At 45.9% G+C, this 70,256-nt stretch overlaps 3 protein-coding genes and 5 non-coding genes across 8 annotated transcripts; 5 read left to right on the forward strand and 3 right to left on the reverse strand.

Moving 5' to 3' along the window:
* Window positions 1-1,005: 1,005 nt before the first annotated feature.
* Window positions 1,006-1,954, reverse strand: LOC143693673 (gallinacin-12-like). Its single transcript, XM_077176333.1, has 2 exons — window positions 1,684-1,954; window positions 1,006-1,154 (listed from the first exon to the last, which is right to left on the reverse strand). Exons 1-2 carry the CDS (start codon window positions 1,814-1,816, stop codon window positions 1,006-1,008), a joined length of 282 nt encoding a protein of 93 aa, XP_077032448.1. The 5' UTR covers window positions 1,817-1,954.
* A 1,437-nt stretch (window positions 1,955-3,391) lies between these two features.
* Window positions 3,392-6,425, reverse strand: LOC129119015 (gallinacin-11-like). The gene is made up of 3 exons (XM_054630719.2): window positions 6,368-6,425; window positions 4,686-4,814; window positions 3,392-3,519 (listed from the first exon to the last, which is right to left on the reverse strand). The coding sequence occupies exons 1-3, from the start codon at window positions 6,423-6,425 to the stop codon at window positions 3,392-3,394; spliced, it is 315 nt and encodes a 104-aa protein (XP_054486694.1).
* Window positions 6,426-10,110: 3,685 nt separating this feature from the next.
* TRNAW-CCA (transfer RNA tryptophan (anticodon CCA)) lies at window positions 10,111-10,182 on the forward strand. The gene has a single exon. It is a non-coding gene; the product is annotated as a tRNA-Trp (tRNA).
* Window positions 10,183-11,819: 1,637 nt separating this feature from the next.
* Window positions 11,820-11,892, forward strand: TRNAR-ACG (transfer RNA arginine (anticodon ACG)). Its single transcript has one exon. It is a non-coding gene; the product is annotated as a tRNA-Arg (tRNA).
* A 553-nt stretch (window positions 11,893-12,445) lies between these two features.
* Window positions 12,446-12,518, forward strand: TRNAR-ACG (transfer RNA arginine (anticodon ACG)). The gene has a single exon. It is a non-coding gene; the product is annotated as a tRNA-Arg (tRNA).
* Window positions 12,519-13,898: 1,380 nt separating this feature from the next.
* TRNAR-ACG (transfer RNA arginine (anticodon ACG)) lies at window positions 13,899-13,971 on the reverse strand. The gene has a single exon. It is a non-coding gene; the product is annotated as a tRNA-Arg (tRNA).
* A 1,696-nt stretch (window positions 13,972-15,667) lies between these two features.
* Window positions 15,668-15,739, forward strand: TRNAW-CCA (transfer RNA tryptophan (anticodon CCA)). Its single transcript has one exon. It is a non-coding gene; the product is annotated as a tRNA-Trp (tRNA).
* Window positions 15,740-38,289: 22,550 nt separating this feature from the next.
* LOC143693674 (gallinacin-9) lies at window positions 38,290-41,140 on the forward strand. Its single transcript, XM_077176334.1, has 2 exons — window positions 38,290-38,436; window positions 41,007-41,140. Exons 1-2 carry the CDS (start codon window positions 38,379-38,381, stop codon window positions 41,138-41,140), a joined length of 192 nt encoding a protein of 63 aa, XP_077032449.1. The 5' UTR covers window positions 38,290-38,378.
* Window positions 41,141-70,256: the final 29,116 nt, after the last annotated feature.

The following is a 70,256-nucleotide window of genomic DNA, read 5'->3' on the forward strand; positions in this document are numbered from 1 at the left end:
AGGGCTGAGAGGGGATTTAGACAGAAAATTAATTTAGGCTGAGGGAGCTCATAGGAAGAAAGCTGTGAGGGACAAAGAGACTGATTTCCTTGGGGCTGGGTGACAAAAAGGGAAAGGAGTTGCACCAGAAATGCAGTCCATGGGTGGAGAGGGCAGCCTGTCAGGGCAATGGGACACAGCTTTCAGATCCCCTCCCCACCATGTTTAAAACAAGTAAACCTGGGATTTAGGGAAAAAAATTGTTCCCTGTGAGCGTGGGGAGGCCCTGGCACAGGATGCCCAGAGAAGCTGTGGCTGCCCCTGGATCCCTGGAAGTGTCCAAGGCCAGGCTGGATGGGTTTTGAGCACCTGGGATAGTGGAAGGTGTCCCTGCCCATGGCAATGAGATGATCTTTAAAGTCCCTTCCAACCCAACCCATTCTGGGATTCCATGACTGCCTTGAGAGCCTGGCACAATCTGGAAAGGAGAAGTGGATGGGGGTGGATCCTGCCTGAGAAGCACAGACCACACTCACCTTCATGTCAAACCAGGTGCCTTTTGCACCAAAAGTGATGCCAAAACGACTTTCCCCATTGCAGATGTTTTCTCTGGGAAGGGAAATAAAGGCACAGAGTCCCCCTGGTGTTCTGGGGAGGTGAGGAATGCTGTGGCCACTCCTGCTCAGTGCCATCCCACCACTGGCAGCGTTGCTGACTCACAGGTGGGCATTTGCTGCTTTGTTAAACCTCAGGTTTATTGGTTTCAGGTAAAGCAGAAAGGCAAGTTTTCACCTGGGCATGTCAGATAACAATCAGAGTCCCAAAAGGGCCACAGCTATGGGTGGCCCCAGTTTCTTCTTGTCACACAGTGTTTCCTAAAAAATTACAGCAAAACCAAAGTGTTCAGGAGTCCATGAGTGAATCCACAGCCACAGAAACCACAAAATCTCCTTCCCAGCAGCTGCTCGTGCTGTGCCAGTGGAGCCTGCAGCTCTCCATGTGCTGCAGTGGCTCCTCTGGAAACCTTCAGCTCTCTGTGGTGGCAGGTGACAGATTTTTGCAGCAGAGAATGACGGGTTCAAAGCAGAACTGAGCCAGGTATTCACCAGAAACACAGCTCCCCACTCGGCACAAGCCCCCTCCCTGGTTACAGCTGTCTGGTCCATGGGCATCTCCTGGACAAGGGAGCAGCAAATTCATGGATAAAATTAGTGGGATTCCTTCTTGCCATGTTCCCAGCCAGCCAAGCCAGCACTGGGGGCACACAGAGAGCCTGGGCACCTCGAGCACACCCAGGGAGAGGTTCAGATATCCAGGTTGGAAATCCCAGGCTGCTGAGCCAACCTCACTCAAGGAATGTTTTATCATGGAGTTGTTTTTTCAGGATGTTGGCAAAGACCATGCATGGGAGGTCAGAGGGGCTGTCCTCCTCCTGCCGAGGAGGCAACTGCAGCCTGAGAAAAGGCAGGAACAATTTCCCAGAGCACAGGGCTTCTCCTAACTCAGTGGTGTGCCCCATTTTCACAGCCTCCTCCCTGCTCATTTTTTTGTATTCCCCCAAGGGATTCAATAATGAATTTTCCCAAAGCACCTCACCCACTCTCCCACCCAGAAAACCTTTCCTCAGTAGCTATCACACAGTGAAGAAAGATTATCCCTGTTCCCAGATATCCTGTTCACCACCCCAGGCCTTCCTGGTCTTACCGTGCTGGGTCAGGGAGAGGAATATGAAAACAAGCACGAGGATCCCCATTGCTTTGGCTCTGCTGGAAAATCCCAGGGCTGGGAGTGACATTTCACAGAAGCCTCTGTGTGCTGCTGGCATGCTGGATGGCATCCTGGAAGAGGGGAGGAGTAGCCAGGAGTTAATTATATTCCAGTCCCAGGAATAACATTTGCTGCTGGGAAACCCTTTTGTGTCGTTCTGACCCAGCACTGCTGCTCCAAACAATGATGACTTTTTCACATTCACTGGTTACTGGCTTTCCTGATTCCTCTCCTTGGCAGCTGGTAGAATTCCAGCAGGAAAAAAAAAAAGAAGCTCAGGGAGATCCTCTGCTCTTCACCTGCAGCCAGCAAAATCCCCTGGAAGTGACAGGGAGGAGGGAAGCAACCTGCAAGGGAAGAGTCCTGAGGATCTGCAAGGAGGAGAAGGATGCAGGCTGGGAGTGATTAATTTTTAATCTGAGCTCGTGTGAATATTTTCTCCAGCTGAAACCTGGGTGTATTTTTTTTTTTTTTCCCTGCTTTGGCTTCCAAGGAATTTGGGAGGCTTCATTCCTGAGTGTGGTGAGCACACAGTGCTGGTGGAAGAGCTGTTTGTTAGTTCAGCAATGCACCTCATGGTGGTAAATCTGTGGTGAGTGTGCAGCTCTGGCTGTAAAATGTGATGCTCCAGCTGCCCTGCCTGGCCCTGCTGTTTGCTGTCCCTTCAGCTGTGGCGATAAAACTCTGAACACATCTTAAACTGGCAGGCTAAAGAGTAAAATTAAAAGCACCTTTCTCCCTAAAAAAATACCCAAACAGAGCAACATAACTAGAGTAATACAGTCATTTAGGTTGGAAAAGGCCTCCAAGATCATCAAGTCCAACCATTCCCCAGCCCTCCCAAGCCACCACTAAATCATGTCCCCAAATGCCACATCTGTCTCTCTTTTAAATCCCTCAGAGATGGGTACTCCATCACTGCCCTGGGCACCCTGTTTTAATGCCTGACCACCCTTCCCATGCAGAAATTCCTCCTGGTGTCCAACCTGACCCTCCCCTGGCACAGTTTGGGGCTGTTCCCTCTCCTCCTGTCCCTGTTCCCTGGGAGCAGAGCCCGACCCCCCTGGCTGTCCCCTCCTGTCAGGGAGTTGTGCAGAGCCACAAGGGCCCTCCTGAGCCTCCTTTTCTCCAGGCTGAGCCCCTTTCCCAGCTCCCTCAGCCCCTCCCTGAAGTGTCCAAGGAATGACTGGATGTGGCACACAATGCTCTGGGCTGGGTGACAAGATGGGGATCAGTCACAGGTTGGACTCACTGACCTTGGAGATCTTTTCCAACCTTAATGATTGTGTGATTAAGTGTCCTCAGGCTTCTAAAGCATCCAAGTGTAAAATCAAACATGGTAAATAAGATTAGGCTGGTAAGAAGGATTAAGGCATGGGGTTTCCAAGGATACAACAGCAATTTTGTGTAATTCTGCACATGGGTATAATAGAGAGACATTTGCCTCTTCCCATAAATAAATGACTGCTACACCTGTTTATTTAGCATTTATTGCTTTCTTTATATAAAGATACATGTCACCTCTAGATAATGACACACTTTGCATGTTGAGAACAGCAGATACGTCTACAACACTTGGAATAAAACTTGTTTGCTTTCTTGGCTGTTCCTTCCCATGGTTTTCTGCAGTCCCACGAGGTCCTTGTCACACTTCTGTGCAGCACTTCCATCCCCTGCGAGGGCAGAGCCCCTCCTGCTCTTGCAGACATCTGATTTCTGGGGGCACACAATGGCCCCCCTCACCCTGGCAGATGTGGAAGTTGGACGTGGTGTCTGCAAATCAGAGGGGTTGAGTCAAACCAGGAAACCCGACACGGCCATCCAAACCACCTCATACACAACAATTGTTGGGAAGTTGTGTTTGCTGAGTCTCCAAAAGCAAAGACACAGAGATGAACTTTGGGGTTTATCACAGCACTTCTGTAAAAGAAGGAATTTGTGACCCACCAGCTTGGAAAAAAATTAACTGAGGGAGGGACATTGTAGAGCTGTGAAAAAGATGGATGCAGAATGACTACATTTCAAGTAGGTGGCACTGAATAAAATTGTGAGGGATCAGGTTTTAAAATAAATGGAATTCCTAACCTGGGGGAAAAATCCAGTAAGGACTTTTAAACACAAGGATGCCTAAATCTAAAAATCCTGAGCTGCAATTTCACAAAATCCAGGATAATATAATATAATATAATATAATATAATATAATATAATATAATATAATATAATATAATATAATATAATATAATATAATATAATATAATATAATATAATATGAAATGTAATGATGTGGTTGTGGTCACTTTACACACACAGAGTAACTGCAAGGAAATATCCACTTCTGGCCAGGACGCTGGATCAGAGGAACTTTAGGATTAGCACAGTTGTTTCTAAAGTATATATTCATGAATGATTTATGCTGAGGATTATCTATTGAGGAGCAGCAAAAACAAGCAATTCTGGGAAGATTCAGATAAACTAACAGGATCAGCTGGCACCTATTAAGCACAGCAGGGTGGGTGCAGCCAGCAGTCCCCCACCAGATAATCACAGGAAGATTTACCAAGGAAGGAGAACTCTCTGTGGGCCAAAACTTTTATTTTATTTTCCCAGTTGGAGGTGGAGCTTTGGGTTATTTTGGCCAGCCCCAAAGGCTCCACACTGAGGTGTGGAGGAACACACAGGTCCATCTTTGTACATGGAAAGAGATGGCTAAGACCCCATCCCTGGAAGTGTCCAGGGCCATGTTGGACAGGGTTTGGAGCACCCTGGGACAGTGGAAGGTGTCCCTGACCATGGTGGGGGGTGGAACTGGATGAGCTTTAAGTTCCCTTCCAACCCAAACCATTCTGTGGTTCTATGATTTGGAGGCAAAGTTTGTTTTGCTGAGTTCAGCCATTTCCCCCCCAGATTTTGCCCTGCTGGTCAGGGTTCCCACACGTACCAACACAGCAGGTCCTCCGGCGCCGATAGCAGGTGCCAAAGGCAGCGAAGGGCTCCGGGCAGGATTTCAGGTGGAAGCAGTAGCCGTGGTATTCCAAACAACGCGAGGTGTCCCTGGGCAAGCCGAGACCTACAGGGGTGTAAGAGCCAAAATGAGAGATGTGGGACTCCAGGCCGCTCTTCAAAATGCAGTTTATTACATCCAAGAGGTTACAGCAGTCCAGGGTGGTGGGTGACAGCCTGTGCCTACAGCTGTCAGCTCCAGCTGCAGGCAGGCCTGGAGACCCTTTGGTTTTGTTAGCACTGCATGATATACTTTGCTGAAAATACAGTAGAGCCAATCTATACCTTAACTTTCACCTATAGCCTATCATAACTACTATAATTACCATACTCATGTTACTATTCTCCAATCACTCAAAGTTAGTACATTACAGTTTAAGCTAGAAGTTGTTTTTTCAGTTTTCTTGCAGTGGAAAATTCTGAGACCTTTTTTCTACTTGCAACATTTGCTGACTTGTTTGCCTGTGCTATCTTTCTGCTTGGTAAAAATATCTTCTTGTTTGAGGTGGGTTTATGTTTTGCTCTAAGTCATAAAAACCCCTTCTAACTAACATAACTTTTGCCTCCTTGGTTATCCAGTAAGACTCAGAAATTCTTTTCTTCTATATCAAAACTTGCTTCCATCTCTATTCCTTCATCAGATTCTACATTTAAAATTCTTTCTGCCAAGATTACATATCTGTGAGACTTTCTTGTCAAACTTTCATCCTTCCAAACACAGGGGGAATGGGATTCCCAGCTGTGCTGCAGGATCAGTCCATTCTCATCTCCATTCCTCCTGCTGAAACCCCACAGACCCCAGTTAGGGATCTGACACAAATAACCCCAAAATCCAGAAGGTGGAGGAACTCATGGGACCTCAGAGCATTTCAAGGAAGGTTTTTGTACAACTGAAGTGAAACATAGAGGTTGATGGCAATTTTCTGAACATATCCTGGCCATTCATGCTGTAATGGGAAGGGACAGCCCAGTCTTGGATGCTTCTGAGTTCTGGGACTGCAGTGCTGCAGGGGCATGCAAGGGACAGCATGGTCACCACATGCCCTGAAGATAAAATTTAAAAAAAACCCAAAAGCAAGATCTGGCTTAATTAACAGGAACTAGCAGTTTGGCCAGTCCCTTCTTTCTCTGGAAGCCTTTCTTCAAGGTGAGGAGTTTCATTAAGCATGAAGAACAGGTAGGATAAAGGCACAATGAGAAGATGAGTCAGTGCAGCAGAAGGGCTGAGGAAAGGGAACCAGAATATTCAAACAGCTGAAGTCAGTGGTGAGTTCAACCTGAATAATACCAGGGAACACCTCTGCTCTCTTCTACCACACAGAGGAGACAATTTTTAACCCTGGGGTTAGAAGAGGAGGTGATTTCCAAGGTGCCACCATCAATAGTGCCACAAAAAGGCATAAAAACATTTCAAAGAGTCATAAGACCCAACATCTGGCAGAAGCTTGTGTGGGGAGGTTCTGGTGTGACACCTGCTCACCACAGGTTAACTTTTCACTTCTGCTTTTAGAAAAAGGGAGCTGCTCTAAGGAAAGGAGCTGAGGAGAACGTTCTGCACCAGCACACGAGCGAGCTGTGCCTCCTGCACAGGCAAACCCCAGCATGGGGCTTGGCCCTTACCTGGAACAGCCTGGAGGAGGAAAAGCAGGAGAGCCATCAGGCAGGAGAAGAGCTTCATGGTGGAAGGTGTCAGCTACAGCCTGGAGACAGGGCCACAATGCCAGAACCTTTGACAGGGGAGGAGGGAGCACCCTGGCATTTATAGGGCAGTGGGAACAGCTGGGTCTGTCTGGGGAACCTTGGCAGGGGTGGCAGAGGAAGGCAGCAGGTACAGCCTGACCTCTGCACATGGCTAAACCTGAACAATGGCCCAGGGGCACAAAAACAGGGGGACAAACAGCTGTGCCTGCCTGCCTGACCACTGGGAAGGCTGCTGGGAGGGCCCCTTATCAGTATGGATCCACCCAGGGAGCATCATTAACTTGAAATGTCAGTGTGGTTGGTCATGGATTGTCTGGAGGAAATTAGCCATTGTTTGATGGGGAGAAGGCAGATGGAATATCATAGAATCACCATGGAATCATAGAATGGTTTGGGTTGGAAAGGACATTAGAGATCATCCAGTCCACCCCCCTGCCACGGGCAGGGACACTTTTCACTGTCCCAGGTTACTCCAAGCCCTGTCCAACCTGGCCTTGGACACTTCCAGGGATCCAGGGGCAGCCACAGCTTCTCTGGACAACAGAGAATATCTGATCCTGCTGCTTGTCCTGTGATGCAACAACTGTTCCCAAGATAATAAATAAATAAATTATAATAATCATTCCATACACAAACATATAAAATAGTTGTATTTTTTTTTTTTCTGTGAAAGGTGCTGTGAAGAAAAAAAATAAATCTGGTCTAGTGGAAGGTCATCCTGTCCATGGAATGAAATGATTTTTCAGATTCCTTTCATCCCAAACCTTCCTCCATTCCATGTATCTGTGATACATGAAGTGCAGATTATCAATTTCCAGGTGTCACCAGCAGCACCTTAAACTTTGCAGGTGCACAAAGAGCACATGACAAGTGAGATTAATGAGTTTTCCTCAGCATTTGTCTGTACAGAGTTTGAATGATATCAAGCAGACACATGGAGGTGGCAGCTGACAGCTCAGGTTCTCCCTCCATCATTTACTTCAGCCTCTTTCTGTGCAAGGTATTTTTTGATGTTGTTCTGACCCAGCAGCCTCGATATCAACAATAAAACCTCCCCCTCAGCCGTGTGCATTGTTCTCTGTCTGCCTCCCTGCTTTCTTTGTTTGCTTTCCATTGCAAATTTGCAGGTGCCATCCAGTCCTGAAGGAGAGGTGTTTGTGTCCATTTCCAGGTACTCCAGGGACAGGGATGAAACAAAGGCTGCAACAAGAACCCTTCAGCTGGCTCAGGTTCCTTCTGAATCCAAGGATATCCTAGCTGAGATATTCATCTCAGCTCTCAGACAGGATCTGTCCTTGTACTTTGTCAGACTGGAGCAGACACTCAGCTTTCTCAGCAATTATTTTTTAAATCAGGAAAAAAATGGTCTTGTTCTGTAGTGATGGCCTGAAAATGTTTGCCTTTTAAAATTTTATTTCCATGGGAGGTGAAGTACAAATTTAAAACCTCAGGTGTGTTAACAATAGTGGAAGAGGAGTGATTGCCCAGTAATCTCACATTCAAAATCCCTCCCCATCATTTCCAGAATGTCCTCACTATCAGACCACAAGTGCTCATATAGTCACAGTCCCCTTCAAATTAGGATCAGAAATTATCCCAGAAAAAACCCAACTCTTTGAAATTCAAGGACCATCTCAGTCTGCCTTGATGCCTCTGCACTTTGTTTGCTCTTTTTTGTTCTCCTCCTTTCCCAGGTTTCTTTCCCAGGTTATTCCAGGTCAGAGACATGTTTTATATGGATCACAAAAGAAATGCTCACACAGAGTGGAAGTTCTGCCCCTTGCCTGAGGATCTCTTGTGAGGAGCAGCTGAGGGAGCTGGGGAAGGGGCTCAGCCTGGAGCAAAGGAGGCTCAGGGGGGACCTTGTGGCTCTGCACAACTCCCTGACAGGAGGGGACAGCCAGGGGTGGGTCGGGATCTTCTCCCAAGAAACAAGGGACAGAGCAATAGGAATCACCTCAAATTGCACCAGGGGAGTTTTAGATTGGGAATTAGGAAAAAATTCCTTCACAGAAAGCTCTGTCCAGCCCTGGCCCAGCTGCCCAGGGCAGTGGTGATGTCCCCATCCCTGGAGGGTTTTGCTGATCTGGCCTGGGACTCACATCCCTTTGAGTAAGGAAGTTTTTATGAGAAGGGAAGACTTCTCATTAATTTTGAAGTTTTCAGTCATGGCATAGCTCTGAAAATAATACCTGGGATGCTAAATTTATGGGAAACAGCTGCTGCCCCAAAGCACTTAACCAGATTTGTGTTATGGCAATGTAAATCAGCCGGATTTGACTGCACTTGGGCTGAAGTGGTCCTGGGACTGGCTGAAAACCTGACTTTATCTACAACATTGTGAGGAGCAAGTGACAGAGTGGGATGGATGAGGTGCCACTGGGGGTGGTCAGCAGGGAAAATATGGGGGGAAAATCTAATAGCAACCATTGGGATTGAATAGACAAAAACTTTGTGCTGTGGAGGAAAAAAACTTCATTTCCAGGAAGGAAACAAGCTGAATTTCCAGTTTGGCCTTGGGATGGAGGATTCTCAGTGAACAAAATTAATCTCCAGCCTGATTTACAGCTCATGGAGCCCATGAGCTGGTTCCTGGCTCCCTCTTGTGGGAAAAGGTGCTGGAGGAGGAAGGGACCTCGTGGTGCAGAATTTGCTCTGGTGAAAAGGTAAAAGCAAGAGGAAATGCCTCTTTGCTCCATCCTCAGCACTGGTAATCCACAGGGAAAATGCATGGTGATTATTAATATGTTTGGACAGCAGGGAGGGGATTTGGTTTCAGGCATCAAATTTTAGAGAGGAATCGAATTTTTGGAGGGAGTCACATTCAGGGTAAGTGTTTAACTATGAAGTTAATGTTTTCTAACCTCATATCATTTTATAACATTTCTATCACTTTAAAAATCTCTGTAACTATAGCAATACTGAGAGCTCTGCTCTTACCAGGATTAGGCTGAGCCAGAGAGGAGTTTCCTGGTGCTTTGCCCATTGCACTGCTGCCCACAGCCCCTGCCTGTATTGCCCCTCTCCAGACACCCTGGTACCCAGCAGGCTGTCTCCAGCATGTCTCCATGGGGTGGGAATGAAGCTGGGAATGGAGTTGGAGAGGGCTAAGGAAGGCTTCTCCTCCTTACTGATACAGCTGTCCATGGCAGCCTTGCCCTCAGCACCCATGAGGAAAGGACTGGGCAGCTGCAGTGGTGGGGCTGGGGACAAGGGAGCATCCTGTCCTCCTTGCAGGAGCTCCTGGTGCCACTCTCAGCCAGCACAGGGCTGGGGCTGGGGCAGGACATCTGGAGCTGTGACTGGCCTGAGCCCATGGGTGCTCCACTCTGCCAAAAACATTTCTGAGCCCACAGCCAAAATAATTTCTGAGTCCACAGCCAAAACCCTCCTTGGGCTGTTGCATGTTCCCCCCTGAGCCACCATCCTCCCCTGGAGCATCCCTGAGCCTGGTTCCTGCCCTCACTGACCTCGTAGCTCCCCTCATCCCACCCCACACCTCCATCCTGCAGCCTGGGCTGGTCTCTGCAGCCACCCTCCCCTCAGGCTGCCCCTCCATAGCCACAGCCCTGCTCCCGGGGTGCAGGGACACCCCAGGGTGGTCCCCATGGAAAGGACATTCCCAGGGGGCAATCCCAGGCCCAAGGACCCCCCTGCATCCTGACCTCGTGGCGCAAGGGCAGCGCGTCTGACTCCAGATCAGAAGGTTGTGTGTTCAAATCACACCGGGGTCAGTCTGGGGTGCCACTGGCACCCCTCTGCTTTTCTGGGGAGGTGTTCTGTGGGAGGGTGTCTTAGCCTGGGGGTGTGTATTCTATTTCCATCTGTTGGAGGTGGGGCAGTTATCTTCTATTAATTGGGCAGTTTTCTTTATCTCTTCCACAACCAATCTGCCCTCCCAGAGATCTCTTCTGTTCATGGCCAGTGAGTGTCCCTGCATGACTGATAAAATTACGTATCCCCATTGGGAGATGCTACACCCAGGGGGAGGAGCCAAGCATTCCTACCTGGATATAATCTGAGGCTGGGACACCACAGGAAGCCTTTTGCACTGGATTCCCAGAGGAGCAGCTTTCTTTTCCACTGGATTCCCAGAGGAAGACCAGGCCCATCTACAGCACCCCTGGAGCTTCAGAGGAAAACTCCACCCTTGTACAGGATCCCTGCTCCAGCAGAACCACAGCTGGCACTGCAGGAGGGCTGCAGCCACCATTTAATGGCACTGCTGCCACCACCCTGACCCAGGGTTGTATTCTGCCTCTGTCAGTGGTTTGTTTTCTTTTTTTGTACTATTGCATTTGTATATTTAATTTTCCTAGTAAAGAACTGTTACTGCTATTCCCATATCTTTGCCTGAGAGCCCCTTAATTTCAAAATTATAATAATTCACAGGGAAGGGGTTTGCATTTTCCACTTCAAGGAAGGCTCCTGCAGACACCTGTCTGTTCAAACCAAGACAGAGGGCCAGGGCTTAGGGTGCAGGGGCATGGACTAGACTATATGGGGAACATGGTGCCCAGAGCTCTCCTTTGAGCAGAGAGCTGTGCTGGATGGAAATTATGGGTCAGGATGCAAGCAGGAAGGTTGTGTTGTGGTGGGTGTCTGCCATAATTTACCTCAAGAAGGAGTTAATGCCTTCCTCAGAAAAATGCAGGAAACTTTCTAACTCCAGGCTCAGCCACTTCTGGAGGACCTGGACATGCTTGCCTGGCAGGGTAGCATGGGGTGGTAGCGTCAGTCCAGGGGATTGAATATCTCCAAGGATCTGGAGATATCTGGAGGGGAATCAAGAGCAATTACTCTGTGTAAGATTATGGAAAAAGGGACAAGTTTCTGATGAACAACATGGAAAGATTTTTTTCAAGAATTATTAAGGAAGACCATTTGGAAAGCTCCAGTCTGGGCAATCACAGTTCGGGATCTGCCTGAAGACTATGGAAACAATCCCTCAGAAAGCCATGCCCAAAAGGAGGAAAGATGTGAAAATGACTGGAAGGCCAAGGATTTACCAAAGGCACACCACCCTAGACCAAAATAATAGATTTCTTTGAAGAGATGATTTCTTTGAAGTCAAGTGGACACTGAGGAACATAATTTATCTTGACTTTGGTTTCACCTCTGACAAGGTCTCCCAGACGTGTCCCTGCAGCAGGACACGCACACAGAGCAGCTGAGCTCAATCCAAAGGCAAGGCAAAGGGCCACGACCAGGCACTGAGCACCTTGGGGTCAGGCTTGGAGGTCCAGGGGACCCTTCACTGCTGGATGCTGAACTGGCCGTGCTTTGGGGTCTCTGTGGTGGGAGCAGAGGCTGTTCCACACAAGGAAGGACACGGCCAGCCTGGCAGGGACACAAGGGTGACCAGGGGACAGGGCCAGTGGCGCAATGGACAACGCGCCTGACTACGGATCAGGAGATTGCAGGTTCGACTCCTGCCTGGCTCAACACTTTTAGCCAGACCATGGAAATTCCTCCTGCTCCCTTTCTGAGCACCTTCCTTCTCCTGACCATCATCCATCCTCCCTCAAGCTCCTCATCTCCTCTCCCACACTCCAAAAGGGGCAGGGATGCAGCCCACAACAGAGACAGGGACACCACAGCAAATCCCACAGCACAATGCAGGTGCCTCCAGAACTGCTGTCCCACAGCCAGGACAGAGCCAGCACTCCCAGGATGTCCCAGCACCTCCTGTGCCCTGCTCCCAGCCCCCTCCAAGGCTCACCCTGCTCCTGCTGCCCTTTGCCAGTGCCTTGACAAGTTCTCCATGTGACAGCAATGGTCTCAGAGTAGGAGAAGGTCCCAGCGAAGCTTTGGAGTTTCCATCCTTGGAGTTATTTAAAGTTTTACTACAACCCGATGTCGAAAACCATTGTGCTCTGAGTGGGGATTAGATCACCTGCTTCCCAGGGAGCACCTAAAATCTATTTTTTCTGTTCTTAATTAATTCTGTCCCAAAGCCCATGCAGCGACAGGAACCCCCAGGGCTCCACGAGGGCCGGGCCAGTGGCGCAATGGACAATGCGCCTGACTACGGATCAGGAGACTGCAGGTTCAACTCCTGCCTGGCTCACAATTTTCCTGCCCACAGCCTGGCTGTCACATTGATGGTGACAGGGGACATCTTCCCCCATGGTGCCCTGACTCTCTCCAGTGTTGTCCTTTCCTGCACAGCAAAACTTCCCTCGCATCAGGGGAGGCTCTGACTGGGGAAAAAAACTCTCTGTGAGATGGTAAATCAACAAGAGAGGAGCCCAGATAGGCTGTGGCCTCTACATCCTTGGAAATATTCAGAGTCTGAGCATGCAGTCCTGATCTGCTCATCATAAATTAAGCAGAAGTCTGGACTGGAGGACACCACGTGTAATTTCCAACACAAATCACTGTTATTTGATGTAAAATTCCCATTTCCATGTTCTTTTGTTGCTTCATCCCATATTTGCACACTCGTGGTCCTGTCATCACTGTTTTGTACCTTCACTGTGTCTGTGGTTTGGGCCAGGAAGGTTGAAGGTGTCCATGTATAGGGAAGCCCAGACCAATTGGCCATCAAGCAAGATCTTGCTACAGCTCACCTGCCCCTCTCTGTCACCAGGCTGGAGCAAGTGGAGGTGGCCTTGGGCTAAGCTTTCCCTTCCACTGGGCACCACAGCTCCAGGGAGTTCTATGAGGCCTGGGAAGTTTAACTACACATCCCATAGGAAGGCAGGATGTGCCCTCCAACCCTCCAGAGCAGCTGAGCTGAGCCTGGAGCTCAGTATAGGCATCGCCTCTCCTGGGTGGTGGAACCTGTGGGGGCACAGGTGAGGAGGGCAAGGCTGACATGGAATGGCCAGGTGGGAGCAAGCTGAGATCCTTCCATTTCCCTTTAGCCACCAATAAATCCAGGTGATCCTGAAGTGAGGACAGCAGGTGGGATCAGAGGCTGGGGTCAGTTTCTCAATGGACCATGAGCACACCTAACTATGGATCAGGAGGTTTAAGCCCTGCCTGGATCGCCCTGAAACTGGTGGTGGAGGTGACAAGGGACAGCTGTCTTCCCGAGGTCCTTAGCCTTGCAGGCTTTTTTCCATCTCTCCAACGTCACCGTCGCAGGAATGTCATTTTGTGACATCAAAGCTGTGAGCAGGGCACTGCTTCCAGAGCAGAACTTGTCAAGGCACTGACAAAGGGCAGCAGGAGCAGGGTGAGCCTTGGAGGGGGCTGGGAGCAGGGCAGAGGAGGTGCCAGGACATCCTGGGAGTGCTGGCTCTGTCCTGGCTGTGGGACAGCAGTTCTGGAGGCACCTGCATTGTGCTGTGGGATTTGCTGTCTCTGTTGTGGGCTGCATCCCTGCCCCTTTTGGAGTGTGGGAGAGGAGATGAGGAGCTTGAGGGAGGATGGATGATGGTCAGGAGAAGGAAGGTGCTCAGAAAGGGAGCAGGAGGAATTTCCATGGTCTGGCTAAAAGTGTTGAGCCAGGCAGGAGTCGAACCTGCAATCTCCTGATCCGTAGTCAGGCGCGTTGTCCATTGCACCACTGGCCCCGTCCCCTGGTCACCCTTGTGTCCCTGCCAGGTTGGCCGTGTCCTTCCTTGTGTGGAACAGCCTCTGCTCCCACCACAGAGACCCCAAAGCACGGCCAGTTCAGCATCCAGCAGTGAAGGGTCCCCTGGACCTCCAAGCCTGACCCCAAGGTGCTCAGTGCCTGGTCCTGGCCCTTTGCTTTGCCTTTGGATTGAGCTCAGCTGCTCTGTGTGCGTGTCCTGCTGCAGGGACACATCTGGGAGACCTTGTCAGAGGTGAAACCAAAGTCAAGATAAATTATGTTCCTCAGTGTCCATTTGGTCATCAAGGAAGGAATTGTATCGTCCCAGAGTGTTCTGCACTTGGGAAGTACCTGGTCCCTGTCTCCAGCCATCATCACATTCTTCCTTCATTTCAGGAACATTCTCACCTGGCCTCTGAGGTGGGATGGAGCAGACTCTTCTTTTTTACTCTCTTCTTGAGAAAAACTCCTCATGATATTCATCAGGAACCTTTCTCTATTTCCATCGTCTTACACTGAATCATTGTCCTTAAACACTCCAGTAGTCCCCTGGACTGACTGTACCAGTCCACAGTGATGTTCCAGGGAAATATCACATGGAGATAAGTCCAGATCCCCCTGGAGCAACTGAGCCTGCAGTTGTGAAGCTTTTTTCTCTTTTCAGAGAAAGCCTTCACTCCCTTCAGCTTCCTCATGAGGCAAAGTGCAGCAGACACCCACCACACCTCCCTGCTGTGTCCTGCACTTTGCTTATGACCTGTGACCTGTGAATCATGGATTTGGTATTCATGCATCTTCCAGGTGAATGGGACTTCAATCTCCAGGGAAGTACTGGGCTGTGGAGTTTTTGCCTTTTTTTTGGTTAAGGTTGGGATTAAATGCGTGAGATGGAATTTCATATTTGGACTCAGATGTTTATTAGTTCTTATGTATATTATAGTTTTACAAACTGTGAGTTCTACAGTATCTTATTTTAACAAACTAAAAATGGAGTCGGATCTCTCTCTCTATAAGGTTTTTGAGGATAAATTATTTAACTAAAAAATGACACTTAAATTATTTTTATTTTTGACTTAATAACTAACTACTTGTGGATCACAATACAGATTTTTTTTCTAATTACACAATACTACTCAAACCTATGAAGAAGAAGAAAGTGAAGAAGAAGGACTAAATTCTGTTCTAAAACCTCTATCTTGTTTTATATATATTACTATATTCTAAAACCTTAAACTCCAAGTTTTCTATTATGTGATATTACACACTTCTACTCAAACTCCACACCCAGAATCCCAGTTCTATTATTCAGTTTTGGAAGTTTTTTCCACAGCTTCAGGTCAAATGCAATGTTCTCTTGGGAGTCAGTGTCTGTCAGCACAGAAAGTCTAAAATTCTTAGTAACCAGGGTTCCAACACTGGGCCAACATTTTTCTTGTCTCTCTGGAGGCACCACATCCAGGAGTCTCTTTCTCCTGGGACAGGCTCTGCAGGGCTGCTCTGGGCAGCGGCCATTTTTGGCCTTCTTCCTCTGAAGCGTCTCATTTAGATATTCTAAATACCTAGAATATTTTGTTTAGCAAGGCAAGGCAGGCAAAGATGGTGCCACTTCTCTGCCAGGTAAAGCAAAATTCCCATTCCCTCAAAGAATGCCCCAAATTCCAGCACAATATTTGAGCAAAAACTGCCTCACTGCTGACCTCGTGGTGCAATGGCAGCGCGTCTGACTCCAGATCAGAAGGCTGTGTGTTCAAATCACACCGGGGTCACATCCCCTGTCATCTCCTGGATGCTTCCTTTTGCCCCCCCACTCCATAACTCTGTACCCCAAATCCCTTCAGAAGGGCAGGGGATGAGCCATGGCAGAGTGGTCTTTACTTGCCGGATGAGTGTTCAAAGTTTCTTCAAAGTTATGCTTCTTCAAAGTGTAACTTCAGCTTTCCCTGTCCTATCCCATGAAGCCAGATGTGGCTTCATGTCTGCAGATGAATTCTTCTGGTCCTAAAATCCCTTTGGAAAGGCAAGGAACTGTTAGGGGGGATAAGATCCCTTTATACGTTCTTCCTCAGATTGAAAAATCCAAATTTCTCCCCATCTCTCTTCACATCCTCCATATCCAACTCCCCCATCACCTTGATGGCTCTCACTGAACTTGCTTCACTGTGTCAGTGAGGTTTATTTGTTGATTCTGTTGAAACACCTGGCTGTGGGGAGCCTAAGCTGAGCCATCAGGACTGGTCATCAAGATCTTTAACTCTCTGCTTAGTCTTCTCTTGATTCCCCATGGTGAGATGGACAGAGGGCATGGAGGGCTGGAAAAAAGGCTTGAATCTGTAGGAATGGCCTTATACAAGTTATAATTCATAAAAAGTAGCTGAACTCCTTTAAGGGCTCTTTCAAGGTGAATTTTGAAATATATAAACAGGAGACATACTGAGATAAGACAGTGGATCAATAAAAAAGACAAGAAGCTAAGATCCCTCATCCCACAACTCCTGGAGTGCCACCAAAGGGTTGAGTGAGCAGGGATTTCCTCAAGATGTCGCTGCCTCACTGCTTTCGATGTCACAGAATCATTGCGCTTGGAAAAGACCACTAAGATCACTAAGTCAAATGTCCTTGTTCTTGGCTCTGTCTCCGTAATGTGATTTTCTGTCCCTTTGACTTCTCAGAATGGAAAGAAACTCAGGTATTTCCTTTTGTAAATCTTCCACAGATGAAAAAGCCCCAAATAGTACCCCAATAGTACCCCAAATTTTTCAAGATGCTGTTTTAGGGAGAACTGTCATTATCTTGAAAGGATATCTGGTAGGATATTCTTGTAGAATATCTATTATTCTTGTAGACTTCCCATCAGAAGTATTTTCACTGCCAGCAATGGGAACAGTTCTACATTTCATAAAAAAATGCTGAGTTTACAACTATTTTCACTTTTCAAAGGGCCAATCTCTGAAGACTTCTGAAAGCCTTTTTTTTTTTTTTTTTAAGCAGGAGCATTTTGAGTCACAATCTAGGGAAGGTGTCCTTGCCCATGACAGGGGGTGTGGAACAAGAGAATCTTCAAGGTCCCCTTTCAACCCAAACCATTTGATGATTCTATGAAGAGCCTGGTGATGAGGTTTAATCAAAGGGAAACTTCAACAGAGAGTAGAACTTGATGTCTCCCATTCAAGGAAAGTTGTCATAAACTACTTATAACCAAGATTATTTCATAATCTTGAGACTCTCAAAATGTTTCCAGTTAAAATACTCTGTCTTGCATAAACAAGAAAATCTTTGAGGCTGTATCAAATGGGGAAATGTGAGGAAGAAAAGCTTAAAATGTTCCATATTGCTGTAAATTGCTGTAGCAAATTCTCTTTCCTATATAACTTTATTTCCCAGAGAAAATCCAGTTCTCAGGGAATTAGATCAGCCCTATAGAGGTCTGTTACACAAAGTAGTTTACTCTGAATATTGACTAAGAAGTAGCTTGACCAGAGGAGGATGTGAAACCTGAAGCTGGGACTCTTTCACACAGGGACAAATTGGGTTCAACTCTGAACTTTTTGTGTCAGGTGGAGATGTTTTTCTGTAGAAACTTGAAGTATGTTTTGTCAGGCAGCAAGGTTGGTTTGTTTTGGTTTTGTTTTTCTGTCTGTATAAGCAACAGTGTCACTCTTGTGTCACCAGACCTCCTTCTAGAATGATCCCATGACTGTTTTGGAAGCTGAAGTTTTGTTTTTATTTCTCTCCACCCTATTGGTTCAAGTCTCAGTGTCCAAGTTGAGAACAAGGTCACATCTCCTTGTGAGTGACCAAGGAAAGGTTGGTTTTGGTCTGCTGGACCTTCCTAAGGATAAAGAAACACGGAATGGAAAAGGTTGGGAGGCACCACTGGAGGTCACTGGAGGCCCAACCTCCCTGCTCCAGCAGGCTCATCCTAGAAGACATTGCACAGGATTGTGTCCAGACAGTTCTGGAATATCTCCAGTGAGGGAGATTCCACATTCTCTCTGGGAAACTTGTAGGTCCTCCTGTTTGTGGAGGGAGGATCATTCCATGCCAAAAAAAAAGAAAAAAAAGATCTTTAGCCTTTTTTCCCTCAGCATTTGAACCAATCAATGAAGGGACTGCTGGAGAAGTGATGGAGGAACCTATTAACATTTAGACACCAGGAAGAATTTCTTCATGGAAAGGGTGCGCAGGAGTTGGGAGGGGCTGCACAGGGAGGTGGTGGAGTTTCCATCCCTGGAAGTGGCCATGGAATTACTGGATGACCCTAACCCTAACCCTAACCCTAACTCAGTGCTCCAACAAGGTGGGGATTGGTCACAGGTTGGACTCACTGATCTGGGAGCTCTTTTCCAACCTAAATAATTCAGTAATTCTGTGATTCTAACAGACTTTGTGTCTCTCATTTCCTCTGGCCAAGCCTGTCCTTGGTGCTCTCATACCTTCCCTGTTTACATCTACATCTGACTCCTGCTTTAGTGTGGAGCAGGATGGGGGTGTCAGGGCTGTGATTGCTCAGTCTCCCATGTGGGGATGAATTTTTATAAATATCTTCAGCAATGGCATGGAAAAAAAACCCCAAAGAGTGGGGTTTTTGCAATTTTATCCCAGCTATTTAAAAGCCACACCAGCAGCAGAGAACTTCCTAAAATGGAGCAAGCTGGAAAATATATAACAGAAGTACTCTGGGGTAATAGATTTAGGGGAAAATAACACAGGTTGTGACACTGGGTAGTTTCTTTCCCAATGTATATTTTGTTGACAGCATGTGGTTGATATTTATCTTTCTCTGCAATCAGGAGGCAGAAGGGTTTTCAGCTTGTACACTGATATCTTTAAAATCAGGCCATAAACCAGTATGGGATGGGTTATCAGCTAAGAATCTTCAAGAGAGAAATATTTCCTTGGATTTATTTCATGGGAAAACAACAATAAAAAAGGCTCAAAGCAATTTCTTATCTCTATCTCTATCTCTGTTGCAATACCCAAGCCTAGAAATCATCAAACTTCTTCGTCATCAGATTCCAGAACTTAATTCATAATTAATTTCTTGTAAACCCTTTTTTTCTATTTTTTTCAGCTGTTTTGCCAGGTGCAGACCCAGGATGTACTCATGAGTGATTTTCAGGTTCCTGTCTTAGGAACTGGGTGAATATTAGAACAAATTCCAAGAAAACCTGAATAAAGCACAGGGATCACCCTCGTGAGCAGACGCCAATGCTGGCAGTGAGATGTAATCAAGAGTAGATTTTTAAAATGAATAAATGTCTAAATGAATACAAGCCAGAGCTCATCAGTTTGTAGGTACCATCATCCTAATTGCATTCCCTGCTCTATCACAGTTCATTAGCTTTTCATAGCCCCAGAAGTGTGTTAGACACTTTTTATGCCTTATATTTGCAGTAAAAAAGTCATGATGGGAATTTTTCCCAAGGGAAAAAAATGGCAAGATGAGGCTGGAGCAGATGGCCCTGCTCAGCATATCATTCCCCATCTCCCAAAGCTGATAGAGAAATAATATAGCTCCTAGACTTTTGAGCATGGAAAATCAACCAAATTTCTTTCCTTTGCCTGAACTTTTCCCTGGGATTTTGTCCTTTGTGTAAGAACAGGAGCTGTCTGCAAATGGGATCTGATCCAACAGCTTGGCTCCTTCCTTCCTTCCTTCCTTCCTTCCTTCCTTCCTTCCTTCCTTCCTTCCTTCCTTCCTTCCTTCCTTCCTTCCTTCCTTCCTTCCTTCCTTCCTTCCTTCCTTCCTTCCTTCCTTCCTTCCTTCCTTCCTTCCTTCCTTCCTTCCTTCCTTCCTTCCTTCCTTCCTTCCTTCCTTCCTTCCTTCCTTCCTTCCTTCCTTCCTTCCTTCCTTCCTTCCTTCCTTCCGCCACTTCCTTCCTTCCGCCACTTCCTTCCTTCCGCCACTTCCTTCCTTCCTTCCTTCCTTCCTTCCGCCACTTCCTTCCGCCACTTCCTTCCGCCACTTCCTTCCTTCCGCCACTTCCTTCCTTCCGCCACTTCCTTCCTTCCGCCACTTCCTTCCTTCCTTCCGCCACTTCCTTCCGCCACTTCCTTCCGCCACTTCCTTCCGCCACTTCCTTCCGCCACTTCCTTCCTTCCTTCCGCCACTTCCTTCCTTCCTTCCGCCACTTCCTTCCTTCCTTCCTTCCTTCCTTCCTTCCTTCCTTCCTTCCTTCCTTCCTTCCTTCCTTCCTTCCTTCCTTCCTTCCTTCCTTCCTTCCTTCCTTCCTTCCTTCCTTCCTTCCTTCCTTCCTTCCTTCCTTCCTTCCTTCCTTCCTTCCGCCACTTCCTTCCGCCACTTCCTTCCGCCACTTCCTTCCGCCACTTCCTTCCGCCACTTCCTTCCTTCCTTTATACTTCTGAGATTTTATATCATATTCCCGTAACCAAAACTGTTCTTGCAACTAAACCACTGCATAAGACCTATGTCCTTTACTTGGTGAAAATGGCTGATTAAATACAGAACTGCTGTAATCTGAAAGGCCAATTTGATTTTAGAGCAAAAGCCACTTTTCACTTACTTGTGGTGTGATTGCAACAGCTTTGATCCAAATAATGTACCAGCAGAACTGCTGAGTGTCCTGGGGCAGGAGGAGTGAGTGGAGGGGAAGGAGGGAAGGAAAGGCTCTGTCTACCCTCTCCTGTGAGAACATCCATCACAAAATGTCCTGGAGCAGCACCATGTCCATGTTGGCATTAAAACAGTGTAGGGACAGAGGTACAGGGTCTGGCTCTGTAATATCAGCTAAACTGGCTCAGTTTGGGCCCAGAATTGTCACAAACCTATAGGGGCTGTTATGGGCTAGGAGCCCCTCTCTATGGATAGTTTTAATCCAGGTGGCCAGCCACCCTTGCTGCCTCAAAATCACAGAATGCTGTGGGCTGGAAAGGACCTTTGCACCCACACCCACAAACTCAACCTCACTGCCCCTCTGGAGGGCTGGAGATGGGGTAAAAGATGGGTTAAACTCTGTTTTATCCCCCCAGCAAAGGCGTGGGAGTGAAAATGTGCAGATGACTTGAGAAATGCAGCCCTAAATGCTGCTGGGAAGTCTTGGCCTATCCAAAGTTTCCTAGAAGTGTGTGGCTCATTACCCAGGAGGAATCCCATCCTTGAAGGAGGGGGTGAGGTGCTGCTGTTCAAGACGTGGTTTCCCAGGAAATTCATGCACAGGGGAGCAGGAAATATTGGCCCTGCGTGGCTCTGTGGAGACCTCTGTGCAGAGGGGGCTTGGGGTCATTGAAATAATCTCAAACATTTTGTAAACTTCAGCAGATGAGAGTCAGGATGGTTTATGCCATGTCAACATGTCTGTGAGGAAGGGGGATAAAAAATTAACAACTCTGTGACTTCCCTGTTTGTTGAGGGATTCTTCCATGCTGGAATTGTACAGCTGCTGCAATGTCAGCCCTGCTCCCAGCTGAGGTTGGAGCAAACCTCATCCCCCAGCATAGAGACCAGCGTGGTGGGGAAAATATATCTGTGAATGGAGAGATGAAATGAAAGAGATGAAATGAAAAGAGAGGCAGAATGTATATTTACATGGTGCTCCCAGAGGTTCATCTGATAGACCACAGAATGGAATGTTTTGGGTTGGAAGGGACCTTAAAGATCATCCAGTTCCACCCCCTGCCATGGGCAGGGACACCTTCCACCATCCCAGGTTGCTCCAAGCCCCATCCAACCTGGCCTTGGACACTTCCAGGGATCCAGGGGCAGCCACAGCTTCTCTGGGCACCCTGTGCCAGGGCCTCCCCACCCTCATGTGTATCTCAAGGAGATATTTAAAGGGCATCAGATATCAAGGAAATGCTCAGAGTCCTGTCTCTATGACTCCTAAGAAATATTATAGTCATCAAATTTCAATCCACAAAGGGTATAATTATAGGAAAAACTAATTTCAGGAAAAAAAAAGTTTCGAGAAAAAACATTAACTCAAATTTAAACTAGAACCTGGGAAGCAAACAATTGGGTGATGTAGGAACAAGTGAAGAGCCAGGCACTGCCACTTCTCATCCCCAGCAGATGTGGCCCATTTTGGGTGGGAGAAAGCAAACTCCACTCCCACCTCTGGCCCCTGCATTATACAATGCCCTGATTGGCCCATTGGAAATTGGTGACATGCTTGATGATGTCATGGCTTGCACAACTGGGTTTTGTCTCTGATATTGACCTTCGAAGCTGTGGGCTGCTTTACAGAGGGCTAGAAATGAGGTAACTGAGTAAATCAAAGTATCCAATTATTCCGGGTGACTCCTCCAGCTGGTTTTTTCTGTTCTTTAGAAGTGTCCAAGGCCAGGTTGGATGGAGCTTGAAGCAACCTGGGATAGTGGAAGGTGTCCCTGCTTATGGCACGGGGTAGGACTGGATGTTCTTTAAGGTCCTTCCAACCCAAACCATCCTGTGATATGATATTTCAACTGATATTTCAATTTTATAACTGAATGGACACACTTTTTTTGTAAGATTAGTGATACCTTTTCTTTTCTGTGCCATCTGTACAAGTGGAGATCTGCAGTGGTTGATTAAGAGGGGATTTAGACATCCATAATCACTGTGATTTCTCTTGGGGACAGTGGCATCCAAGCAGAGAAGGGAATGAAACTCTGGGCAATTCCAAGCTTTGATCAGGATACTCACCTGTGTAGAAGACAGATATTTAGATCTCAAAAATATTGTTGTTATTAGTTATGATTTATAGCAGAAGAAAGATTGCTAGCAGCAGGACAGAGGAATTCAAGACAACTGAACCATGAGGAGGGGGAGAAGGACTATTGATGAAGCATCTTATAAAAGGCTCATTTGCAGCTGCTGCCAAATAAGACTAATATGAATAATTGACAGAATTACAGAATCACAAGGTTGGGAGAGACCTTCAAGATCATGAAGTCCAACCCATGCCCCAACACCTCAACTAAGCCATGGCATCAAGTGCCACATCCAATCTTTTTTAAACACATCCAGGGATGGTGACTCCACCACATCCCTGGGCAGGCCATTCCACAACTTGATCATTCTTTCTGTAAAAAACTTTTTCCTAACATCCAATAAATATTTCCCTTGGCGCAGATTAAGACTGTGTCCTCTGGTTCTGTCAGCTGCAATATGTAATAATTATAATATGATTAGCTGCAAATACAGTCTGGAAAGCTTCTGGACTCATAGCAGGGCCTTTCTCTGGGTTCTGAGATGACATCATTTGACCATACCCATATTGTGCAATTCTTGGCTTCCAGTCCAAGGTGACCACACCAGGTGCCTGCTGGAATAGTTCCTAGCCAGGACTAATCACTGAAACAGCCCAAGAATTTTTGGCACAGGGCTAGCAGAGGACAAAACTCCCAGGGCTGTTCTAATAATTGAATATTGCAGAGGATGAGTTTTCAGTGGTCACATCCTGAATCACTGCTCGCATTCTGCTCCCTGAATTAGCTACACCTCAATAAATTGTAATGTGGTCATGGATGTAGCAGGCACAAGGGAGTTGTCTACTACAGATGAGAACAAGGAGAAGGTCAATGCCATGCTGACCTGACTGATTATAGATATAAATATATGTGAATCCAATTCTTGTGGCTGCAGCATCAGCACCTCCCTACCTAAAAAGTGTTGTGGTGTTGTGAGGGGTCCCCAGGACAAGGTGAGAGATGAGAATTTGACTCCATGTTCTCAGAATGCTGATATGATATGATATGATATTATAAGAAATGATATACTAAAACTATAATAAAACTATACTAAAGAAAGAAAAAGGATACATCAGAAGGCTAGACAAGAATGATAATAAAAACCTGTGACAGAGAGTCTGACACAGCTGGCTGTGATTGGTCATTAATTAAAAACAATTCACATGCTGGGTAAACAATTCTCCAAATCACATTCCAGAGCAGCAAAACAGGGAGAAGCTGAAGCTTCCCAGCTTCCCAAGAGAAAAAATCCTGGTGAAGGGATTTTTCATAAAATATCATGGTGACAAACAAGAACCAGTGGAGTTTCATGGTTCTGTTTTTCATGGTAATGATGGTGCCAAAGGCAACAGAACCTACCCAATACACCACAGGAGCAGACATTTAAATGATGCACACAGGGAAGCATTTAGACCGTGCTCACTGTCTAATGAAGACACTTCTGGTGTTTTAGCTTGTCATCAGCTGTACCATAACTCTTAAAAATTAAGGCTTATTCTGTAGGATACCATCCACACAGAAGTCTCAGTATTTTTTAGGAAAAGCAGCAGCACTAGGGCAGTGTGACACATCAGGGAACTCCTCATCAGGACCAGAGAAGCACCAATCTTTTCTCCACAGCCTACAGAAGATCCTGCCTTCCTCCTTCATCTCAAACACTCATTATTATTCCTTCTCACCCTCCCCTTCACAGAGGAATTCCCCTTCAGCTTAGAGGCACAGAGGACAGTACATTCTCCCAGCTGGTGTTCAGTGCTGTCATTTGAATTTCTGTTTAATGTTGACTCAGTGTCTGGATTGCAGCAGGAGGGCACAAGCAGCTGAGTTTAAAGCAGCCAAGGGCAGGTAATGATTGACCAGGTTCCCAGACCTCAGCACAGCACCATCCCTGAACCTGAAATGAAGAGGGGCCTCCCCTTGTGCCCTTTCAGTGACACCAGCCAATGTCTCACACACCAGGATTCATTAACTCATCTGATGTATTGCTCCTCATCTAAAAATTTTAGGATATTTCTTTAATAGGAGACCTCTGTAAGCTGTTGTCAGGCACAGTGAGGACTGATGGAGAAACAGAGGTAAAACCTGCCCTGTGCACCCATTTAGCCCATGGGAAATGGCACAAACCACTCTAATGACAAGTGATGTGTAGGAATATTGTGTGTGAAAGCCAAGTGTGTCCATTAGAGGATGTCCACTGGTAAATTTTCATTTTCAAGCAACCTTGGCCCTCATTTTCCCATTCTTATTCTTATTGTGCCCTTGTCATAGCTGAGACAGAGACAGCACAAAGCAACACACTCCATTTTCAGAAGGCTTCACACTGATTTTATTATACCATGCATGTTTTTTGTACATTCTTACAAAATGCAGAAGTTTACACTTTACTCATTGGAATAGGCAGTTGCAGGTTTCTCTTATTTATCCTTCTTTCTTTCTTGGTTTCTATGTCAACGACCTTGTTGGAAAATTCTTTCAGGGGTAAACATGGATCCTCTTATCAAACTTCCCTCTGGCTCACAGAAGTCACTGTAAAAACTCTTCCACATGCCCTTAGCAGGATGATGTCAAAGGGTAGAAAGATGGAATTACAGAATGGTTTGGGCTGGAAGGGAGCTTAAAGATAATCCAGTTTCAACCCCCTGCCATGGGCAGGGACACCTTCCACTACCCCAGGTTCCTCAAAGCCTGATCCAGCCTGGTTTTGAACAGTTCCAAGGATGTTCCACCTTCCATCAGACCAGGCTGTTCCAGATGGAGCAACCTGGGGAGTGGAAGGTGTTCCTGCCCATGGCAGAGGTGGAACTGGATGATCTTTAAGGTCCCTTCCAACCCAAATATTTTCATGATTCTATGATTCTATAATAATGATTTGTGCTATCATTAGGAAGCCAGGAGAATACTGGATTATGTTTTAACATGCATTTAGTTTTAATGGAATATAAGCACATGATTTCTTAAATAACCCTGTGCCTACGAGATTTTAAAGGCATATTTATATTTACAATAGTAAAATGAAGTTTTGCCACCATCCAAATACTTGTACCCTGTTTTAAACAACCTATCTCAAAAGCATAGTAGTTTTTAGACTTCTTTTCATTTGTCATTAGCTGATGAGTAACACTCAAAAGAAAACACTGAGGCAAACCCCTCCTATATAACATCATGTATGGTGCTTGCTGTGGATTATTGTGGGGGTAGTTTGTTACCCAAGGAAGGAACAGGAGAAGAAAAACCCCTGTTTTGCAGAAGACTGAAAAAATCAGCTTGAAATGCTGTGTGCAAAGTTTTTCCCCACTCAACATTCCAGATTTTCCTTGCAGTATCACCTTTGGAAAGGGGCTGCTGGGGCAAAATTCAGGAAAATTGAATTGCAAAATCCTTCCAGCTCCTCTTTGCTTAGAGAGCTTGATTTCTCTGGGATAGGTACTTGCAGCTCCTTGAATTCCCAGCTCATGTGTGGGGGTTAATGTTCAACAGAGATCTCCAGGACTTCATCCTGGCCCTGGGTGCTGTGGGATAGAGCTCCATGCACACACTTCCATGTTCCAGCCCCAGGTCACTGCTGTGCTGCATGAATTGTTCTGCTCCTTGCCTGTTCTGTACAAGTTTTGCCCGGTTTTAAGCAACCAGTTTGCTCCTGTCTTTGTTTTTGTTAGCACTCAAAGTCATGGAATTTTCCTCTCGCTCTGAGTGACATTTTCAGGTTGCTAGGAGGGCTCAAAGTGTTGGTCCCTTCCATAGAATCATGGAATCCTTGAAGAGTTTGGGTTGGAAAGGACCTTAAGGCTCATCTCATTTCAACCCCCTGCCATGGGCAGGGACACCTTCCACTGGACCAGGTTGTTCCAAGCCCCATCTTTGGTTGTTTCCAGGGTTCATCCACCACCTCCCTGGGCAATCTGTGCCAGGGTTTTGCCACCCCCGTTGCAAGAATCTTCTTCCCTCTTTCCTAGAGGGCCATTCTCTTTCTGCAAAATCTGTTCAGCAAAATCTGAGTGCTGTGGCAGTCCATACAAATGAAATCATATAATTTAACTTTAATAATAGATTGACTTTGTTCCAGAGGAGGGAAAATAAAGCCATGGAAGTGAGTAGAGCTTTTTCAAATAACAAAAAGTAATCACAAACTTCCCCAGTGCCACATTTGATTTTATTTGGGAAAAACACCCCTCCTCCCTCACTTGGATGTCTTATGGATAAGTGCTTCCATTTGCACAACATTCCCACACTGTTCTGTCTGTGTGAAAGACAGGTGAGGGGAATTCACATTTCAAAGGGTCTTGAGAAAAACAGAAGAGTTTTATTTTTTGGTTTATTCATGCTGGTGTGGCAGATCAGGTGTTTGCCTCTCTGTATCCCACTAAAGAGAGAAGAGAGGGGTGACAAATTAAATTTCTTCTCCATTAGAAATGGGGAAAGTTGAAGAGTTGCTGGCAAGGGAAAAGATCATTTTCAAGGCAAGGGTGCAGAAAAAAAAAAGAGGGACAAAAAAGGAACACTTGGCATTTCTTGGTTAATTAGATTTTATGAGTGGAAGAGGGAAATCAGTGTTTATCTTGTTATTTGCTGCATAAACTCACCTTGTTGCCTCTCTCTCAGCTGCTCAATCTGGCCCATTACTGTGCAAATTAAACATAAACCTCAGTAATGTTTTCATCCTTCGAACAATTCTTGGAACAAAAGTGCCATTAACTCTGAGTTAAATATAATGAATGAGGTAATAAGGAAACAAACCACTGAACCAGAATGTCAGAGGTAAGAACTGCAGAAACACCTGGGCTGTGGCAGTGTTTAAGCTGTTTATTAGCCCAGGATTTTTTGAAGGAGAACCTTCCTGCATTGATCTCCTTTTAAGAAAATTTACAGCCACAGGGATCATGCTCTGAAGTGAAGCCCCAGAAGATGCTGCCCTTCAAAGCATTGTGTCAGACATGATTCTTGTGGAATCAGCACATTCTCCCAACCTTTTAAGGGCACTGAGAGGGGAAATAGTTGGCATTGCATCACAAGCTTGTGCGTGTATATGAAGTAGTTTATTTCCTTTAAAGGAAAATAGATATATTAGTGACTGTTAGAACTCTTAACTCCTGAGGTTTTTAATCTGGACAAACGAACTGAATGCAAAGAGAATTCGCCCCTTAAGGCTGAAGGTGGAGCAGAGGGAATGATGTGGGATGAAGTGCCAGGCTGAATGGGGCTTGGAGCAACCTGTTCTAGTGGAAGTGTCCCTGCCCATGGCAGGGGTGTTGGAATGAGATGACCTTTAGGGTCCCTTCCAACCCAAACTGTTCTGTGATTCTGTGACACAAGTGAGGAGTGAAAGAGCTTTGTGTCAGCCCCCTGCAGTGGATGAGGCTGTCCTGAGACCTGTTTAAAAAGTGACAGAGAACAGTTGCATCACCTCAACTCTTTCCCAATGCTTTCCTCTGCCTTTGACATCATCCACCTGGCTACAGGGATGGGGAGAAGGAGACAAAATGTGACATGAACTGTCAGTGAGTGACAAACCCAGGGTCAAAGCTGGGTCTCCACTCCAATGGTCAAGTTACATCAGGGAAGGTATAGGTTGGAAATTAGGAAGAAATTTTTCACCAAAAGAATAATGAAGTACTGGAATGCTCTTCCCAGGGAGGTGGTAGAATCACCGTCTCTGGATGTGTTTAAAAAAAGACTGGACATGGCACTTGGTGCTATAGTCTAGTTGAGGTGTTAGGGCATAGGTTGGACTTGATAATCTTAGAGGTCTCTTCCAACCTCATCATTCTGTGATTCTGTGTCTTCCAAGTCCCCCTGACCCATCCTGGTGCCTGTGTTGGGAAGAGGCTTCCAAAAGCCATGAAAATTGGTGCAGCTCACTCAGGCTTGGCTGATGGTCAGATTATATAACTGGCCCGTGAAGTGGAAATTCACCCTTGGGGGATTGCAACACATTCACTGCCACCTGAGATAAGGGGTCCAGTCCCTCTCCAGAAAGTTCATGGCAGTTACTCATTGACTTGTCACACAACCCCAAGGGCCCTATAAATACCAGGTGTCTGTCCCAGCCCTTGCTCAAGCCAGCTCCAGCCACCATTGGCCTTTCAGGTGCTCTGCAGGACCTCACAATCCACAAGCAGCTGACAGCCATGAAGATCCTCTACCTGCTCTTCGCTGTCTTCCTCCTCCTCTTCCAGGCCACTTCAGGTGAGAAGCAAAACTCCTACAAAGAGCAAAAGGGTTTGTAAGCAGAAGAGTGTTCACAGGGGGGCAAAAAGCCACCATCAGCTGAAAGGCAAAAACCTGATGCCACAGGGGTGGTGCAGTGGTGGGACCAGGAGCATCTCCACTCAGAATACTTCCACTTGCTAAAAAAGACAACACATGACCTGTTGAACATTTACCTCTCATCATTTCAGGCAGAAAGCTGAGATTTTAACTCCTGCCACTCCCCACAGGTTCTGCAGACCCTCTTTTTGCTGACACCGTCGAGTGCCGGAGCGCACAGGGAAGATTCTGCCGTGCTGGGGCGTGCCCACCCACCTTCACTGCCACGGGGACCTGCCACGGGGGCATGATGAACTGCTGCTCCAAGTAGGTGACAAAACATCTCGGGGGCCTCAGAAGGTCCCCTGTTTTATCCCCTCTTTCTCTGAATAATCAGCAAAACTTTAGTGGGGCTTGCAGGGCAACCCTCGGTGGGAAGGTCCAGAGGGAGGAGGAACACGTGCGTAATGTTGATGTGTGTTTAGGGAGAAAATTCATTTGAATGGAAGTTATGTATGGGAGAAAGAATTCAGAATTCAGAAAGAATTCAGAATGGTCAAAATGTCCAAGAATTCAGTATTTTTCACTTTATTTTGAATTTTTATGGGAAAAGAAAGAAGTTTTTTCAAGAAATTATTAGGAAAATACTTCACAGCATTTATACCCATCAGGGGAAGCTTTTTATCATCCCTCTGGTTTTATTTTAAAATTTACCTAGAAAAGCTGGGAGAGTGTTCACAGAACTTTGCTTTTCAACCTCTCCCCATCTCTCCTTCCTTCCACCACTGTACAGCTCCTAGAAAGGTGATGAGGAGTGAATTTGTCACTTTTGACCTTTGAAACCACTTTCTAATAATGTCTGGAGTTTCCCTGATAGCCAGATTTTTTTTATTTCCTTAAGGCTTTGGTCATGCTTTTGAGAAATGCTTTTCATCTTAAAATAAAACATGCTCTCCATCTAATTAATTATTAGAATAACTTTGTTCAATTAATGGCCACGAGATGATCCTTGCCAGCTGCAGTGACATTCACACCCCCAAATTCAGAGCCAGATTAGGAGAGGTTCCTGTACCTTTGATGAAGAGGACTGGTGTGATGATAAAATTTATCCCAGCCATGATGTTCAGGCAGATCCCCAGCCACTGATGTGACAAGACAGACCCTGGCTCAAAACAAAGGGAGAGCTCAGATCTGTGATGTCTGAATTTTCCAGAACTCCTTATTCTGTGATTCTGTTACTTATAGAATTGCCAAGGCTTAAAGGTTCCCAGAAACTGAAGAAATCTGATGAGGTGGTTCTAGAAAAAAAGTTTTATACATCTATTTAGCAAATGGGGATCCTCAGTGGTTTCAGAAGCCCAAGTAATTCCAATAATAGGGCAGGTTTGTTGCCAGGAGAATAAGATGTTAAGGAATAAGATGCTAAGGATGCATTTGGGAATTCAGGGAAGCAAACGGAACAGAAGGAACCTGATATTAGATGATTTTACAAAGCAGTGATGTGATCCCTCAGTTTCTGTGACCACTTATGCTCCTTGGGAAGCAATTTCCACTGATAGCAAATGGACTGGGAGGAGCAGATGGGAGAACTCCAACATCAAATTTCTGTCAGAACATCTGCTAGACCTGACAAAAAGAAAACTGAGCCTGGGAAAGGAACAAGACCTCTTGAGTTTGGTTTCAGGTGTAATTTTCCTACAGAAATACTCTTTCTTTAAAAATGTACCTGATACTGATGGATGTTACTGTTCAGAATTAAAGTTCTTATATTGGCTCTTTGATTTTCAGCTGAGCTGACCAATACAAGAGTAGAAGTTAAAACCAACAGGGTATTCTGGAGTACAATATAAATATTTTTTTCCAGCTCAGATTGCTTGAAAACAAATTTTTGAATTTAGACATGAAGGGCTTGGTTCAGCAGGACACATTGAGAAGTTTATTGGCATTTGAAGTGCCTTGGAGTATTTAAATCATATCAATGTATCTGGCTGAGTTAGCTCTAAGGGAAAACACTGATTTTCAGAAAAGAGAGATGTCTGGAGGCCAAGCAGATACCCCAGACCACTTCAGATGGCACTAAACTTGTATGTTCAGCAACTACATCAAACCCCCAGTTTTTTATTTTGGTGCAAACGGAATAAAAAATGTCATTACAAGGGGTCATATAACTCATTTGCCAGTGGCCACAGTTTTATACACTGGTTATCTGCAGACCTGGACACCCAACACACACAGAGATGTGGTTTTTAAACCTGCAGGCTGGACCCACCCTGTAAGTTCATTTTGAAAGGTAATTAGAAGGTATTGAGGCTTTTAGAGAACAAGATGAGGTGGAACTGCAGCACAATAACAAGACCCTTTGTATCCTTGCAGGATTTTGGCAGAGTAAGAAGAAAAAGCTTTCCTGGATCGCAGCCCTTGAACCAGCAGCATTTCCACTGCCTTGAGGAGCTGATTTTCATGGATTCCTCCTCTGTCTAAAGCCTCCTGCAAATGAGCTTTAAGAGAAGCTTCCAGAGGGCATGTCCTGTTAGCACACCGCTTCTGGAGATCCGGGTTTTCCCTCGCTGAAGTCACTCCCTTTTTGCTTTTAATACTCAAGCCACTTTGGCTCCTTGGCCACCTGTTCCAGCCTACCTCACAGGGGTGTTTGGAGGTTCAATCACTTCAGGTTCATGCAGCTCTTGGAGGATGTGAAGCAATATATATATTATTATTTTATTCGCACATGAAAATAAAGGTTTTCTTGAACCAAAACCCGTGATCTTTGTTGTTGCTCACAGAAATTTCCTCTCTGGTTTTGACTCAAGGCTCAGAATGATGCACTATTTTTTAAAGAAGTGAGTCTGTGCAGTCTCACATATTCCCAAAGGATTTGGGAAAGGGAATGACTAAAGGACCAGCCGGTTTTGGTGATGGTTAATAAAAAATGGTAATAAAATTTAGGATGACAGGAATGAAAGCTGAGTGGGAAGAAATTTACAGGCAACTCTTGACACAGAGGATAATTGTATGGCAGCCAATACCAGCAGTATTGCAATCTATATATATATATATAATATACAATATACAATACATAATACACAATATTCAATATATAACACATAATATGTAATATATAATATATAATACATGATATATAATATAACATATAATAATATATAATAATATATAATATAGCATATATAAGCATTAAAAATAGATACACACATCCCTGAATTTATTAACACAACAATGGGGTCTGAACTATCCCTCCACAAAGACAAGATTTGGGTGATGTATAGACTGGGTTTTAAAACATCAGACCTGTTTTCAACAACAGTCACAAAATTCAGTATTTAAAGAACACACTGTAACAAGGACATGTCCAATTTAAAAAACAGACACTGATGATTTGTTCTACGTCCCTCAAGTTCCTTCTGTGTGCTGGTTTTGTCTGGGATGGATTTAATTTACTTCCCAGTATGGAATGGTGGTTTGGGTTTGTGCTGGGAGCAGCGCTGATAATTCAGGGATGTTTTTTGTTATGGCTGAGCAGAACTCAATCAAGGCCGCCTTTTCTGCTCCTCATCCCACCAATGAGAGGGCTGAGGGGGACAAGAGGTTGGGAGGGGACAGAGCCAGGACAGCTGGCCCCAGGTGACCCAAAGGATATTCCAGCCCATGTGGGGTCATGCTCAGGAATAAAACTTGCAGGAAGAACAAGGAAGGAAGGAAGGAAGGGACATTTGGAGTGATGGAGTTTGTCTTCCCAAGTCTCTGTTACCTGTGGTGGATTCCTGCTCTCCTGGGGATGGCTGCCAGCCCATGGGAAGTAGTGAATAAATTCCTTGTTCTGCTTTGCTTGCACAGATTTTGTTTTGGCTACTAATCTGTCTCTATCTCAACCCACAAGTTTTTTCACTTTCACTCTTCTGATTTTCTCCCCATTCCACCAGGGCAGAAGTGAGCAAGAACTGCATGAAGCTGAATTTCCAGCTTGGGTAAAACCACAACATCCTGAAGAAAATCTCTGCTATTAAATCTGGATAAATTCAGAACAGACTGAGCCTCAGATTTCCCTGCTACCCCAATGAAACACATCTCTGGTGTGTAAATTACAGAGGTGTTATTCCAAAAGGGATTGTCTCTATTTCTGTCTCTGGATGCAGGACCTTATGCCCATCAAGGTCTGGCATTTCAGCCCAGCAGCCACCTCTCGGGATCTCTGCTGGTCAGAGTGACCCTGAGATATGTCAGAAAGTCTCTTTTCCCAGCCTGGTGGTTGAAGGAGTCAGAGCTCCTCATTTCTAATTCTCAAGATGGTTTATTGTATCTTATCTATAAAATTCTTTCTCCTGACCTGCCGAGGTACACTCAGCAGGACAGTCAGAGGCACTTTGCCCACCTCAGAGGCAGTGTTATCTTTTTATACTAAAAACTATGTGTACAATATTTACAGTAACTTCCCAATACCTATCACCTATGTTAGACAGTGGGCTTCTACTCTAAACCAATCCAAAAGTGCCACCATCACAGCAGAAGATGGAGGCCAAGAAGAAGAAGAAGGAGAAAGGCTGGACACGCCCAGATCCCTCCATCTTGCCCCCTGAACCCCCATTCTAAAAATCCCAAAAATCTATTTTTCACCCCGTGATAAATTCACTGTCATTCTACTTAAACTGTCATGGCTTGTAATTCTTCATATAAAGGTTGGTGATGGTTTTTCCAAGGGCTAAATCAAAGGCACAGGGGTCTTGGGCTCTGTACCAAGGTCTCTGAGCCCCCCCGGGCAGGGGCTCAAATCCTCGAGGGCAGCCAGAGGAATTTCTGGGTTCCAACAGCCACCCTCACTCCAGGCTCATTCTTCCATTTGTGCCCAATTTCTGTGAAGTCCCTTGAGTGCCCATCTCACCTCTGCATCCCCCTGAGCCTGAGTGGAACCTGGCCTTGGCCTCATGTGAGACAGCTCCCACTTCTCTCCTCTGTTGATGGCCCTACATCTGCTTCTCCCATCCCAGTTCCCTGCCCTGTTTCTCTCCTGCAGTGACCACTAGGAGTTCTTCCCAAGGATTTCCTCATTCCATGTCTATTCAGAACTTGTCTCCTAGGACACCATTGGTGTTTCCCCATGGAGGGCGGGGAGGGCAGCAGCTCAAACCCAACTCTTTGATAGCATTCAAGCTATGGGAAAAATAGGTCGTTTTGGTTGATATTCCCCTTCCAAAGCTGATGCGGGACCTCAGAAAAACTCATCCTTGGTGACCTGAAGAACAGATCAGTTTCAAAATGATGACTGGAACAGAGCTTTCCAAAAAATCTGCTATCAGTGACTTATCCCCCTCCCTGCTCTGGTCCATGGCCTGGACACAGGCTGGAGGTGGTCCTGTTACTGGCCTTGGACAGAAACTTCAGTCACTAGGACTGGAGTTTCCCACTGAAAATCAGTTTTATGCATGAGCAGCTTTTATTGAGTGCTCTGTCAAGGAGAACAAACATTGTGTACCCTCTGCCCAATGCCACCTTCACTGGCTGCAAACACTTGTCCCTCTCTCTGTCACTTGTTCCATGCCCTTAACTTCAGGACAGGGGAACTCAACACCACTTCTTGCCTCTGCCTGTTTATTTATTGCTGGAACAGAGGAGATTGTCACTAAATTAATCCTCCCTTTCTGCTCAGGCAGATTAGCTGCTCATCAGTTGTAATTAAAAGCAGAGAAACTCCTTCAGAGCCAAAGATATTTGCACTGATTTCCCCACAGTCCACAATACAGACCACAGGTGGTGATTTCTTAAGGTGTAAAGGCAAATTTACCAAGCTCCCTGAAGGATCAGTAAGCCAAACAAATGAATTTGCTCTTTCTGGGTGACAAAATTATTTTCCTTCAAAGGGATAGGTCCCATACAAAATCCACCAACCACTGCTTGGCTGCCAGGTCAAATGTTATAATAATATCTCTAACAGAGACCTCAAGATCAACAGCTTCCTGTCAGTCAAGCCTCAATGATGTCTCTGTTCAGTGGAGACTGTTTGGAGCATCTTTTCCTGGTCCTCAAGAAGAAGGAAGAAGTGGAGCACCGTGTCCAAGCTGCCTTTCCCTGGTGCCAAGCAGTCTCCAAGGGGGCTGTTATCACCCCAGGTACATTTATATTTCCATGGAGGGAGCCTGGACCTGGGACAGGCATTGCTGCCACTCTCCAGCTGGACTGGGGAAGGGAGTTGAGGAGGCCAGAGACATTCCCTCTTTCCTTCCCTCTCCCTGGCATTGTTTGGTTCCAAAGAACATTGAACCATCTGTGACATCATGGCCCAGCAGGGTTTGCTCAGCAGCCTCACTCCCCAAATTAAACATCCCTGCCCCTTGTGCTGCCTGGGACAGGCAGGAGGGGGGATTGTGCAAGGAGTAGAAAAGCACTTTTCACTTTTCCATTAAATCCTGTTATTTCTACAAGTAGACTTCACCCTTAATGGTTTCCTTACAGCTGGCTGTGTTTTAGAACATCAGAGACTGATGATTTAAAACATGACAAAGATAATGGACTCCACTTTTTTTCTCTTATTTTTGTCTTTCCAGAAGTGAAGCTGAGGGTGCAGGTGGATGGGCTGCCTGTCTGAAACCTTGTGCAGGTGCTCAGAGTGGTTTGGGTTGTGGGGTTGTGTCCATGTTCTGCATCACAATTCAGGCATCAGGGAGATGGTCAGTGTGTCCCTATGATTTCCTTTAAATAAAATTCCAGGCACACAGAGACACAGTGTGATTTAATACAAATGGTTGACTCCTCGAAACTTCTATATCCGGGAGGGAAATGGAGGAGAGGTGACAGCAACAGCTTGAGCCTCTGACTCAGGCTCTAAATGTGTGTGTGAAAATACAAATGTGTATTTTCATGTGTGTGAAAATACAAATGTGTATTTTCATGTGTGTGAAAATACAGGGCCTTTCCCTAAACCATCACTGCCCACCCCAGCTCTTGTCGGGTCCGGCTGTCTGTCTCTGCCCCGACACGGGTAGAGTGGTTCTTTGGTGGGCGCGATGCAAAGGACGAGTCTGGACTCTTCAGCTTTCGGTCTTCAGGTTGTTAATTATTTCTTATCTACAAAATTTTTCTGTCTGCCCAACAGAGGTCTGATCTGCAAGCAGTCACAGGCACTCTCTGACCACCCACGGGGCGGTCATGTCTTTTTATACTAAAACCTACGTATACAATATTTACCTTTATTTCCCAATGCTTTTCACCCATGTTGGCAAGTGCACCTTCACCAGAAACCAATCTCTAAGTGCCAACATCATCACAGGAGATGGAGGACAAGAAGAAGAAAGAAGAAGGACAAGACACGCCCTGATCCCTCCATCTTGTCTCCATAACCCCCCTGTACCAAAAACCTTAAAGTCTATATCTCACCCTCTAAATGTGTCTCTTTTACACCTTTTACTCTAAAGTGATTCTCTTGTCCTCAGACTCTTGTTACTTCTGTGGATGGATCAAAATCAAGCCACCAAACACTCTTGGCAACATTCCAGGGTTTTCGAGACCCCCAAGGGTTCTCCTGGCATCTCTGGACATCGGGAACGATGTGCTGAGATCCCACAAGCTCTCACAGCTCCTGGCTGAGGTCTGAAGGATAATTTTCTCACCATGTTCCCCAAGGATGTGGGCTCAATGAAGTATGAGTGAGAATTTGTTTTCTTTGCCATCTGTATCCTGTTGCCCCTCCTCAACCTCCTCATCCATCCACAAGAAGATTTTTGCTTGTTTCTAGCCCTGATATACTGAATAAGTGGGTTTCTTTTATAAACCTGGAGCCCTTTCATGCCCTCCATCCAACTTGCAGCAGCTGGTTCAGCAGGCACAAACCTCTCTGCCCTCTGTGAGCAGTCAGAGCTGACCCCTGCTCTTGCCCTCCCTCGTTTCAGTTTGCTGCTCTGGCTGAAGCAGTAAATAATTAATCACCCTCGTGACTTTGTTTCACTGATGATTTGTGGTTTGTCTTGTTTGACTGAAAAAAAAATGTTCACTTAAGTTCCCATATGTCACAGGAGTGGCATTTCTTGGTGACAGGTACAAGGGTTAAGAGACCTTTACAGAATTCTGGTGACACTTCTTCTGGTCCATTTTAGATAAGGCTGGACCTTCACATGCATGAAAAAAACCCCACTAGATTTTATTTTCAGATACAGAAATAAGTTACAAGGTGATAAGAGAGGTGCAGACACCACACAGAAGTGGGTTTGATATGTTGAATCTGTGAAATCAGAGATGTGAGTCTCTTCATAACCACATTCAGCAAGGTGATTGACAGCAAGGGAAAATGTCATTAAATCAAGAAAATTTGGGGAAGAATGAGTAGTTTTAGACACACCATGCAGACTAGATTTGGGAAGAAGGCTGACACTATGATATCATTGTTTTCAGACAGATCTTTGGGGTTGCTGGAGGGAATTAGGATCTGTCTCTTATGATAGCATGGCACAACACACAGAGGTGTCTCTTCCAGTCATTTCTGTTTAATGACTTCTGTGACATTTGGTACAAATCCATAGCTAAACTCACAAATAAAAGGCACAGAGACTGACTGAGCTGTGAACCATGTTGGAAAAACTCCTGGGAGTGCCAGTTTCATAGTCAGGAGGGGGGATATCCATGACTCTTTCAGCCTTACTCTGGCTCCTTCTGTTGCAGCCCTACAACTCCAACCCAAGCAAGGATTAAATCTCTGATCCTTTCCTGCATTTGTCTCCATCATCACAGAATGGTTTGGGTTGGAAAGGACCTTAAAGCTCATCCTATTCCAAGCCCTACCTGGGTAGGAATATTTTCCAGTATCCCAGGTTGCTGCAAGCCCTGTACAACCTGTCCTTGAATACTTCCAGGGATGGGGCAGCCACAGCTTTTCAGAACAACTTATTCCATTGTCTCACCACCCTCACAGTGAAGGAGTTTTCCTGAATATCTCACCTAAACCTGCTCTTTCAGCTTGAAGCCATTGCCCCTTGCCCTGCTACTCCATGCTCTTGCCTCCAAGGAGGACTTTTCTCCTTTGCTCACCCTGCCTGGTGGCTGAGGGGGAGGACAAGCTGGCACAAGACCATGGCCAAGAGCCACAGGGCACCATCAGTTCTGCATGGTTTACAGCCCTGCAGATCCCAGGAACCCACCTCCCTCCTGCTCCAATCCCCTGCCCTCCCTGGGCACAGCCCACCAGCTGGCACGGGTTGGTTTGGCTGCTCGGGTCAGCCAGCAAGACGTGGTCACGGCTCAGGTCGGGCATCTCCTAACGTGAGAGGTTGCAACACCTCCCTACCTCACCAATCTCCATGGGAACAGGGCAATGAACCCTCTGTTCTCCAGGCAGCCACTCCTCCACCCCCTTGTTCTGCCCCAGAGCCTTTATATGCAGAGGCACGGCCTGTGCTCAGTCTCGGACAGCTTCTGTTCACACTGGTGTTGTCTCCATCCCTGCCAAAGCTGCCTTGCTGCCAGCTGCCAGTCATGAGAATCCTCTTCTTCCTCGTTGCTGTTCTCTTCTTCCTCTTCCAGGCTGCTCCAGGTAAGGCTGAAGAGAGATGAGAGGAGGCTCAAAGGGTGAGGATGAAGAGAAGTTCTTTAGATCCCAGTGCTGAGGGTCAGATTACCTCTCTGCTCTTGGAATCCAGGACTTTCCTGTTAGAATTCCCCTTCCCTGGTCATTGTTCTAATTTTCAAGCTATCAGTTCTTGATATTCCTACTGATGGTTTCTTTCTGGCATGTGATGACAAAATAAGAAAAAAAGGATGGTCCTGTATTGACCTTGGTGCCAGAAAAAGTTTTGGAGCAGCTTAAATGCCTTCATGTGGCATGTACAGAACACCCAGGGCACAGCCAGAGTTGGTCCATGAAAAGCTGATCCTGCTTGACCAACTTGATCTCCTCGATGACAAGGTGTCCCATTTGGTGGTTTAGATATCTAGCTGGATTTTGTTAAATACCTGACACCATTTCCCACAGAGTTTTCTTGGAGAAACTGGCTGCTCCTGGCTTGGATGGGTGCACTGTTCACTGATTTAAAAACTATCAGGATGGCCAGGCCCAGAGAGGTGTGGGGAATGAAGTTCAGTCCAGCTGAGGCTGACAGCAGTGGTGCTCCCCAGGGCTCAGTACTGGGGCTGGTCCTGTTTGATATCTTAATGAATGATCCAGATGAGGGGACTGAGGGAAACCTCAGCAAACTTGCAGATTACACGAAGTCAGGTGGGAGTGTTGATCTGCTGGAGGGCAGGAAGGCTCTGCAGGGGAATCTGGACAGGCTGGATCCATGGGATGAGGCAAATTGTGTGAGGGTCAAGAAGGCCAAGTGCTGTTCACATCAACCCCTGCAGCTCCAGGCTGGGGCAGAGTGGCTCAAAAACTGGAACAGGCCCTGGAGGTGCTGCTGGCAGCAGATGGACATGAGCCAGGTGTGCCCAGGTGGGGAAGGGGCCAAAGGCACCTGGGCTGTCCCAGCTCTGGGGTGGCAGCAGGAGCAGGGCAGTGCTGTCCCCTGTGCTGGCACTGCTGGGGCACCTCCAGTGCTGGGAGCAGCTCTGGAATCCTCATGGAGAGAGAGAGACTGAGAGGCTGGAGTGTGTCCAGGGAAGAGAATGGAGCTGGGGAAGGGGCTGGAGCACCAGGAATGGCTGAGGGAGCTGGGAAAGGGGCTCAGCCTGGAGAAAAGGAGGCTCAGGAGGGACCTTGTGGCTCTGCAGAACTCCCTGACAGGAGGGGGCAGCCAGGGTGGGTCAGGCTCTGCTCCTGGGAAACAGGGACAGGACAAGAGAAAATTACATCAAGTTGTACCTGGGGAGGTTTTGATCGGATATTAGGAAACATTTGTTCACCAGAAATTCTCCAACCCTGGCACAGCTGTCTGGGGCAGTGATGGAGTCCCCATCCCTGCAGGGATTTAAAAGCCATGTGGATGTGGCACTTGGGGACATGGGTCAGTGGTGGCCTTGGCAGTGCTGGGGATGGTTGGACTCGCTGGTCATGGAGGATCCAAGGACCCTTTTCCAACCTGAACAATTCCCTGAGGATTTTATTGAGGCAATTGTTAGAATAATACTAAGGATGTAACCTGGCAACATGAGAGCTTTCTCTTCTCACATTCTCATGCACATATCCTCGACTGTGTATTCTAGATTAGGAGACCTCATCTATTTTTGGGAAAATGTTATCCTGACTGTTGCTTTTTGCCTGAACTCAGTATTGGCCATGTGCATTAAGTGGTTTTGGAGCCAACGTATCATTCCAGGCTATTTGGGTGTCTTTGAAGCAGCTGAAGTTGTCTCAATTTGATTTGCAGTAGTCTCAAATTTGTACCAGCTTTCCTAGACCATCAAATGTCTGTCTACTCAAAGAAAAAAAAATATAGAACCATTGAGACAAAATCTCTACTACAAGTTTTGGGATTGCCTTCCTGGGCTTTTCCTACTTCATGCACCACAAAATGTGTTATTCATATCAAAACACCCTGTGACCCCTGAGATGGCTGCAGGACTGGCACAATTCCAGTAGAATCTCTGGGAAAGGCCACCGGTTATTTTCTATCTCTTCATAAAGATTATATTATTAATTATACAATATACATAATATATAATATATGATATATTATATTATACATAACACATAATATATACTATATACTATATACTATATAATATACAATATACAATATATTATATGTAATATAATATATATTATATATTATATATTATATATATTATATATATAATATATACTATATATTTTATATATATTACAGATTATATAAAACACTATAATCTTCTTTAGATTATATAAAACACTACAGGGTTTTTTAATTTAAGAGATAAGGGAAACCAAAGAAAAATCAGCTGAGTGACATCAAAAACATGTAATCCTTGAACAAAATGTGATTAAGAGAAAGGACTCCAGAACTACTGGGACAAAGTGGTTGTAATGTTAGAGACCTGATTTAGAATAAAGCTGTGATGCTTTCCAAATTAGGGATGGAATCCAATTTGATGACAAAACCTTAACACAGTGCCAGGTAAATCTCATGCCTCATGTCCCCAGCCCTCTGCCAGGACAAACAAACATGAATTTTCCCTATTTTTTTGCAGCTTACAGCCAGGAAACCGCAGACACCCTGGCCTGCAGGCAGAGCCGGGGCTCCTGCTCCTTCGTGCCCTGCTCTGCTCCTCTGGTTGACATCGGGACCTGCCGCGGTGGGAAGCTAAGATGCTGCAAATGGTAAGAGAAATTCCTCTGGGGAAGGGCTGCTGTACTAAAAGCAAGAAGAATCACCGGGCTTTTCCTCTTTTCAGCATCAGAGCCCCTTCTCCAGACCCCTACAATATCCAAAAAGTACCTGCTAATTGCTGGGGTTGGTGTGTGGTGAAAACAAAACAGAGTTTTTGTGGTGTTGGAATATTCCAGAGAAAAGGAGAGGCTGTTTGCAAAAGTGACAGGACAAGGGGCAATGGATTCAATCTGACAGAGAACAGATCTGGATTGGATGTTAGGAAGAAATTTGTCCCTGTGAGGGTGGTGAGGCCCTGGCACAGGATGCCCAGAGAAGCTGTGGCTGCCCCATCCCTGGAAATGTTCAAAGCCAGGTTGGATGGGACTTGGAGCAACCTGGGATAGTGGAAGGTGTCCCTGGTATTCTGGGCATCAGCAGCCACAAGTGAGCAGCTGTGGTGTGTGCTGAGAGGTGACAGCCTCATTCTCTGTTTTATCTGGGTTGTCCTTCTTGCCTGGCCGGAGACACAGGTCCAGCTCAGAGTCTCCAGCTGTCTTTACCCTCATGTGGTCCCTGATGTCTCCATCAGTCTGAGGTGTCAAGGTGTAATTTATTTGTTTGGTGGATGAGCTAAGCACCTGAATTTTCTCTGCAGGACCCCCAGCTCCTAAATCTGACACCTCTCTGACCACTCAGACAAGAGCTCTGGACATCTGAGACATCTCCCATCTCTGGACATCGATGGATCCTGTCCTCAGTGCCCTGGGGAGCCTCTCCCATGGGGATGGAGGCTCTCAGGAACATGAGAACATCTGAGGAGGAGTTCTTGTCCAGTAAAGATATTTGCAGTTTCAATTCTAATAAAAGCAAGTTCTTGTGAAACCATGTTGCTGATACTTGCTCATGTACGTCAGGGTGGATGTTGTTGGTTTTGTTGTCGATAAAAATCAGCCTGCAAATGAATTTTTTTAACTCCCTTAAGTCCATGTGTCATCAAGTCCTGTTAAATCACCCTGTGTTGCAGTGATTTATGTGGCAACATTTATATTAATAATTGGAAAAGCATTAAACCCCATTCCAGCTGCCATTCCAGCCCAGAGCTGGGATTCAGGAGACAATCTCAGTCCTCTGCTCCTGTCCAGGGCTGCATCTGCCAGCCCAACCTGAAATATTTGGAATACAGAGAAAACCCCAGGGTGGCAAAAGGGCTTGAAACTGTGTGAGTCAAGAGTCACAAGAGTCTGCTCCTGCTGTCTCTGTTTAGTGTAGACAAGCATCATGTCCATGGAATTTAATTTCTCTGTATCCCAAACTGGTCAGGCTGTTTTTCCCTGCCTTGCTCTGTCTGGAGGCACTGAGCTGTGTGTCCATCAGCCTGGATTCTCATCACCAAGACTCATCCCCTCCTTCCCTTCCCCTTCCCTAACACCCTCAGTGCAAAGGCCACAAGGATTTGGGACAGGGGGTGACTCGAGCTGTCCCTGCGCTCCATGCCAGGAGCTCCTGGAGGGATTCAGGACTTCCATGGGTGCTCAGCCTGGTCAGTTTGTGCCAGCTCTGCACTGGCCTCATCACAGTGGGTTTGGAAAATCACAGAATCATGGAATGGTTTGGGTGGGAAAGGACTTTCAAGATATCCAGTTCCATCCCAGCCACGGGCAGGGAAACCTTCCACTGTCCCAGGTTGTTCCAAGTCCTGCCCAACCTGGCCTTGATGTTATTCTTGGTTAAATTAATAATGATTAGGACAAGGGCATATTCCTTGCCAGATGGGTTTGTTTTCCTCTCCCCTTTTCTTGGATAAGTTTTCCACAAGGCACATCTCACACTGATTCTAGGTGAGACCCTCCAACAAAATGCACAGCAAGAGAATTCCTCACAGGAATAAGGAGATTGTTCCTCACAGGGATAAAGATCAAACACAGATCTTCCAGGACAAGTTTATTAAAATTTATTGAGATGTGTAGACTATGAAATATAAACATTTTGGCTGAGCATTCTGGCATTAGTCACATTATTGCTGAGTGCAAAAGGAAAATAAAATAATAATAGCAATAATAAAAGATCTGTTCTGAGGGCCAAAGGAAGAACTTTGCATCCTCTCACGGGCACAGACCCCTGCATGCTGGTGATCTCTGGGACAGATGTTGGTTGACACAATAAAATTTCAGCAGCAAAACATTTTTAAAAATGAAAAATATTGGTCTTTTCAAGAAGTGCTTTGGTGTTTCTTCATGTCATTAAGGCTGTTTGTGGAGGGGTTTGTGCTTCTTCTGTTGTTGACATTGTGGCGTGTGCCTGCATGGGTCAAATGCGTATTTTCTGCTCAGAATTCTAGATTTTCCAGTGAGATGATACATCCCTTAAGTTGCCAGGAGCTCTAGGTAGCCCATCTGAGATGTCAGTGATCACTAATCATACTGAAAATAAAAAATAAGGGAAGAAACTTTCAGATTTTGTGCTTACAACCAGGAAAGAAATTAAATAAAATGCACAGAAGGGATTGAATGAGCACCAAGGGCTGATATTCCTGAATCTAACTCTTCAGGATATTCACAGTCCTGCTGCTGCTGAATTTTAATAATAAATTGCTTTTCTATTTTAATTAATAATGAATTGACCACATCCTGTGCCTGAAGCTTCCTACTGCTCTTGGAATTTTTAGCATGGAAAAGAGTTTCTGCTGCTCAAGTTTTGTTTTTAACATCTCTTGCTACTAATATTGAACAAAGTTTAAGTAAGAGCCTCCAGAAATAAAACAGTCTGCAGCATTTTACAAAGAATAAAAGAAACAGAAAATTAAATGTTAGAATCAGTGGAGGCAGAGTGTAAATATTCAGGGATATTTGTTGCTGCAGTTTCACACTGGAATAAAGATATGGGGTAAACTTTAGGATTCCAGTAATTTGAGGGGGAAAAGAATAAATTAATCACAGAATTAAAGAATGATTTTGATTGGAAGGGACCTAAAAGACCATCTGGTTCCAACTCCATGCCACGGGCAGGGACAACTTTCACTAGACCAGATATTTTGATTTTGTCTAGAAGATGAAGTTTATCAAACCATAGGAAAAAAATCTGGGAGAAGAACATGACTTTAAGGCTGTTATTCTGACTATGGGACCAGGCAGTCTTTGCAAGGTGGAACATGCAGGTTTCCTATGAATCTGACCCAAAAATCCCAGGTTTCAGGACAGCAACCACATTAAGAGATGTGTCCTTTGAAGCCAGTACTAGTCATCATGAGCAGCTTGAACCAGCCAATGGTAACAGCAGCAAAAAAGAGTTCATTTCTGGCTAATTAATTCTCTCTGCCAATGAGGTTTCACTGTGATCTTCCCCACGAGGCACTTGAGCTGCACCAATAATGCTACAGAGGGAAGCAGTGAGGAAATCCTCAGGAAATCTGAGTGTGCAGAGTCTCTGCTCTTTGCCAGCTTGTGCTGGAGGAATTTTCCATCTAAAGGCCAGAGTAGATGTCCAAAAATGAGTAACAAATGAGTAATAGACCCCAAGAAATCCCTGGAAATGCTCAAGGCCAGGTTGGACCTGGCTTGGAGCAACCGGATCTTGTTGAAGGTGTCCATGACAATGGGGGTGGAACAGATGACCTTGAAAGGCCCTGTCCAACCCAAGCCCTTCTGTGGGTGTGTGATCCATCACATCCTGGACTCACCACGGTCCTACAGCAGGGAATTCCCTGCTGGCAGTGTCCAAAGGGTCTCGTGTGGGGCGGGGAGCAGCGGTGGCTGGAACAGACGCCCCCAGCCTGTCTGCACTGCACCTCCGTGTTGGGGGCACGCAGGAAACCTGGGCAGAATGAAAAATAAACAATGCAGAGTCGTGATTTCCTTCCCAAAGAAGACCAAGAACAATCCAGGTTATAGCATGGCAGCAGTCTTGAAGTTCACCTGCAGGCTGGCCACTTCCACACGGTTAAATTCCCTTATTTTCCAGACTGGGAGAGTTCCGTGCATCCAATGGACCCATTTGGTGTCTGGTCACTGCTCAAAATGTGCCCAACACCTTGGCAGCACTTTAGGCAAAAGGGACAAAACCCCTTTATATTCTATTTCTATTTCTATTTCCATTATTTCTATTATTTCTATTTCTATTTCTATTTCTATTTCTATTTCTATTTCTATTATTTCTATTTATATTTCTACTTCTATTTCTATTTCCTCTTATTCCGATTCCTCTTATTTCTGTTTTTATTTATTCCTATTTTTTTTTTCCATTCTCACAATTTTCCCTGTGCATTTCCTTAGACTTTATTTAACTCTTACCTGAAGTGCCCTGGAGCATAAAGAGGAGAACAGCAAAGAAAAAGGAAAAGATCTTCATGTCGAAATTCAGTGCCACCAAATACAACAGATGCTAAGAAAAAAAACAGAAAGAAGTAATGCATTTAACCTGCATTTGTCATCACCCACCACAAACAGCATTAATGACAAATTAGCTGCAATTTTAAAATAAAATTGGCATTTATGTAATAGAGTAAATGTTCTAGAATGAATTTATAGAAATAACAGTTTTTAAGGAAAAATAAATTTGAAAGCCTCCTGTAAAAGATTGATAAAATGTATTTATGACTCTAAATATTTTTAACAATTTTTTTATTTGAGCAACTCTGCTAAATCTGGGTGGGATGGACTTAACTTTAATCATGGCAGCCCATACAGTGCCGTGCTTCATGTTAAAGCAAGTTACTTCATGACTAAAATATCCATTTTATTTAATTAATAACTTAAGCCTTTCCTATTTATTTGAATATAAAAACTCAAAACTTTAATTGCTCAGATAATGGTAATTTTTTAGCTTACAAGCCAGTAATTACTCCTTGAAATATCTTTACAGAAAATCTAAGCAGCCATCTATCCATCCTGGAAGTCCTGGATTGTCTCTCCACCATCATTTCTCACTGAAGATTCCAGCTACCTTTGGAAAATAATGCCAACTAATTTAATAATTAAGAATCACCATCACTGAGTATAACAATCAGCCGAATGCATTACTGAAACACCAAGCACTGACCATTTCAGATATTCATGGGCATTTAATTAAGCTGCAATATTCTACCTCTTGGATGATTAAGTTCCTTTTTAGAGGATCAAAAAATGTTATCAAAAATCAGGTGGTTTTCTCCTCTTTGGTTGAAATTGCTGTGAAAACTGCACCTTTAGCTCACCCAAGGGGACTGAGGAGAGAGGGGCCAGAAGGTCCTACCTGTTTCCACTCCAGGGGATCTTCACAGAGTGATGTCTCACCCCAGAAGAGTTGTTTTTATACATTCTGTGGGTGACAGAGCTGCCACAGACCAGCTGGCCAAGGACATGGTCTTGCCACAGCAATTCCCAGCAGCTGAAATGTCACTTCCCAGCAGCTGATGGGGGACAGTGACCTCTTGTGAACTCCCTCCCCTTTCCCTGGAACATGAGTTGGCCCTTCCCAAAAATGCCTCACACTGCCCCAGTGTGTGCCCAACACATCAATCCCTCATGGGCAGTGGGAATCTGTCAGACAATCTCCTTTTCTGACCCAGAGATGAGGCAACTGAGAAGCTTTTTCAAAACTTTATTCCATTTTCAGTCTCACGTGATGGGTGAGACAATACAGATGTTCTTATTCACGACATCACAATCAGAAGCCAACTATTTCCTAATTAAAAGATGCTATACGTGTTTCTTGGCCTATCAGCTTTTTGCCACACCATGCTGTAGATGCCTTCAAGCAAATCACCTAAAACTACCCCTTGTGGGTCCTACTACAATGCATCTATTTCTCCAAAGTATCTAGTCTTTTTTGCAAGGCCATCTTTTGAAACTTCTTCCTAGCTCCATTTCTCTCTCAACAACATCTGCCCTATTCCACGGCATTTCTAGGTCAGCATTTCTCATCTCAAATTTTCCATTTGGATGAATACTGTGTAGGCCTTCTGTCAGGCCCTGAGAACTCTCTACAGATCCATTTCCCACAGAAAACGATGGCCCGGGACACACAGGTTGGGATCCAGGGGGACCTAACCCTGCAGGGCTGTGTCTGGAGCCTGCAGATGCATCCACAGCCCCAGAACAGCAGAATTTGGGAAGCTCAGATTTTGCAATGACTCTGCTGTGTGAAATACAGGTGAGAGCCCTCTGTGTTCATAGAATCCCAGAATGGTTTGGTTTGGAAGGGACTTGAAAACTCATTCAGTTCCACCTCCTGGCATGGGCAGGGACAGCTTCCACCATCCCAGGTTGCTCCAAGCCCTGTCCAGCCTGGCCTTGACACTTCCAGGGGTCCAGGGGCAGCCACAGCTTCTCTGGGAAACCTGTGCCAGGGCCTCCCCACCCTCACAGGGAAGGATTCCAATATCCCATCTATCCCCGTCCTCTGGCAGTGGGAAGCCATTCTGTGTTTCCTGTCCCTCCAGGCCTAGAGTATTTGCAAGGAACCCCCAATGAGGGGAGAGAATGATGCATGTGACTCCATCTTATCAAAAGGCTAAGTAATTATTATACTATATCATTCTATATTATATTACACTATATTACATTACATCTAAACTGAATCTGCCAAGCATTCAACTCTGAACACACTGCACAGAATCTCGTGACTGTCAGTGACAGTCCTGACATGCACACACACTTGGCCCTGCTAGGCCAAGGAAACAAAACACCATCACTGTGGGTAAACAATCTCCATATTGCATTCTACTTTTTGCACAAACACAGGCACAGGAAATGATAAGAATTGCTTTTCCTTTCTCTGAGGTTCAGAGAATGTGAAACCCAGAAATATTCTTGGGAAGAATTGTGCCTTGCTTTTCTCTGTGAGGAGAAATGTGGCGACACCGACCCTGGTCCTCAGTCCCTCTCCAGCTCTTCTGGAGTTCCTTTAGGCCCTGGAAGAGGCTCTGAGGTCCTCTTGGGGCCTTCTCCAGGTGAGCACCCCCAGCTCTCCCAGCCTGGCTCCAGAGCAGAGGGGCTCCAGCCCTTGGAGCATCTCTGTGGCCTCCTCTGGACTCTCTCCAGGAGCTCCATGTCCTTATGTTGGGGACCCCAGGCAGGACATCACAAGGGCAAATTGCCCTCCCTTGACCTGTTGGTCCCTCTTTCATTCTCATGGATTTGCCACATCCGTGTTCTGCTTGTCCCACAGAAAATGTTTACGTTTGAATTATTAATTCCAGGGAAGCATGTCACAGCCATATTTTCTGGAAAAATCTCTTTGCCCAGGATTCTTCTCCTGGGAAGCTGAGAAGCCTCAAAGTAAAAGGAAAACAATAATTATCTGATTTGCTTCTCCTGTGTTTTGCTGGAATGTGTTTGGAGATTGTTTACCAACAGGTAAACAGGTTTCATTGGTTTCATGTGAATTGTTTTGACTTATTGGCTAATCAAGATCAAGCTGTGTCGAGGCTCTGGAAAGTGTCATGAGTTTTCATTATTATCTTTTTAGCATTGTGTAAGTATCCTTTCTGTATTCTTTAGTATAATTTAGTTTAGTATTCTTTAACATAATATAGTATCATAAAATAATAAATTAGCCTTCTGAGAACATGGAGTCAGATTCATCATTCCTTCCTTTGTCTGGGCACCCCACAAATACAATAGAAGCACCCACCTCCACACAGCCTTTCTGATTCCAGGTGGCCAAAGGAAACAACTTCCACAAAAATATTTTGGTCAAAGATGTGCCCTCAGAGGGTCTGGACTACAGAAACTGGGGCAGCACTGGTTTAACCTGAACCCCAAAGGAACCTGTGAGCCATGATGTTGTGTTTTCATTGTCATACCACCAAGAGACCAGGGTAAAACCCAAAATTCCTGTACTCCAAAGAGCATTCACCTACTCGGGTCTCTCCCAGAAGATGGCAATGAAGAGCTAATGCTGAAATTCCCCTGCAGCAACCTTCTTCAGTGAAGAGTACAGAAATTATTCTGACAGTGGGGGTTTATGGATTTTTTTTTCTCCTTAATTAAACTGATGTCTTTTGATTCCCAGCGCTGATATGTGAGGGAATGATGTTTTCTGACAGGCCAGACTCAAAGCCCTCCCTGCTCTGCAGTCAGCTGTGGAGCCCTGTGATGGACAAGAAACCATTCACTGCTCTCAAAATCAAATTGACAGGACTCGAGGAAATGGAATGAAGCTGAGTTGGGGGAGGTTTAGGTAGGATATCAGGAAAAGTTATTCACCCAGAGGGTGGCTGGACACTGAACAGGCTCCCCAGAAAAAGACAGCTATTTAAAAACCCATTCCTGTATTATTTAATTGGAAGAATGTGTATATTTGCTTTACAATGTGGAAGAGCATTTGTTTCTGTTATTTGGATTTTGATTTTGTTTTTAAACAACTCAAAACTTTTGTTTTTTAAATAAATCAAGTGATGAAATGTAAAGAAGCAGAAATAGACACTGTGAATATTAAATGTATAAATGAGTTTTCAGAGGCACAGACCTCTGAACTGAGATTTTGGGGTAACCTCTTGAAAAGGAAGTTAAAATAGGATAAAATTATTTCTTCCTGCTTTTCCACTTTGTGCATGTGCCACCTGCCCAAAGTGGAACAAAACAGATCCAAGGTCAAATATCGGGGTTTGGATAAGATCTTTAACTAATTAATTTTATTTGTTTTTATGATTGATGAAAAACTTCCTTTAAATATCTTAATTACTGTAATTTAACCCTTAATTCCAACATACTGTTATTTATTCTAAGCATTGTTCTGGCCGCTCATGATTGCAGAAGTGCTGCATTTCACCTGTTTCCTGGCACTTAAACACATGCAATTAAAGAATGAATATTGCAAATCAATTAATATTGCATCCTGAAAGCATTTTGACTACTAAATATCTTAGTTCCCTTTTCCAGGGGTACTGCAAAGGACATTGTGTGAAGCCCCCAAAATTATGTTCTCCAAGCATAAATATGTATCTGTATGCCTGTGCATATAATCTATAAATACTCCAAGAGAAACAAAGGCCAAATTTACTCAACTGCTCTATATTTTATCTTTGCTGAAGAACATGCAAATAGAGAATAATCCAGATATTCTAACCTATGATTTACTCAGGAATAGTCAGGATATGAATTTCAGTAATTGTTTATTTAAACATAGACCAATTTTACAATTATTTTTCTTACTCTCCTGTTTCTCTACAACCCTCATAGCAAATCCACACTAACCTAGATATATTTATATAAAAAAATATTGTTAAAATGAGTATGTGGAAAGACTCTTTTAAATCCCAGCTGATTTTTTATCACTCAGTACACGACAGACTTTGTTCCCAGTAAACATCCAGCTCTCAGTTCCTTTGCCCACACTTAGACAAGTGTGGCTGCCTGAGATGTCCCTGTGTCCCATCCCTCCTCCCTGGCTTGCTCTCCTCTCTCCTGACCCTTTTCCATGAATCTCAGGAGGAGATCTCAGCCAGCCCACAGCACCCTAAATCACTCCAGGAGCTGGCATGAAGGGAACTGGGTTAACCCCTGTGTGTCCACAGGGTCACCTCAGCTTACCTGTGACAGTGGGACGTCCCCAGACACTTGAAGCAACGAGGATCCTTCACGTTCTCTCTACCATCCTCTTCCTCCAGCGTCCTCTGTGCAAATGACAGCAAGGATGACAGACCTTTGATACGATTGCCCAATGTTTGTCCCCACAGCACCTCCACCTCGGGCAAAAATGGCACAAAATCCATGTGGGAACAGCCCTGCTGTCCATGCACTGACCTTGGACAGCCCTGTGGAAAACTGCCCATGTCTGAGTTGGCCAAGCCCTGCCTGGAAATCCCATCTGCTGTTGGGGATTTTGAGCAGTGATGTGGAGTGAGCTGCCCCTGCTCCCTTTGGGAATTGCACCTTTCTCACTGCAAAGACCCCCCAGCTCAGGGAAGGCACAAGCAAACAGGGCTTGCCAGCTGCTTCCAAAACCCTGGAAATATGAGGATAAAAGTTCTGCTTGGGGTCCAGGGAGCAGGAACTGAGCTTTACATCTCTAAAGCATCAGGAATATTTATCTGTGCTTGCCTGACTGCATTGTAAAGCTGTGATTTATCCCATGGGGAGTTGGGGAGTTGGGGATTTATCCCATGGGGAGTTGGCCCATCTGGGAACAAACCCTAAATTTTGCTAACCTGAAGGTGAACATCTGAGCTGCCTTTTCATTCAAGACATTCAAGCAGCTGTAAAGCAGATATACCTTGAGGAAGATATTCTTAACACAGAGATTTTCTAAAATCCACATAGATTTCCACAGCCCACCCTTGTCCTCTTCCTTATGTAATTTTGAGATCCCTCCTAGGCATCAAGGCTTCTGTTTGTCCTGGCTACTTGGTCCAGAAGATCTGTAAAGCACCACAGCAGTCACCAAGGGAAGCTGGTGACATTACCAGTGATTATTTTACAGGGAAGGAGAGGAAATTTTTCCAAGTGAGGGCTGGCCCTGGCACAGGCTGCCCAGAGAAGCTGTGGCTGCCCCATCCCTGAAGGTGTTCAAGGCTGGGATGGAAAGAGCTCTGAGGAACCTGGGATAGTGGAAGGTGTCCCAGGAAGGCAGGGGGTGGAACTGGGTGATCTTTAAGGTTCCTTCCAGCCCAAACCATTCTGGGATTCTACAGCTGAGGAGCCCTCAGGATCAGGAGCCCTCAGTGCATGCTCCAGGTATTTTACATCACCCTGTGGTCTAACGTGCCTTACACAAACTGGGATGGGTTGCACAAAGATCAGGGGCACTGTGGTGAAAGCAGTTTCAAACTGGACCTTCCTTTCTCATTGGAAGAAACAAAATACAGGCTGGAAAAGGCTTTTTTTTCATTGGCTGATGATTGCATTGGCTCACCCCCAACCTTTTATAGGCATTTGGGTCTTGGTGTATCTACAGGAGAACAGAAGTGGCAGTGATCCTCCACCTTCTCCTCAGGTAACTCTGCCTGGTTCTGGAGAGCCACCCTCACCTCTCCATCTTTATTAACCTTTCCTTTCATCAGTCTCAGGTTTCTGCTTTGATTAACCCCTTCCCTCTCTTTACTCCAGCAAGTGCCTCCTGTCTATACACATTCCATAGAACCATGCATTGACTGCTTGCAGGGCTTCCAGGAGGGCCCTGGGTTTGCTGCTCTCCAAGAGGAACAGAGACCTGGGAACCTTCCCTTGAGACATCAGAGAAAGAAATGTCTGTTTTACTCCAGAAGGGGACACCCAGCCAGCACAGCAGCTGAGCTTTGCATTTTGAGCCATGTCTTGCCTAAATGCAGTAACATTTTGAATGATTTGCTGCCTTAATTAATATTGAAAAGATAGAGATGTCTTTTTTTAGATTTTCCTAAGGATTAAGACTAGCTCATTCTCTGAATCCTTTCGTACTTCAAGTGGGATAATTTGTAGGCCTATGCTGGTGCAAGAGTAGCTTGCCTGGGTCTGAAAAGATCTGGGATATATTTTTTTCACTGCAGTAAAACCAGAATTAAAAGAAAAAAAAAAAAGGAAAACCAGCACCAAAACAACATAGAACCCCAGAATAACTTAGTTTTTGTGCTAATCCAGGAGTTTCTAGTCTGAATCCATGCTTAAAGTGGTACTAATTAGGTCATGTTCTTTAGAGATGCATTCCTTGAAATTGCTAATACCTCCAAGGAGGAGGTTTTCACTCTGTTCTTTGTCCAAATCCACTGGACAAAAATTTGGGCTTTGGTGTCTCTGGACACATTTTTTAATCATCATCTCCTGGTCAGGAGGGAATCCTCTGTGTTGTCCAGTGTTGTTCACCCTTGTGCTCTCTGCTCAGTGCAGGTAAAGAATCCACATCCAGCTGTGGCCATGAGAATCCTTCAAATGCTCCTGGCTGTCCTCTTCCTGATGCTCCAAGGGGCTGCAGGTAAGGAGTGAGGGGAGTAAAGAAGAAGACTGTATTTTCTTTTGATCACTTTCATGGTAAATGACTCTTCTCTTTGTGCTGTGCAGGACAAGTGTTTCCTAGGCTGGACAATTCTTGTTTGATCCAAAACGGACGCTGTTTCCCGGGGATTTGTCGTCGCCCTTATTACTGGATTGGAACGTGCAGCAATGGATATTCTTGCTGCAGAAAGTGAGTAGAAATTCAGGGATCTCTATGGGAATGGCTCATATCCTCATTATTTTTTTCTCCAGAGCAACATGGCACAGCTCCTGCCACCTGCCTCACTTCTCTGGTGCCAAATCTGCTGGCATGGAGGAGGAATTCACATCCCCTGGCAGCCTCTGCTCTGATGTCATGAGATGAGGAGAACATCTCTGCAGAAAACCTACAGGTGGGTAGAGAGACTCTCTCTTCTTCATGCAGGGGCTGGAGTAGCTGAAGAGTCCCTGGATTCACCTTGGAAATCCTTCCTGCTTCTACTGAATGGCTCCTGGGAATCAGCCTGATCCCATCGCTCCTGGTGGCACCTGTTCCTGCTCCAGTGAAAAGCTGTCACAATCCTCCCTTGCAGTGAAGCAAACACCACAAACACAAACCAGACAACTGTGGAAACTATTTCTCTCCTCTCCTTTAATAAAATCAGTAATGGTGGCATTCATGTGGTTGAACCTCTGGTGATTATTTGTAGGGAAAGAGGGAAACATTCTTCCTGTGAGGGTGGTGAGGTCCTGGCACAGGTTGCCCAGAGAAGCTGTGGCTGCCCCATCCCTGAGTGTCCAAGGCCAGGCTGGACAGGGCTTGGAGCAACCTGGGAGAGTGGAAGGTGTCCTTGCTCTTGGGTTGAGATGATTTTTAAGGTCTCTTCCAACCCAAACCATTCTGCAATTAAACAAATAAGGAGCCCCCAGTACCAAAAGGAGCAGTCATTGAAGTTGCAAAGTGGACCTTCCTTTCTCATTGCAAGAAAAAAAATACAGGCTGGAATGTGTGCTTCTGTCTCTTTTCCTTGCCCTCATGACCTAGCAGTGTAGATAAAGCCAAGATACCTCCAGATGTTTCCTTCAGAGGACCTGGAGGCATCTGGGAAATTTTCTGAGTGGACCTTATGCAAAGGAAAACCGGGAACATTTTGAATCATATCAGCAACACAAAACAGGAGGGGAAAAAAGTATAAAAAAAAAAGGGAAAGGGTAAAAAAATATATTCCCAAGAGTTATGGGTGTTCAATGTAGTGATTTGGTTATCTCTTCAAAAGCAGTTGCTGAACAGTCACAACAGTGCCCAGTGAAATATGTTACCAAACTCAGATGGTTTGGATTCCTAATGGCTTTCTAGGTGGGTTTGGAGAGATGACAATGTATTTTAAAAAACCCTCTGAAGAGCAAATTCTGGCTCTGTGAGAGACACAGCTGCCACTTGTGTTGTTCTGCAGAATTGGTGCTTGTGGCTCTTATTGCAAAACACCTCCTACTGCAACACTTCTGGGTTTCTTCTATCCCTACTGTTATTTCTATGTTTTATTTCTAACAATCTTACTGCAAATGTCTATTAAAAGTCTGTAGAACAGTCTCTCTCCATTATCCATAAAGGAAGAACAGTGAAAATAGTTTGTACTTCGATATTTCCTTTTAGGATATCTGAAATTTGGTGAGATTGCTCCTGCCAGTTTTCTCTAGAAAATTTGATTTGGTATACGAAGGTTCTTTGAATCTGAGAAACTTTGGGATGCCTGGCCTGTGCCAAGGATCTTTGATCACACACACCACTGCCAGTCATATTGTGGTTCTCAAAAAAGAAAGGGGACTCTGCCCTTGTACCCCAGTACCTTTAATTAGCTGACAGGTCCAAAGATGGAGCCAGAATTGTTCATGCAGATGTTAATCTCATAATTTACTCAAGATAACTGCATAATCAATAAAATATTGAGCTTGATTAAATGCATTTTGTGTACATTTTGAAGCACTTTAATTAGGGGTAACATCTAATATTAAAGGAAATATTATTATCTGTCTTTAGTGAAAGACAGATAATAATATTTCCTTTAATATTTCCCTAATATTTCCTTTTTTATTTTCAAAAGAAAACTACCAGGAGCAGAGTTTGAAGTTCTCCTTTTTGCTCCTAATTGCCTCATCATCTGTGCTAGATACAAACTCCTAAAGTGGAGATAAGATCCTCCTTCTTCTCTGGAAGCTGAACTTGGTAAAATCACTCAAACATCGTGATTTTAAAAGGGTGAAAGACATTTCTTCTCCAGACACTTTGCAGCTTCCTTTGAGGACATTTCCCTTCAGAGTATATCCCACCTGCTTCAGACACAGCAGCTCCTCAGCACTGGATTATTGCACAAAATGCTGACCCCACCATAATAATTGAAAGTGTTTGATGGTCTCTTGTTCAGAAGAACAGAAGATGCAGATGGGGATGGAAAGATTGTCCACCCTAAGAGCCACAACCCAAAAATCGTTCTGAGTTCTGCCGAAGGTGCTCCATCCCTTCTCTGCTTCTCCCTTCCCCTTGTCCAGACAGAGGTTTTCTGATGGCCTGGATGGGACTGTGACCATGTGAAATTGATATTAAACAGGGCCAAGAATCCCCAGTGTTAAAGCCAAGCCCTTGAGAGTTCTTGCACATAAGATCTTACAGACAATAAAAATTAACGATGCACCTTTGTTTCCTTGAGGAATTGTGTTGGGTAAGAGTAACAGTTGGCAAGTTAACCACCAACACTTGGCAAGAGGTGAAGCAACTGCAACTTTTGCAATTTTATTCCTGCCTATTTTTCAGTTTTGTGGCCAGATGTTGGCAGTCACAGCAGAAATCCAATTACCATTTTTTCCAATTGCAGAAACAGTTCACATACGAAATTATCTAGAGAATAAAAAGCTGTGTCAGAGTATGCTTGTAAGGGAAATGGTTTGTAGTCATGTTTTCACATGCTTATAGGTAATTTCTGTACACTCCTATGCACCTGTTTACTTGGGGAGGGCTCTGAGCTAGGTCTGGGCTGATCTGATCTAGTTGAAGAAGTCTCTGCTCATTGCAGAGATCTTGGACTTATTCACCTTTCAAAAGTCCCTTCAAATTCAGACTATTCTATGTTTCTACTTAAGAACAAAATATAAAAGTAATGAAAAAATTACATGACTAGGAGGTAAATTGCCAGTCAGCAATGGAAATATTTCAGTTTAATTTTGGTATTACCTTTAGACACTACAGCACAGTAGTGTCTGTAAGACATGGTGTCATTTGCAGAGGTCTTGGTCAATTAGAAACACCAATCATTCAAATTAGCAAATGTATCATTACCCATTATGATGTAATTCATATAGCACATTAAAATACTGTATGAACAATATTTTTTTGTTGACTGAAGGGAAGTTTAAAGTAAAATATGATCTGAGAAAGCATTTCATATCTTAGAATAATAGAAACATAGCATGGTTTAGATTCTAAGTGACCTTAAAGACCATTTCATTCCAACCTCCCCAGTGTAGACAGGGACACCTTCCACTATCCCAGGCTGCTCCAAGCTCCATCCAACCTGGTTTTGAACACTTCCGGGGTTGGGGAAGGCACAGCTTCTCTGGGCAACCTGTGCCAGGGCATCTCCACCCTCACAGGGAAGAATTTCTTCTTAACATCTAATGCAAGCCAGGTTTTGTCAGTTTAAAACCATTTCCCCTTGTCTTGTCACTATCTGCCTATATAAAAAATCCCTCTCCCTCCTTTTCATAATACCCCTTTAGATACTAAGATGGAGTCTAAGGTCTCTCTGGAGCCTTCTCTTTTCCAGGCTGAAAACCCCCAGCTCTCTCCATCTCTTCACAGCAGAGGCGCTCCATCCATGCAGAAGTTGGGCACTACTTCCCATGGCAGAAGAAGCAGAGGCAGCTGGCAGACTGAGAGCAGATAACCAAAAATTAAATGCTCATCTAAGGCATAATCTGGTTTTGGAATGATCAACTGAAGTCCTTGTGGAAGGCAGAAGAATGAAAAATCAACCAGAGTCCTGGGGACAAAAGCTCAAGCAGGAGCTTTGGGGCCTGAGGGCCCAAAGACATCCTCTGGCACTGGATTTGCCTAAATTTACATATTTCCCATCAACTGGAAGGGTGTCTGTCCATGGACATAACCATGATGTATTCACTTTATTTGGGTACATCTTGTTTCACTCCGGTATCTTCAGTGGCCACTGGCCAGGAAGCCAATGGACATTTGGGTTTAGATCCACATATCCATTCTGTGCTCTTATATTCTGTATTTATGGAACAGAAAATTAACTGGGATTGCAGGGAACACACAGATGCTTTGTCTTGTAAGGTTTGAAGTTGCTCCTAGGCAGGGACAGTTCAACCTATGTCCCAAGATGTTTGACACATACCATGGTGGGTTAACGTATCTTACACAAACTGGAGTGTCACAAGAGGTATTGCATGAAAAACATGGGATTTTCCAGGAAAAAAGCTCAAACCCTATTTTATCATTGAGAAATGAAAAGCAGCTGGTTTCTGGTTGGATTAGAAGCCACCAGAAAAAAAAAAAGAGCAATTTTTGGATTGGCTCAGTGAATGGCTGAGAAGAGAAAGCACTTGTCAGTCTCTTTTTGGACTCACCTTATAAAAGAGCATCCCAGTCCCAGAGCCGAAGTCTTCAGGAGGGAAGAGACCAAGAGCAAGTCTTGTTTGGCTTCAGGGCTCACCTGATACCTGGTAATGTCTCAGTTCTTTTCTTTCAATGTCAGCTTTTGTTTTTTCCTCAAAAATCCAACTCCCAAACCTCTGCGTTATTAACTTTAATTTGTATGTAACTAAAATGGTAAACTAAGATTTCAGAAAATTCAACATGTTGAATAAGTGATTTAAATATATGCTAATACCTAGAATGCTTTAATAAAATTTTCTGCCTCCTAAGTCCAAGGAAAAATAAATGTTTGATTGGTTTGGGTTGCTTTTGGGAGGTCTATGGTCCAGTGAAATTGGTGACCTCTCAGTGGAAATCTACATGTTTATATCTATATATTTCCATTAAATATAGAGCCTTTGAATATAAACATATTATAAATAGTCATACAATATTTCTGTAATGCATAATAGATATAAAATTATACATTGTTTATATATTTATATATTTTAATGATGTATATAATACATATTTTATTTATTGTATTTTTTATTTATGTCTCTACGTTAAACCCTTATTTCAATTTCAGAACTGTTCACTTTGTCTCCTTATTTCTCCTGATATTTTCAAATGTATAGAAGCTTGTGTAAGCTTCTAATACTAATTTTGAAACAGTTTTGGTTCACCCTCTATCAGTTCTGTTCTCAGCAACAGGACATTTCAGCACAATCTCATTTCCATTCCTTGCTTGAGAGACCATAATTTGTGACAGATCAGAACCTTCCAAATTCCTAATAGTTCTTAATATGAGATATTAACTGCCACTTCTTTGTCCATAAGCACCCTTCTAGACTATCTTATCCTATAAAGTTAATCCTAATAAAAGTTTAAACTCTTCCAATGAAGGTATCATATGTTTACTTTTAAAATTTTCTTTTCAAATGGGAATTGATTTGATTGCACATTTCCTTTCTAGAACTGCTGCCTGTAGACCAAGACTGGAGATGCTGAGCAAATTGACCTCTTGATAAATTTAATTTACAAAATGAACTTTTTTTCCCCTGAAGTTTGTAATTTTTACAGTATTAGCACCTAATTTTGCTTTATGTTGTTTATTTACTAGATAAAATCATTTAGCTAAAAATAAAGTTATGGAAGTATTTAAGACCTGGTTGGATGGGACTTTGAACAGCCTGGTCTAGTGGAAGGTGTTTCAGTCCTGGGGGTTGGAACAAGATGAGTTTCAAGGTTCTTTCCAATCCAAACCATTCTGGGATTCCATGATTCTGTTCTGGCTAAGGAATATTTGCAAAATGGAAAAAAAGTCTGAGCAACAAAACTATTAAAGTAACTTAATGATCCCATGTCCTGAAAACATTTTGCCCCACACAATAGTCAGGGTTTCACTGATTATTTTTGAAAGCTTGAAGAAAAAATTAATATAAATGTAATTGTTATTAACACGGTGTGTATCTCAGAAGACTGCAGATTCCGGGGACTGTCTCTTACATCTTCCTTGGTCCTTTTCCCAACAGTGCACAGCACATCCTCAGCCATGAAGACACTTTGTCTGCTCTTTTCTCTCCTCTTCTTGGCACTCCAGGTCTCTCCAGGTAAGATGGGAAAGAGATGCTGGAAAAGGATTTTTGTGCACCTGAAGAAAAATCCCCAGCATGTTTTAACTACTTCTGTTCCAAATTGCTAGAAGCCAGTCAGGAATTAATCAATCAGCCCAGTGCTTGTGCTAGACCTTCTTTGTAACCTCACTGCCCACACAACCTTTCAAAACATCCAAGGCTGTGACAAAGACAGCTCAGGGAATTTGAAAACAAAAATAAACCAGCCAAGGTTGTGACAAAGACAGCTCAAGGAATGAGAAACCCTTCCACTGCAATTCCCTGCCCTGCGGAGCAAGGGGGAAGGAAACATTTTATTCTGGTTGCAGGTTTGTCTTCACCCCGGAGGGAAATGCTTTTCTGCAGAGGAGGGACCTGTCACTTTGGAGGATGTCCCTTCCACCTGGTTAAAGTTGGAAGTTGCTTTGGGTTCCGCTCCTGCTGCAAACCGTGAGTTTGGTGTTTGCCGAGGCTCATATGCAGGATGAGCAGAGAAATAGTAAATAGTTTGCCTGTCTCCTAAACCCCAAGGTGTTCCTGAATATTTAAATTAGGAATAAGGGGAAAAAAAAAATACTATGCCATGAGGACAGTCAAGTGTTCTTTGTTGACTCAAGTGTTACATGTTGCCCAAGAAGCATTTGGAGAATGCTCTCGGGAATAGGGTGAGGTTTCTGTTGTAAAATTTATTGCAAAATTAAATTATCATATGAAAAACAGCCTTCTATTTTTACTCAGGAATGAATGAGCTCACCCCAAAATCTAGGGATATAAATTTAATTCCCTGCTTTTCCTAAACATTAGGAAAACAGTCTCTTTACTCACAGGTATGATTGCATAGAGCATGTCCCAACATGACGACAAATGACATGAACTATTTTGGGAAGAATTTGTGTCCAGGAGGAAAAAAAGCATGGGCTGAGAGTGAGTGGGGAGGGAATATAAGCAGAAAGAAAATCTGATTTTTTTTTCTTTCTGCAGGCCATGGAACGTTAGAGATGTTGATGAGCCGTTCATTGAAGAGTAATGAAAATTTCTTCTAAGCCTACAAATTTGCTTGGAATCTCCTTACTCCTAAACCCACTGGATCCTGCTGCAAAGCCTCACACTCCTTTCACATACAAAAGGCTTTAAAATATAGAGTAAATCCAAATGTGTTCTGCATTGCTTTCCCTCCTTCTAAATAAATTGTTGGTTAGCATTGGTCATTGAAACTTGTGTCATGATTCTGCCTGGGGTTTGACACACAAACCCCAGAGGGCAACAATTTATGGTGCAAACTGATCCTTACTTTGAGTTTTTCTGAGCCATACATCTCTCCAGGTCTACACAGCCCTTAACCTACAGTGCTAAGAGAAAGGCTGGCTAAAAGAACTCAGCTTCCCTTTGTCAGAATGTGTTCAGATGCCAAAATCCCTTATTTCTTACTGCGTAGAAACCTTTTCTTGGGAAAACAGGAATGGTTAAAACCCCTCATTCCCCATCTGGAGGTCCTGGGCCCCGTGTAACCCTCCTTGCCAGGAGCTGTGAGCTGTGCTGCTCCACACCCCATCCTGCCACAGGGCACTGAGGGACTGCCTGGCCCTCATGAGCACTTGGGATGATCCCATGGGGACACCTCAAGGACACCTTTGTGGACCTTAGAGGAAAATAGATTTCCCAGGCGTGCTGTCCAGGTGACATCACAAAGGAGCCCTCTGGATCAGATGGGTGAACCTGGGTAGCCCTGCAGGGTGGGAGCTGGGGGTCTTCTCCTCTCCACCCAGCTGGACACAACTGGAGGTTAGAATGGCTTTCCTCTGCTGAGGCTGACCTCACCCTCTGTGGAAAATGCGTCCATGATCATGATCCATGAACATGTGTGTGCATAAGGAGTGTCTCTGGTTCTACTGGTAAAGATTTCTCTATCCAAGGATGCCGCCCTGGCCAATTCCAAATTTCCAGCTGGGTATGAAGCACTTGACAGAGACGCCAGGTTGCTGCTTATTGGCATTTGCAACCATCCTGTTTCACTGGGGAATTCCATCCACCTCCCACTTGCTACAAAGATGCCTCTTATCCTGCAACTGTTTTTCTCCAAAACACGTGGCATCCTTAATATTTCATTATTATTCAATATTCACCCTTAATATTTCAAATATTTCATATTTGTCTGAGGGTGATGGTTTTGGCAGCAAAACTCTGCCCAGTGATGGAGTTACAGAGCAGAAGGCTCAAAAGGGTTTTTCATTTTCTGCCTTACTCAAAAAGCATACTCATACATAGCAAAACATAAACCTTAGAGATCAAGTTATCTGGGGGTGTCCAGCCTGGAGAAGAGAAGGGGTTGGGGAGACCTTGAATCCCCACCCAGTGCCTCAAGGAGATGAAAAAGAGTAAGAGAAGGACTTTGGGCCAGGGTCAGGAGCGACACCAAGAGGGAGAAACATTCAAACTGAGAGAGGACAGGGTTACAGTGGATATTAGGAAGAAATTCTTGGCTCTAAGGATGGTGAGGCCCTGGCACAGGTTGTCCAGAGAAGCTGTGGCTACTCTATCATTGGAAGTGTTCAAGGCCATGTAAGACAAGGCTTGGAGAAAACTGAGATAGTGAAGGTGTCCCGGCCCGTGGTGGAGGTTGGCATGAGATGATCTTCCAGGTCTTTTCCAACCCAAACCATTGCAGAGGTGATTCTGTGAAATCCTGTGCCTGCACCCCCCAGTTCCTGTGCCCATCCCAAGCATTTCCCTGCTGGCCCCAGAGCCCGGTGCCGCTGTGCCGCGGGTGTCACAAGAGGTGTTGCATGGGGACAACGGTGCCATTGATTGCAACAGCCCCAGGAGGCCCCTCAGCCTCTGGCCCTGCAGCAGGGAGGGAGCAGGGCCAGCCCCAGCACCCCCACAGCCATGGGGCACTCCCAGCTTGGCCCAGGCCACTTGTGCCAGCAGCAACTGGGGCCTGTCCCACCCACCAGCACTGCTATAAACCCAGCCTGCTTGGGGCACAGGGACACTCCCTGAGCTGGACTCTTCACACAAGAGATTCCAGCTTGGTTTGTTACAGACAGACCTTGGTGTGCTCTGAACCAACACCTTTCTCAGGTACGTCACTGCGCAGTCACTGCCAGCCCACCAAGACCCTTCCCTGCCCTCTTGCTCCTCCCTGGGTCAGTGCTGCACAGGGATGGGGAGTGGGCTGGCTGGGAATCCTGGGAATGCTCTGGAGTTGAGGATGGATACTTGCCAGCTGAGCTGGGAAGACTTTCCTGACTGCAGGGGATTGTGCAGGGTGTTTGTGCAGCAAGCTTTGGGCTGGCTTGGACAATGATCAGCATTGGATAAACCTCATTTAGCTTGGCCTCTCCAGGCACAGAGATTCCCCTAAATCCTTGACCCTGCTTTGGTTCTTGGTGTGTTCCCTCTGCAGCCCCGAGAAGACCCAGGACAGGCATCAGCCATGCGGATCCTCTACCTGCTCTTCCCCTTCTTCCTCCTGCTGGTGCACAGTGCTGCAGGTGAGAGGCACAGAGGGGAGGGGGCTGAGGAGGTGAGGTGGGAACCCCCACCTGAGGGGTTTTCCAGGTCCTGGTAAGTGACCACAATTCTCAGGTATTTCTAACATTTGGGAGGAACTTGATATGAGGAAGGTCTGGGCAGCAGAGGATCCAGCACAGCAACTCCTGTACATCCTGCTGATCATTCCCTCTGTATTTCCCCACACGCAGATGTTACTGTAGAAAAATGAGCTCTTGACTGGAGAGTTTAAAACGTTGGTTTTGGTGTTCAATTCCCATACAAGACTGGGACTTAGAGCCAGCAGCAGCTGCACTTGAACCAGACACATTTTTGACTTTTATGCCACATTCACTGTGCCCTCTTTCCTTTTTGTGCAGGATCCTCCTTGGGACCAAAAAATGAGAAACAATGTAAGAAAGAAAAGGGATTCTGCTCACTTCTGAGCTGCTCTTTCCCCTATGGCATCGTGGGAAAATGTTCCACGTTTTACTTTTGCTGCAAAAAGTAAGTTTTCAAACTACAAAAGCTGCTATCAAGGCAGATGTTGTTTAAGGCGCCCCGAGTAGCTAAAGACTCAGCACTCTTGAAGATTCAAGGCAGAGAAGAGGGGAGGGAAGGGAAGGTGCTTGGAGCTGACCTGAGAGAGGCTGCAGGAGCCCCACATCAGTCACGGCCTCCCCAACTCACCAAAGACACCAAAGAGTGAAGTGTCCACTGTGCTTGGGCAGCACTGAGGACATGATCCAGGTCTGGCTGCATCTGCACAGGCCTGGAGCCAGGGCTGCCAGCACTGAGATAGGCCAGGTGCAACCTGGCTGCACTAAGGACTGCACCTCACCTGCCCTGAGCCTGACTCTGCTGCACCTCACCCTGGGCATTGCAGGGCAGGGGACACAGTGGCAGGGAATGTTATACCTGGTGATGTGCTTGTTTACTTTCTTTATGCAGATACTGGGGTTGACAACAAGATATTCCAGAGAAGAACCTCCCCCATCCTTCTGGCTGCTGGACCCATGTGCTGATGTCCTCATGTGCTGATGTCCCCATGTGCTGATGTCCCCAAGCCTCGGTGGCTGTGCCATGCCCAGCTGGGCTGGCAGCAGCAGTGGCAGCTGCTCCTGCTGGGTGCTGCTGGGCTGGAGCCCTGTGGTGCCAGCCCCGGTGTCTTTGGGGCAGGGGCTGCTTTTCCCAGCTTGAATAAAGACGAGCACTTTGGCATTGCAGGCCTGGGCCGTGTCTGTGTGTCCTGCTGCTGCAGGGCTGCTGTGCCTGCTGCCCCTGGGGCTGCCACTGCCTTGGTGGCAGCAGAAGCCCTGGGCATGGAGCTGGGGCTGAGCAGTGCCTGTGTCCCTGGGGATGCTCCTGCATGGCCGTGCTTTGGGGACGCTGAGCCTGGCCCTGCCTGCTGGGCCAGGCTGGCTGGGCTGCCTGTGCTGGGGCTGCCCTGCAGATGCTCCCTCTGGGGGAACAGGAACCTTGTCCTAGATTTTATAGGCCCAGATATCAATCTGTTCTCCAGACACAACTTGTATGTCAGAAATACATGGACTGGGAACTGTGGACATAGTGGCAAAGCCTCATCCATAAAATAGCCTCAGCATTCTTACAAGGTCCCAGCTCCAGTCCCAGCTGCAAAAATTGCAGCAGGAGCCATTCCTTAAAGTGATGTGGTGTGGGGGATGTCATTGAGGACAACATAGACCTACAGAGACCACACATGTGATTCATGAGCTTGATAGGAGTAAAATAATGACATGAACCAAAAGATTTGCATTTTCTTCATTCATCTGCATTATATCTATATGGACTACTCACTATCCCCAGCACAGTTTCACTGTAGACTCATTTAAATCCTCCATCTTTCTATACTTTTGATGATAGAAATGATTATTCTTCCTGCTGCTCCTTGCAGCATCAGGACGGGAAGAGTACAGGAGCAAGGCTGGAGCCACCAGTAGCACAAAAGTTCCTTTTCCCGTTTCCCCCTGTACCAGAGAAAAGGAGTCTTTGGTTTCCTCTTCTGACAGAGTGGAACCTTTACTGAGTCCCTTCAAGAAACCCTCCCAGTGAACCCACCATCAGTGATGTGGGCAGGTGGTGCCTCTGCTTCTGCTGAGCATCCAGTATCCATCACCCACATTTTTTATCATTGTCACCTTGTCATTGTGACTTCAAATCTCAGGATTGTTCATGAGAAAATCACAAGATGTTCCACTTGCAAATCCCCAGCACCTTGCCCCTTGTAGTTTGGGGGACCAGATTGTTCTTTCAAGCACTTGGAGAAGGAGTTGCCAACTTGGGCACACACCACAGACCCTCCTGCCTGGCAAGGACTGTCACTTCTCCCAGTGGCATGGCTGACATCAAACACACTGGATTCACAAATAATGGCTGCATCCAGCTTGTATTTCTTCACCTTGGTTGGCATTAGAAGGAGGCGTAGTTTAGTTGGATCCCCTGGTTTAGAGAACTTGTCATCTATCCTGGTGTTGCTCTCATTTTATCTGAACAGTCACTAGAGACAACCCTGCTTATCCCCCTCACATGGCAGGTGCACAGACCTGTTGTCTAATTAGATGTTCTTGCAGTGTCCAAAATTATTTTCCATGTTGTGTGAGTTTTTGCACATCCCATGCCTACTGGTTCTTCAATCGGAGGAGGAGAGACATAGGAAAAGGACAGGAGAAGAGGGAATGGTTTCACAAAGACAGGAAGCAAGGTTAGATGGGATGTTGGGAAGAAATTCTTCTCTGTGAGGGTGGACAGTCCCAGGCACAAATTGCCCAGAGAAGCTGTGGCTGCCCCTGGACGCCTGGAATTGTCCAAAGCCATTTTAGACAAGGCCTGGAACATCCTGGGATAGTGGAAGGTGTCCCTGCCCATGGTGGGGGTGGAATGAGATGCTCTTTCAGGTCCCTTCCAACCCAAAACCATTGCAGAGTTGATCCTGTGAGCCCATGCAAGAAGGATTCTGTTCCCCCAGGGCTGCACTGGTTCCTGTGCCTGCACCCCCCAGTTCCTGTGCCCATCCCAAGCATTTCCCTGCTGGCCCCACAGCCCGGTGCCGCTGTGTCGCGGGTGTCACAAGAGGTGTTGCATGGGGACAACGGTGCCATTGATTGCAACAGCCCCAGGAGGCCCCTCAGCCTCTGGCCCTGCAGCAGGGAGGGAGCAGGGCCAGCCCCAGCACCCCCACAGCCATGGGGCACTCCCAGCTTGGCCCAGGCCACTTGTGCCAGCAGCAACTGGGGCCTGTCCCACCCACCAGCACTGCTATAAACCCAGCCTGCTTGGGGCACAGGGACACTCCCTGAGCTGGACTCTTCACACAAGGGGTTCCAGCTTGGTTTGTTACAGACAGACCTTGGTGTGCTCTGAACCAACACCTTTCTCAGGTACGTCACTGGGCAGTCACTGCCAGCCCACCAAGACCCTTCCCTGCCCTCTTGCTCCTCCCTGGGTCAGTGCTGCACAGGGATGGGGAGTGGGCTGGCTGGAAATCCTGGGAATGCTCTGGAGTTGAGGATGGATACTTGCCAGCTGAGCTGGGAAGACTTTCCTGACTGCAGGGGATTGTGCAGGGTGTTTGTGCAGCAAGCTTTGGGCTGGCTTGGACAATGATCAGCATTGGATAAACCTCATTTAGCTTGGCCTCTCCAGGCACAGAGATTCCCCTAAATCCTTGACCCTGCTTTGGTTCTTGGTGTGTTCCCTCTGCAGCCCCGAGAAGACCCAGGACAGGCATCAGCCATGCGGATCCTCTACCTGCTCTTCCCCTTCTTCCTCCTGCTGGTGCACAGTGCTGCAGGTGAGAGGCACAGAGGGGAGATGGCTGAGGTGGGAACCCCCACCTGAGGGGTTTTCCAGGTCCTGGTAAGCGACCACAAATCTCAGGTATTTATAATGTTTGGGATGGATTTGCTGTGAGGAAGGTCTGGGCAGCTGAGGATCCAGCACAGCAACTCCTCTAGCTCCTGCTGATCTTTCCCTCTGACTTTCCCCACACAGACATGTTGCCGTAGAAAAAATGAACTCTAAATGGAGAGTTTAAAATGTTGGGTTTGGTGCTCAGTTTCCATACTAGACTGGGACTCAGAGCCAGCAGCAGCTGCTCTGGAACCAAACACATTTTTGACATTTATGCCAAGCTCACTTTGCCCTCTTTCACTGAGCAGGATCCTCCTTGGAGCCAACAAACAAGAAACAGTGTGAGAGAGAAAATGGATACTGTGGATTTTTGAAATGCCAGTTCCCCTTTGTCATCAAAGGAAAATGTTCCAGGTTCTTCTATTGCTGCAAAAAGTAAGTTTTGGAATGACAAAAGTTGCTGTCATGGCAGAAGGTGTTTAAGGGCCCCAAGAAGCTAAAGGCTCAGGGTCCTTCAGGATTGAAGTCTGAGCTGAGAGGAGGGATGGGAAAGTGCTTGGAGCTGCCTTGAGAGGGGAAGCAACAGCCCCAGGTCAGCCAGGGCATCCCCACTCACCAAAGACACCAAGGACTGAAATATTCCCTGTTCTGAGGCAGCACTGAGGACATGATCCCAGTCTGGCTGCATCTGCACAGGCCTGGAGCCAGGGCTGCCAGCACTGAGATAGCCCAGGTGCAACCTGGCTGCACTAAGGACTGCACCTCACCTGCCCTGAGCCTGACTCTGCTGCACCTCACCCTGGGCATTGCAGGGCAGGGGACACAGTGGCAGGGAATGTTATACCTGGTGATGTGCTTGTTTCCTCTCTTCTTGCAGTCTCTGGGGCTGAGACCCTGAAATTCCCAAGCAGAAATGAATGCCCCACGCTTCTGGCTGCTGGACCCATGTGCTGATGTCCCCATGTGCTGATGTCCCCATGTGCTGATGTCCCCTGGCCTCGGTGGCTGTGCCATGCCCAGCTGGGCTGGCAGCAGCAGTGGCAGCTGCTCCTGCTGGGTGCTGCTGGGCTGGAGCCCTGTGGTGCCAGCCCCGGTGTCTTTGGGGCAGGGGCTGCTTTTCCCGGCTTGAATAAAGACGAGCACTTTGGCATTGCAGGCCTGGGCCGTGTCTGTGTGTCCTGCTGCTGCAGGGCTTGGTTGGGAGCAGCTGGGGACCCTGCCTGCTTCACTGGAGATTTTCCCTCTCAAGAATCAGACCCATAACATTTCTGATGTTGGAAAAGGCCTCTAAGAATATTGAGTCCAACCATTCTCCCAGGACTGCCAACCCCAACACTGAACCATGAGCTCAAGTGCCACATCCGCATAGCCACTGCAGGAATGGTGACACCAACACTCCCCAGTGCAGCATGTCCCAAGCAACCATCACTGTTTCTGCAAGGAAATTATTCCTAATACCCAGTCAAATCCTTCCATGGTGCTGTTTCAGACCATTTCTTCTGGTCTGGTCAATTGTTACCCGGGGAAGAGACTGACCCCAAAACTGTCTGCACTGCCATTGCTTTCCAGACCTGGAGGATTCAGTGAAGGATGTTCAGTCCATCCCTGCTGTCCTGGTTTAGGGCAAATTTTGGGGGAGAATCTCCTAAGGGGGCCCCTCCATAACCAAACTCACATGGCCACTCCCACCAAAGGGTTTGGGAAAGATTCCTCTGCGACAAATGGAAAGAACCTGTTTATTTAACAGGCACACCACCCCACAGCACACAAAATGAGCAATACTGGATGGCACCACTCTATCACCGCTCTGATAAAGATGACAAATTCAGAAAGTCTCTCCTGGGGGTGGTCACTCTGTTATCAGTCCCCCCGGTGCTCGGGTAGCTGGGGCAGCCACAAGGTGCAAACTCTCGGTGTTTCCCAGGTCCCAGTCCAGAGCAGGTTTGAGTGGTTCCAGAAATGGGAAAGGAAAAACAGTCCAGGGAAAAATTCGGACAGTTTAGCTGAAGTAAGGAATGAGCAGAAGGAAAAAGCAATAACAATGCAGTAGCAAAGCAGAAGCAAGAGCAAAGCAAAGCAAAAAGCCAAGCAAAAAGCAAAAGCAGCACTATGTACTGACCGGTCTGTGTGTCCTGCCAGCCGTGGGGGAGCGGCTGATAAGAAACCAAAACAAAACTTTCACTCTTCAGAGCCAGTCCTGAAGGAACAAACATAATATCCAGCATAAACAGAACACACTAATGGGGATACAAACATCATAACGTCACCCTAGGACAGCTGCCTGCCTTGGCTTTTCCTTCTGCTGTGCTCACCTGTCCTGCACTGACTCTGGGGCTGTTCCCTCAAGCTCCCTTTCCCTCTGCACTGAAATGCTGCTCCTCCAGCCATGGGGCTCCTTGGCCCAGAACATCTGGAGCCAGACTGATGGAGTTGTGGAAAACGAGCTCAGGGCTTACCAAGGGCACATGGGGGGAAATAAAGGGCAAGAGGGAGGGCAGGAAATTTTATTTTCTCCATCTCATTTCCAAACTCCCCAAAAGAGCTGTTGGTGTGAAATGAGTGGCAAACCTTTCCTCTCAGTGTACAAAGCTGAGCACAATTGCAATATTCACTCAGATCTTCCACATCCCACTCTGAGTATAGAACGGATAAAATGAGAGACCACAAGGAGGGAAAGCATTTCCTCATTTCTACTCTTCCCAACACCAACCCACCTCTCCTGTCCATCCCATCCCTCTCCTGCCCAGCCCGGTGCCGCTGTGCCGCGGGTGTCACAAGAGGTGTTGCATGGGGACAACGGTGCCATTGATTGCAACAGCCCCAGGAGGCCCCTCAGCCTCTGGCCCTGCAGCAGGGAGGGAGCAGGGCCAGCCCCAGCACCCCCACAGCCATGGGGCACTCCCGGCTTGGCCCAGGCCACTTGTGCCAGCAGCAACTGGGGCCTGTCCCACCCACCAGCACTGCTATAAACCCAGCGTGCTTGGGGCACTGCAGCATTGCCTGGCCCCAAGGCCATCTGCACATAACCATTCCTCTTGGCTTTGCTGCTGCCTCAACACCCAGATCTTCTCCAGGCAAGTGAGTGTGGGGTCTCTTTCCTGAATTCTGGTCACTCAGGGTCCTGCTTGTCCCCAATTCCTTGGTCTTCCTTTGCAGCCTTGTGCAGAGCCAGGAGGAGCAGCAGCCATGAAGATCCTGTTCCTGCTCCTCCCTCTGATTCTCCTGTTGGTCCAGGGTGCTGCAGGTGAGAGGGGAAGAGGGGAAATGGGGGAAAGTGTGAGCACCCAGCAGTGGGAATTCAGTGTCCCTTGAATGACTGTGTTTGTGGGAGTGATGAAAAGGTAACAGGGGACTGAGGTCAAAGGTGTTTCCTGAGTGAGTTTCCAGATTGGCACTGATTTGGGGTGGAGAGAGCCCATGGAAACAGCATCCTGGCTTATTTTATGGGTCAGGGAGGTGGAATGTGACAAATGCTGACCTGCCAGCTCTGCTGATCCGGGCAGAAGTGGGAATGCAGCTGGAAGACATCCAGGCTCTTTCTTAACCTCACACTGGTCCTTTCTACTCTCTGCTTTGCTGTGCCTCCAGTTTAGGGGGACAGGGACCTTCCAGGTGAGACACATTGCAATTGGAGATGTGGC

Source organism: Agelaius phoeniceus, chromosome 3 (assembly GCF_051311805.1).
Source record: "Agelaius phoeniceus isolate bAgePho1 chromosome 3, bAgePho1.hap1, whole genome shotgun sequence".
Classification (NCBI taxonomy): Eukaryota; Metazoa; Chordata; class Aves; order Passeriformes; family Icteridae; genus Agelaius; species Agelaius phoeniceus.

Bases quoted from the DNA above. Each gene is read 5' to 3' on its own strand.
- LOC143693673 (XM_077176333.1), bottom strand. From the start codon at position 1,816: ATGCCATCCAGCATGCCAGCAGCACACAGAGGCTTCTGTGAAATGTCA. The intron at 1,155-1,683 runs GTAAGACCAGGA...TCCCTTGTCCAG, and splicing joins CCTCTCCCTGACCCAGCACG to GAGATGCCCATGGACCAGAC.
- LOC129119015 (XM_054630719.2), bottom strand. From the start codon at position 6,425: ATGAAGCTCTTCTCCTGCCTGATGGCTCTCCTGCTTTTCCTCCTCCAG. The intron at 4,815-6,367 runs GTAAGGGCCAAG...ACACCCCTGTAG, and splicing joins CCTCCTCCAGGCTGTTCCAG to GTCTCGGCTTGCCCAGGGAC. The intron at 3,520-4,685 runs GTACGTGTGGGA...TCTGATTTGCAG, and splicing joins CCGGAGGACCTGCTGTGTTG to ACACCACGTCCAACTTCCAC.
- LOC143693674 (XM_077176334.1), top strand. From the start codon at position 38,379: ATGAGAATCCTCTTCTTCCTCGTTGCTGTTCTCTTCTTCCTCTTCCAG. The intron at 38,437-41,006 runs GTAAGGCTGAAG...ATTTTTTTGCAG, and splicing joins CCTCTTCCAGGCTGCTCCAG to CTTACAGCCAGGAAACCGCA.